The 72,089-nt window shown below is 40.1% G+C and overlaps 1 long non-coding RNA gene across 1 annotated transcript; it reads left to right on the top strand.

The window, feature by feature from the left end:
- Nucleotides 1-22,972: 22,972 nt before the first annotated feature.
- On the top strand, nt 22,973-53,032 carry LOC128781140 (uncharacterized). The gene is made up of 4 exons (XR_008427031.1): nt 22,973-23,108; nt 46,939-47,024; nt 50,289-50,366; nt 52,915-53,032. It is a non-coding gene; the product is annotated as an uncharacterized lncRNA (long non-coding RNA).
- The last annotated feature ends 19,057 nt before the right edge of the window (nt 53,033-72,089 follow it).

Below are 72,089 nucleotides of genomic sequence, written 5' to 3'. Positions count from 1 at the left end.
GATTTAGATGCCTTTTCATTTCTTTTTCTTGTCTAATTGCTCTGGCTAGAGGTTGAGTATAGTGTTGAATAGTGGTGATGAAAATGGACATCCTTGTTCTGTTCCTGATCCCAGTGGGAAACATTTCAGTCCATCAACATTAATCACGTGTTTGTCTGAGCGGTTTTCATCAGTTCCCTTTATTATGTTGAGGAAGTTCCTGTCTATTCATGTTTTTCTGTGTTTTCATCATGAAAGGGTGTCAGATTTTATTGAGTGCCTTTTCTGTATTTGTTGAGGTAATCAATAATTAAGTTCATTTCATTAATATCTGTTATATAGAGTGATTTTCTTCTATTGACCTCTTCTTGCATCGGTGGGATAAATCCAACTTGCTCATGATATTTAATGCTTTTTCTATGCTTCAGATTGAGTTTATTAGTATTTTCTTGAGAAGATTTTCATCTATATTCATAAAGGGTATTGGGTATTAAAATTTTGTGTCTTTAGGTGTACTTTGTGTAAAAGAAATGCTATTCTCATCATGTGAGTAAGAGGAGTCCCATTCTATTCTATTTTGGAAGAGTTTGAAAATGTTGGAGTTAATTAATTTTCAGTGTTTGTTAGTATTCTTCAACTCTTTTTCTTTCTTTTATTATTCTTACTTGATGACATTTTTTATTTCTTTTAGAGAGAGAGAGAGGAAGGTGGAGAGAGAGAGGCATGGATTGGTGGACATCCTGTTTGTGCTGTGACCTGGGAATGGACTCACAACCTAGGTATGTGCACTGACCAAGATTCAAACCCATAACCTTTCAGGGTGGAAACACTTACTGTAAGGATGTTACTAAAGTAATGTTTTCTAAAGTAACTGACTTTAGAATATTGCCTTCGTGTTATCGTTGGCACACTTACACCCCTTGTGGATGATCAGGTGGAGGTTCAGGAACAGGTGATTTTGGAACTCACCTTGAAAATGATATTTGAAATACTTGTGTACAGTGTTCTTGGGAAGAGTTGAGTGTTCTATGTGTCATTGGTCTAATTCATAATTGTGAAAATATTTTTTCTCAATTGTGAAAAGTGATACAAAATCTTTCTCAATAACTTAATTGCTGTAAACATTTAATTCCTGAACACCTCGTAATTTTGATCTAATAAATAACCTGATAGCTCCTTTCTTTTTTGATCAAGTGCAGAGGTAGTCAAAACTGGGGATTGCAGTATGTACCAGTGTGATACTATGATGGTGTGTGAGGCAGTACTTAAACTATATGTCTCAGTAATATTGGCATTTTTACAGCTCACTGCCCATACTGTAGAAGCACTTTAGCAGTTTTTTTGAATTATTTGAAAGCATAGAAACAGTAATAGCTTGGTACCTTACACGAAATTGGAATATTCTTTCTGAATTTGGTTAGCAGAGTTGTTATCATTTACTACAATGAGTTTGGTGACTTTACTTTGAAATATAGATAAGGCATTCCTCTCCTTTTGCTTTGTTCTTTTAAAATTGTGTTTCGGTATTGGACTTGTTGGAACATTTAGTAATAATTAACAAGGATAATGGAGACCTCTAGATCACAATTAAACTTTTAGATTCTCTTCCTCATTGCTCTGTCTTTAGGGATTATATATTACTCAGCAGAAAATCAATTGCAGTACAGGACCGTTTTCACTTTTGGAGGTAATAATTATTCCATCATCTTACTATTTCCGGTTAGAAAAGACAGGCACGCGTACCTTTTGCAAACCTCTAATGCTCTGAATGTGAAAGAATGAATATTGGGTGTTTTTTAATTAAGATGAAGAGAGCCCTGACTGGTGTGGCTCAGTTGACTGGGTGCCATCCCACAAAGCGAAAGGTTGCCAGTTCCATTCCAGGACAGGGCACGTGCCTGGGTTGCAGGACTGGTCCCCAGTCAGGCCCAATACAAGAAACAGCAATCAGTTTCTCTCCCACATAGACGTTTCATTCCCCCTCTGTCAAAAAAGAAATGAAAACTTTTCAAAAATTGTGAAGAAAGACAACCTGAGTTCAACCCTCCTAAATAAGAGACTGAGTCTTAATATAATTTCTTGCATTGCAGTAAAAGTATAAATATCAAAGTTTCTTATTAAACGTTTGAATTTAAATCTTTTAATGGTATTATTTATTTACTTTTTAGAGAGAGGGGAAGGGAGGGAGAAAGAGAAGGAGGGATACGTCAGCGTGTGGTTGCCTCCCACTGGGGACCAGGCCCACAACCCTGATTTGTGCCCTGACTGGGAGGAATTGAACCAGCAACCCTGTGGTTCACAGCCCACGCCCTACCCACTGAGCTACACCAGCCAGGGCGGAATTTAAATATTAGAGAGGTGATACAATGTGTGATTGAAACAGAAGAAACCATCCACTTCTAATTTATTTGGCAGTGTTAGTGAGACGAGTCAGTGTTTATCAAAGGATCTTACAGATCTTTTCAAGTTTAGCTCATAAACTGAACCAATAAATGTCAGAAGTAATTCAATTTTTAACTAATTTCTCTTTTAGAAAATTAACCATTTTCTCTCAGTAAGTGTTTGTGACGCACTTCCATTGACAGGGCTTGAAGGACAGGAGGATCTTCAAAGACAACCCCAAGAACACAAAGATGCGAGGATGGAGCTGATGAGAGGATCTCAGGGTACTTATTTCACTTTATTTTATTTATTTATTTTTAAGGTTTGGTTAATTTTAATTGCTTTTGAGAGAGAGGGGAGGGAATGGAGATAGAGAAGGAAAGAAACACGTTGTAAAAGAGAGATCAATGGGTGGCCGTTGCAAACGCCCAGAACTAGGGACTGAACCTGCAACCTCCGAGTGTGCCCTGACCAGGAGTCAAACCCGTGACCTTTGGCTTTGGGGGACAGCGCTTAACGAACTGAGCCATACTGGTCAGTGTCCAGGGTACTAATTTTAATGAGGTGGATGATTTGTACCCATTCCTTTCCCAAATAATCTTTTATAAATTCATGCTCCGGGCTTCATTGCCATGAACTTAGACTCTCATTTACTTCAGGCCCTCATCCTTTCTCCTCTAACAACACAAGTATTCCTCAAGGTCTCCTCACCTTCCACTACTCCCACTTTATCCATCCTACACGTCTGCCAGAATGGTTTCTCCAAACCAAGCATGGTCACTTTATTCTACTGTTTAAAAAGTGTTAACTTCCTAGTGCCTGAGAAAGGAACATGAATTCCTGAGAGCCAGGCACACAAGGTAATCAGTGTCTGCCTACTGCTCCACTTTCCTTCTTTCTGGTTTTGCTTCTTTCCAACTTACTTAGAGAAAAGTAATCTGCTTCATTTTAAACATCCTTTAAGAATGTGAGTTATGTGTATATCCATACATTTACATGTGTAGGTATGTTTCCAGCTTTCTTTAACCTATGAAAGCATCTTATGTTCATCAGAGTTTGGGTTATTATGCTATTGTCCTTGGGGCAATCCCTTCCTACCTCTGTGTTGATTTTGGACGTCCTGTGGGCCCTTTAATTTCACATTTCTATCGTGGTCCTTTTATGCTAAGTACTTTTTAAGACTTTTTTTCATCTCCACCACCTGAATTCAGAGTTTCCAGTGCATCTGTTTTGAGATCTACATGTATAAACATATGAAACACTCTCTTTTATTCTCATTTGTTTGAGTAGTTTATAAGTAGAGACCTGCCTTGTTTGATACAGCCAGTAGCTCTTTGTAGCTACTTCAATGTGAACGAATGAAAACGTGACAGAATGTAAAATTTGCTGTCTCCATTGTACTAGCACATGTCAAGTTCTCATTGGCAACATACAGCTAAGTGGCTGTCATTGGACAGTGCAGATTACAGACTATGTTTATCATTGCAGAAAATTCTATTCCCAGTTCTGGTCTAGACTGAATGCTAGAGGTTGAAAAAGAAAAGCATGCGCCCAAGTTTTTTCTAGCACAGTGTTCAATGATTGTTTTTTTTTTTTTTTTTGCTGTTTGTGATTTTCCTAACGTATTACCTTTTCTGCACAGCCTAAGCCATTTATCTCTGTCTCTCTGCTAAATGTTGCAATCAATTTGACATGATTTCATTATAGGCAATTTCAAGTACATTTCCTTCATCTTATTTTTTATGATTTTATTAAATCTATTGGGGTGTCATTAGTTAATAAAGTTATATAGGTGTCAAGCGTACAATGCAATGGCACGTCATGTGTATATTGCACTGTGTGCCTACCACCCAAGACCAATCTTCTGTCACTCTATCCTTGGCACCCCCTGCCCTTACCTAACTATGCCCCCAATACCCATTCCCAGTGGTAACTACCATAGTGTTGCCTGTGTCTATGAGTTTTTGTTTCTTTGTTTGTTTGTCTTACTAGTTGCTTTCAGTTTTATATCCCACATCTGAGTGAAATAATATGGTTCTTGACATTTTTCTTCTAACTTATTTCTCTTAGTGTCATGACTTTTAAGACCCATCCCTGGCAGTATTTTATCTTTTCTTCCGGCTAAGGAATATTCCATCAGATACCCCATTACTTCTGAGGTAAAAGCCCCAGGCTTATATGCAGGATGGTATTGGGTGACAGCCAAATGGAGATAGGGCAGAACCTGGGAGCCTGGGCTGGGGCCTGGCCTGGCTCTCGGGCTCACTCTCTGCTGCGTGCTGTGTGGGGCTTCACTGCTCAGCAGGTAGTGCTGGGTCTTGCTGGTGAGTAGCATTCGGGCCTTCTCAGTGGAGTACCGGGCCTGTTGGAGATCATTCCTCTTGACTCTTTGCTACTGTGTGTGGCAGAGATGCAGATGCCCTGATATAGGACATCCCCTGGGCTAGCAGGTGTCATGGACTTCCTGAGGAAGTCTTTGGTGAGCTTCCCTGTGATGCCACCTCCTCCTCAGACCCACCCAACACGTTGCTGAGATGGGGCGGTCCAGGTCGCTGATGGTGGTCACGGTGACTGTGTGGTTGGGGTGGTGGCACTGCATGGACTCTGACTTTGCTGTCACCAGCTGGTCCAGGTCCTCCCCTCCTCAAACAACTTCTGTCTCTCACTGTAGGCCTCTGCAAGTACTCCTGCGGGCCCTTGTCTCGGAGCTTCTTTTTTGTTGCTTGAGTCACTGCTGGATCTCCTCCATGGCTGCCTTCTTCTGCCCCGCCTCACACTGTGGATGGCAGTGAGATATACCAAGGCCCAGGTTTTCCTCGTGGGAGCTGAGCACGAGCCAAGGTGGTCGCCTTCTCGCTTCTTCTTGTTGCCGCCCCTACCTGGTAGGCCTGCCCAGGTTCCAGCTCTCAAAGATGAGGGATGCAATGGGTTTTTGTACACTTATCTTGCCACTTTAGTATACTGTTTTATTGTTTCCAACAGTTTTTTGATGCGGTCTCTACAGTTTCTACATGAAGAATCATATCATCTACAAAAAGATAAGTATACTTTTACATTCCCAGTTTGGATGCCTTTTATTTCTGCCTCTTGCCTGAGTTCTCTGGCTAGGACTCCAGTAGTACTGTGTTGAATACTAGTGGTGAGAGTGGACACCCCTGACTTGGCTCTGAGCTTAGAGGAAAAGCTTTACCTTCTCAAAATAGAGTAGGATTTCATTGCGGTTTGTCACATAGTATTTTATTAGGTTTTGTGGTTTCCTTGTTACACATTTTATTGAGTATTTTCATAATAAATGGATAAATAAATCCTGTGAGGTGCTTTTCCTGCACCTACTGATATGATCATATAATTTTAATCCTTTATTTTTTAATCAACTTGGATTATCACATAGAGGGATTTGCATATGTCGGAACCATCCTTGTACCTCTGCAATGAACCCCACCTGATCAGTGCAGTATTGAATGCTATCTTTTTAATTTATTGTTCTGTTTCATTTGCTGGTAGTATGCATCCTTATTCATCATAGATATGGGTCTGTAATTGTCTCTTATGCGTATTGCACTTCGCATGTTTTGGTAATAAGGTTATGTTGTTCTTTACATTTTTGGAAGAGTTGAGAAGAATAGGTATCCAGTCTTCTTTGAGTGCTTGTTGTAATCCAATAGTGATGCTATCTGGTTCTGTAAGTTTAACTTTTGGGGAAGTTCCTGATGTTTCTCTCCATTTCATCACGATTGGTGTATCTAATTGCATTTTCCAGTTCTTTCTGAATCAGTCCAGGTAGGTTACATATTTCTTGGAACAAACCCACTTCTTCTACATTATTGAATTTGGTGTCATGGAGTGTTTCATAGTACCTTATAGGATCTTTTGTATTCTTCTGGTATACTTTTTCTGAGGTCTGATTTTGCTTGAGTCTTTTCTCTCTTTTCTTTAGTGAGTGTCACCAGAGGTTTGTCCATTTTATTAATCCTTGCAAAGAACCATCACTTTGTTGCCTTAAATTTTGTATAGACTTTTTCTTCTTTATAGCATTTATTTCTGCTCTAATGCTTATTCTTTATTTTTTGTCCCAATCCTGATCTTACGTGTGCCTATTGAATGAGAGAGAGAGACAGGGGGATAAGCAGGAAGAGGGAGAAACCTCGACGTGAGAGAAACAGTGACTTGTTGCTTCCCTTTTGTGCCCTATCTGCGGATTGTAGCCACAGCAGGGGTATGTACCTTGACTGGGAATCAAACCCATGATACTTTGCTGTCCAGGACAACACTCCTACCTACTCAGCCACTCAGGCAGGGGTCCTCTACTTGTGTTATGTTTCCTTTATTTTGCTGACTTTGGGCTCCTGTTGGTTTCCATTTTGTAGTTCTTCAAGACACTATATTAGGTTGGTTACTAGGGACTTCTTGTTTCTTGATGTAAGCTTACCTGTAATGATGAAACTACTCTCTTACTACCACGTTCTCCGTAACCCACAGCTTTGATATGACCTCACTACTAGGAGGAAAGTAATGAACACAAAAAATAACAAACAAAACAGAAACAGAATCATGTATACAAGGAACAGTCTGACAGCTTCAAGAGGAAAGGTAGTATGGAAATGATGGTGAGGAGGGGAAGGGATTCGTCAAAGAACATGTCTGAGTGACCCTTGGAACGGGACGACGGTGTGGGGATGGATTGTGGGGTGGCAGGTTGGGCTGGAGGAAGGAAGGGTAAAAGGAAAAATTGGCACAAGTGTAGTAAAATAAAGAAGAATTTTAAAAAAAGCCATCTCATTGTGGCCATTTTCAAAATAATTGATTTTAAATCAAAGTTTTGATATGATATATTGCCATTCTCTTTTGTTTTTATTTGTATGTTGACCTCACCTTTTATTTCCTCTTTGGCCCAGCAGGGTTTAGTAGCTTGTTGTTCACTCTCCACAGATTTGTGGTTTTTTGCTCTTCCTTCTGCAGTTGAGTCCTTATTTCAAAGCATTCTGGTTAGAGGGAATGCTTGGTGTCACTTAATGTTTTTGAAGTGCTCATGATATAAAACCATTTCTAAAGATTGTATGATAGCTTCTTGGTGAGGTAATCTTAGTAAGTAAGCATAATGTAAAGAAAGGTGCTCTTTCCATTACAGTTTAATGTTTTCAGGACTACGTCTAGATAACCCAGAAGACGATACAATTGGGTTGCTCGCCATCAGCTCGTTGCCCTCATCCAAGATGGAGTCCACTCACCTTGCAAAAGGGAAGTTGTGGGTAAACTCTTTGGCTGAATGTGTGTGAGCTATGAGGTTTTTGTTTGAGTGGTCCTTTCATAATATTTTCAAAAAAAGGTAATTAAGCATCATCTCTATTTAGTTCAACTATCCCAAAGCCACCCTTTCTCATTTTTTTCATTCTTAGATATTCATCTATGTCTATGTGTATATTTATATTTATATTTATACTATATGCAAATATATATATATATATATATATATATATATATATATGAGAAGAACCATAAATTGCCGATAAATTTAATCAGGAGGTTAAAGATCTGTACACGTTCTCTGTGTTAGAAGGGAGTCAGTAAGGACAGCCCACCCTTATGAGGGGGGTAATTGGGCTTCACCTTTGGAAAGGATGACGATCACGTAATTTTTCGTGGGCATATTTTAATCATTTCCACTGTGACTGGGAAAGATCATGAGGGAGTTCTTGGTGTGCAGAAAATGTTCTGTTTTCATCTGGTTAGTGATAACACACATGGGAAATACACTACAGGTGTGCGCCCGTGTGCATTAGTGTATGTGTGAGATGCTGAAGTGAGTGTTTAAGGTCTGTGGTGGTTATGTACATAACACCTCAAAACATTGTCACCTTTAGAGTCTCGTTGCTACTGTCACACAGTAGCTGCGTTTAAACTTTCATCCTTAATGTCCATAGTGTCTTCCTTCCATCGTTAATATGTATATTCTGTTACATCCTTAATATGCATATTCTGTGGGGTTTTTTGAAGCTACATGAATGTTTAAGGATCGTGGTCCCTATGTGCCTAATACCTCCAACATTATAAGTTTTAAAATCTTTTGACATTCTCATACACTAGCTATGTTTAAACTTTCACCCTTAATACCCATATCCTGTTACTAGTTAATCCATCCTTTGGATGAAAAATTATATGGGGAAATTTTGTTCACAGGGATGATATGTAAAGGACATGATAGAATATTCTGTACCTCCTTTGATGTACGCAATATCTTTGTTTTCTCATCTTCACCTTCTTAAAGGAGTTTGAGAAGGATAGGTATCCAGTGGTCTCTGGGTACTGGGTTTAATTCACTAGTGAAGCCACGTGCTCCTGGACTTTTAACTTTCGGGGAAGTTCTTGACGGCTGCCTCGGTTTCCTCACTGTCGATGGGTCTATTTGGGTGTTTCAGTTCTTTGGGATTCAGTCCAGGGAGGGTATACACTTCTAGGCACTGACCCATTTCTCCTACGTTATTGAATTTGATGGCGTGGAGTCTCTCATAGTGTCCTCCTAGGATGCTTTGTACTCTTGGGCTGTCTGTGGTAACTTCTTTGCCATTTCTGGTTTTGCTTGAGTCTTTCCTCTCTTTTCTTTAGTGAGTGTCACCAGAGGTTTGTCAATTGTATTAATCACTAAAAAAGAACCAGCTCTTTATTGCCTTACATTTTGCCTAGACTTTTTGTTCCTCATAGCATTTAATTCTGGCCTAATGCTTATCCTTTATTTTTTGTCCCAATCCTCACCTGAAGGTATGCCTATAGATTGAAGAGAGAGACACGGGGATAGGCAGGAAGAGGGAGAAACCTCGATGTGAGAGAAACACTGACTTGTTGCTTCCCTTTTGTGCCCTATCTGCGGAGTGTACCCACAACTGAGGTATGTACCTTGACTGGGAATCACATCCATGTCCCTTTGCTGTCCAGCACAACTCTCCTACCTACCCAGCCACTCAGGCAGCGGTCCTCTACTTCTTGTTATATTTCCTTTATTTTGCTGACTTTGGGATTCTGTTGGTTTCCTTTTTGTAGTTCTTCAAGACACCATAATAGGCTGGTTACTAGGGACTTCTTGTTCCTTGATGTAAGCTTACCTGTAATGATGAAACTTCTCTCTTACTACCACGTTCTCCGTAACCCACAGCTTTGATATGACCTCACTACTAGGAGGAAAGTAATGAACACAAAAAATAACAAACAAAACAGAAACAGAATCATGTATACAAGGAACAGTCTGACAGCTTCAAGAGGAAAGGTAGTATGGAAATGATGGCGAGGAGGGGAAGGGATTCGTCAAAGAACATGTCTGAGTGACCCTTGGAATGGGACGACGGTGTGGGGATGGACTGTGGAGTGGCAGGTTGGGCTGGAGGAAGGAAGGGTAAAAGGAAAAATTGGCACAAGTGTAGTGAAATAAAGAAGAATTAAAAAAAAAGCCATGTCATTGTGGCCATTTTCAAAATAATTGATTTTAAATCAAAGATTTGATATGATATATTGACATTCTCTTTTGTTTTTATTTGTATGTTGACCTCACCTTTTATTTCCTCTTTGGCCCAGCTGGGGTTTAGTAGCTTGTTGTTCACTCTCCACAGATTTGTGGTTTTTTGCTCTTCCTTCTGCAGTTGAGTCCTTATTTCAAAGCATTCTGGTTAGAGGGAATGCTTGGTGTCACTCAATATTTTTGAAGTGCTCATGATTTAAAACCATTTCTAAAGATTGTATGATAGCTTCTTGGTCAGGTTATTTTAGTAAGTAAGCATATTGTAAAGAAACGTGCTCTTTCCGTTACAGTTTAATGTTTTCAGAACTGCGTCTAGATAAACCACAAGACCATACAATTGGGTTGCTCGCCATCAGCTCGTTGCCCTCATCCAAGATGGAGTCCACTCACCTTGCAAAAGGGAAGTTGTGGGTAAACTCTTTGGCTGAATGTGTTTGAGCTATGAGGATTTTGTTTGAGTGGTCCTTTCATAATATTTTCAAAAAAAGGTAATTAAGCATCATCTCTATTTAGTTCAACTATCCCAAAGCCACCCTTTCTCATTTTTTTCATTCTTAGATATTCATCTATGTCTATGTGTATATTTATATTTATATTTATACTATATGCAAACATATATATATATATATATATATATATATATATATATATATATATATGAAGAACCATAAATTGCCGATAAATTTAATCAGGAGGTTAAAGATCTGTACACGTTCTCTGTGTTAGAAGGGAGTCAGTAAGGACAGCCCACCCTTATGAGGGGGGTAATTGGGCTTCACCTTTGGAAAGGATGACGATCACGTAATTTTTCGTGGGCATATTTTAATCAATTCCACTGTGACTGGTAAAGATCATGAGGGAGTTCTTGGTGTGCAGAAAATGTTCTGTTTTCATCTGGTTAGTGATAACACACACGGGAAATACAGTACGTGTGTGCGCCCGTGTGCATTTGTGTATGTGTGAGATGCTGTAGTGAGTGTTTAAGGTCTGTGGTGGTTATGTACATAACACCTCAAAACATTGTCACCTTTAGAGTCTCGTTGCTACTCTCACACAGTAGCTGCGTTTAAACTTTCTTCCTTAATGTCCATAGTGTCTTCCTTCCATCGTTAATATGTATATTCTGTTACATCCTTAATATGCATATTCTGTGGGGTTTTTTGAAGCTACATGAATGTTTAAGGATCGTGGTCCCTATGTGCCTAATACCTCCAACATTATAAGTTTTAAAGTCTTTTGATATTCTAATACACTAGCTATGTTTAAACTTTCACCCTTAATACCCATATCCTGTTACTAGTTAATCCATCCTTTGGATGAAAAATTATATGGGGAAATTTTGTTCACAGGGATGATATGTAAAGGACATGATAGAATATTCTGTACCTCCTTTGATGTACGCAATATCTTTGTTTTCTCATCTTCACCTTCTTAAAGGAGTTTGAGAAGGATAGGTATCCAGTGGTCTCTGGGTACTGGGTTTAATTCACTAGTGAAGCCACGTGCTCCTGGACTTTTAACTTTTGGGGAAGTTCTTGACGGCTGCCTCGGTTTCCTCACTGTCGATGGGTCTTTTTGGGTGTTTCAGTTCTTTGGGATTCAGTCCAGGGAGGGTATACATTTCTAGGCACTGACCCATTTCTCCTACGTTATTGAATTTGATGGCGTGGAGTCTCTCATAGTGTCCTCCTAGGATGCTTTGTACTCTTGGGCTGTCTGTGGTAACTTCTTTGTCATTTCTGGTTTTGCTTGAGTCTTTCCTCTCTTTTCTTTAGTGAGTGTCACCAGAGGTTTGACAATTGTATTAATCACTAAAAAAGAACCAGCTCTTTATTGCCTTACATTTTGCCTAGACTTTTTGTTCCTCATAGCATTTAATTCTGGCCTAATGCTTATCCTTTAATTTTTGTCCCAATCCTCACCTGAAGGTATGACTATAGATTGAAGAGAGAGACACGGGGATAGGCAGGAAGAGGGAGAAACCTCGATGTGAGAGAAACACTGACTTGTTGCTTCCCTTTTGTGCCCTATCTGCGGAGTGTACCCACAACTGAGGTATGTACTTTGACTGGGAATCACATCCATGTCCCTTTGCTGTCCAGCACAACTCTCCTACCTACCCAGCCACTCAGGCAGCGGTCCTCTACTTCTTGTTATATTTCCTTTATTTTGCTGACTTTGGGCTTCTGTTGGTTTCCTTTTTGTAGTTCTTCAAGACACCATAATAGGCTGGTTACTAGGAACTTCTTGTTCCTTGATGTAAGCTTACCTGTAATGATGAAACTTCTCTCTTACTACCACGTTCTCCGTAACCCACAGCTTTGAAATGACCTCACTACTAGGAGGAAAGTAATGAACACAAAAAATAACAAACAAAACAGAAACAGAATCATGTATACAAGGAACAGTCTAAGAGCTTCAAGAGGAAAGGTAGTATGGAAATGATGGCAAGGAGGGGAAGGGATTCGTCAAAGAACATGTCTGAGTGACCCTTGGAATGGGACGACAGTGTGGGGATGGACTGTGGAGTGGCAGGTTGGGCTGGAGGAAGGAAGGGTAAAAGGAAAAATTGGCACAAGTGTAGTGAAATAAAGAAGAATTAAAAAAAAAGCCATGTCATTGTGGCCATTTTCAAAATAATTGATTTTAAATCAAAGATTTGATATGATATATTGACATTCTCTTTTGTTTTTATTTGTATGTTGACCTCACCTTTTATTTCCTCTTTGGCCCAGCTGGGGTTTAGTAGCTTGTTGTTCACTCTCCACTGATTTGTGGTTTTTTGCTCTTCCTTCTGCAGTTGAGTCCTTATTTCAAAGCATTCTGGTTAGAGGGAATGCTTGGTGTCACTCAATATTTTTGAAGTGCTCATGATTTAAAACCATTTCTAAAGATTGTATGATAGCTTCTTGGTCAGGTAATTTTAGTAAGTAAGCATATTGTAAAGAAACGTGCTCTTTCCGTTACAGTTTAATGTTTTCAGAACTGCGTCTAGATAAACCACAAGACCATACAATTGGGTTGCTCGCCATCAGCTCGTTGCCCTCATCCAAGATGGAGTCCACTCACCTTGCAAAAGGGAAGTTGTGGGTAAACTCTTTGGCTGAATGTGTTTGAGCTATGAGGATTTTGTTTGAGTGGTCCTTTCATAATATTTTCAAAAAAAGGTAATTAAGCATCATCTCTATTTAGTTCAACTATCCCAAAGCCACCCTTTCTCATTTTTTTCATTCTTAGATATTCATCTATGTCTATGTGTATATTTATATTTATATTTATACTATATGCAAATATATATATATATATATATATATATATATATATATATATATATATATGAAGAACCATAAATTGCCGATAAATTTAATCAGGAGGTTAAAGATCTGTACACGTTCTCTGTGTTAGAAGGGAGTCAGTAAGGACAGCCCACCCTTATGAGGGGGGTAATTGGGCTTCACCTTTGGAAAGGATGACGATCACGTAATTTTTCGTGGGCATATTTTAATCAATTCCACTGTGACTGGGAAAGATCATGAGGGAGTTCTTGGTGTGCAGAAAATGTTCTGTTTTCATCTGGTTAGTGATAACACACACGGGAAATACAGTACGTGTGTGCGCCCGTGTGCATTTGTGTATGTGTGAGATGCTGAAGTGAGTGTTTAAGGTCTGTGGTGGTTATGTACATAACACCTCAAAACATTGTCACCTTTAGAGTCTCGTTGCTACTCTCACACAGTAGCTGCGTTTAAACTTTCATCCTTAATGTCCATAGTGTCTTCCTTCCATCGTTAATATGTATATTCTGTTACATCCTTAATATGCATATTCTGTGGGGTTTTTTGAAGCTACATGAATGTTTAAGGATCGTGGTCCCTATGTGCCTAATACCTCCAACATTATAAGTTTTAAAGTCTTTTGACATTCTCATACACTAGCTATGTTTAAACTTTCACCCTTAATACCCATATCCTGTTACTAGTTAATCCATCCTTTGGATGAAAAATTATATGGGGAAATTTTGTTCACAGGGATGATATGTAAAGGACATGATAGAATATTCTGTACCTCCTTTGATGTACGCAATATCTTTGTTTTCTCATCTTCACCTTCTTAAAGGAGTTTGAGAAGGATAGGTATCCAGTGGTCTCTGGGTACTGGGTTTCATTCACTAGTGAAGCCACGTGCTCCTGGACTTTTAACTTTCGGGGAAGTTCTTGACGGCTGCCTCGGTTTCCTCACTGTCGATGGGTCTATTTGGGTGTTTCAGTTCTTTGGGATTCAGTCCAGGGAGGGTATACATTTCTAGGAACTGACCCATTTCTCCTACGTTATTGAATTTGATGGCGTGGAGTCTCTCATAGTGTCCTCCTAGGATGCTTTGTACTCTTGGGCTGTCTGTGGTAACTTCTTTGTCATTTCTGGTTTTGCTTGAGTCTTTCCTCTCTTTTCTTTAGTGAGTGTCACCAGAGGTTTGTCAATTGTATTAATCACTAAAAAAGAACCAGCTCTTTATTGCCTTACATTTTGCCTAGACTTTTTGTTCCTCATAGCATTTAATTCTGGCCTAATGCTTATTCTTCTTTTTTTGTCCCAATCCTCACCTGAAGGTATGCCTATAGATTGAAGAGAGAGACACGGGGATAGGCAGGAAGAGGGAGAAACCTCGATGTGAGAGAAACACTGACTTGTTGCTTCCCTTTTGTGCCCTATCTGCGGAGTGTACCCACAACTGAGATATGTACCTTGACTGGGAATCACACCCATGTCCCTTTGCTGTCCAGCACAACTCTCCTACCTACCCAGCCACTCAGGCAGCGGTCCTCTACTTCTTGTTATATTTCCTTTATTTTGCTGACTTTGGGCTTCTGTTGGTTTCCTTTTTGTAGTTCTTCAAGACACCATAATAGGCTGGTTACTAGGGACTTCTTGTTCCTTGATGTAAGCTTACCTGTAATGATGAAACTTCTCTCTTACTACCACGTTCTCCATAACCCACAGCTTTGATATGACCTCACTACTTGGAGGAAAGTAATGAACACAAAAAATAACAAACAAAACAGAAACAGAATCATGTATACAAGGAACAGTCTGACAGCTTCAAGAGGAAAGGTAGTATGGAAATGGTGGAGAGGAGGGGAAGGGATTCGTCAAAGAACATGTCTGAGTGCCCTTTGGAACGGGACGACGGTGTGGGGATGGACTGTGGAGTGGCAGGTTGGGCTGGAGGAAGGAAGGGTAAAAGGAAAAATTGGCACAAGTGTAGTGAAATAAAGAAGAATTAAAAAAAAGCCATGTCATTGTGGCCATTTTCAAAATAATTGATTTTAAATCAAAGATTTGATATGATATATTGACATTCTCTTTTGTTTTTATTTGTATGTTGACCTCACCTTTTATTTCCTCTTTGGCCCAGCTGGGGTTTAGTAGCTTGTTGTTCACTCTCCACAGATTTGTGGTTTTTTGCTCTTCCTTCTGCAGTTGAGTCCTTATTTCAAAGCATTCTGGTTAGAGGGAATGCTTGGTGTCACTCAATATTTTTGAAGTGCTCATGATTTAAAACCATTTCTAAAGATTGTATCATAGCTTCTTGGTCAGGTAATTTTAGTAAGTAAGCATATTGTAAAGAAACGTGCTCTTTCCGTTACAGTTTAATGTTTTCAGAACTGCGTCTAGATAACCCACAAGACCATACAATTGGGTTGCTTGCCATCAGCTCGTTGCCCTCATCCAAGATGGAGTCCACTCACCTTGCAAAAGGGAAGTTGTGGGTAAACTCTTTGGCTGAATGTGTTTGAGCTATGAGGATTTTGTTAGAGTGGTCCTTTCATAATATTTTCAAAAAAAGGTAATTAAGCATCATCTCTATTTAGTTCAACTATCCCAAAGCCACCCTTTCTCATTTTTTTCATTCTTAGATATTCATCTATGTCTATGTGTATATTTATATTTATATTTATACTATATGCAAATATATATATATGTATATATATATATATATATATATATATGAAGAACCATAAATTGCCGATAAATTTAATCAGGAGGTTAAAGATCTGTACACGTTCTCTGTGTTAGAAGGGAGTCAGTAAGGACAGCCCACCCTTATGAGGGGGGTAATTGGGCTTCACCTTTGGAAAGGATGACGATCACGTAATTTTTCGTGGGCATATTTTAGTCAAATCCACCGTGACTGGGAAAGATCATGAGGGAGTTCTTGGTGTGCAGAAATGTTCTGTTTTCATCTGGTTAGTGATAACACACACGGGAAATACAGTACCTGTGTGCGCCCGTGTGCATTTTTGTATGTGTGAGATGCGGAAGTGATTGTTTAAGGTCTGTGATTGTTATGTACATAACACCTCAAAACATTGTCACCTTTAGAGTCTCGTTGCTACTGTCACACAGTAGCTGCGTTTAAACTTTCATCCTTAATGTCCATAGTGTCTTCCTTCCATCGTTAATATCTATATTCTGTTACATCCTTAATATGCATATTCTGTGTGGTTTTTTGCTACATGAATGCTTAAGGATTGTGGTCCCTATGTGCCTAATTCCTCCAACATTATAAGTTTTAAAGTCTTTTGACATCTCATACAGTAGCTATGTTTAAACTTTCACCCTTAATACCCATATCCTGTTACTAGTTAATCCATCCTTTTGATTAAAAATTATATGGAGAAGTTTTGTTCACAGGGATGATATGTAAAGGACATGATAGAATATTCTGTACCTCCTTTGATGTACGCAATATCTTTGTTTTCTCATCTTCACCTTCTTAAAGGAGTTTGAGAAGGATAGGTATCCAGTGGTCTCTGGGTACTGGGTTTCATTCACTAGTGAAGCCACGTGCTCCTGGACTTTTAACTTTCGGGGAAGTTCTTGACGGCTGCCTCGGTTTCCTCACTGTGGATGGGTCTATTTGGGTGTTTCAGTTCTTTGGGTTCAGTCCAGGGAGGGTATACATTTCTAGGAACTGACCCATTTCTCCTACGTTATTGAATTTGATGGCGTGGAGTCTCTCATAGTGTCCTCCTAGGATGCTTTGTACTCTTGGGCTGTCTGTGGTAACTTCTTTGTCATTTCTGGTTTTGCTTGAGTCTTTCCTCTCTTTTCTTTAGTGAGTGTCACCAGAGGTTTGTCAATTGTATTAATCACTAAAAAAGAACCAGCTCTTTATTGCCTTAAATTTTGCATAGACTTTTTGTTCCTTATAGCATATAATTCTGGTCTAATGCTTATTCTTTATTTTTTGTCCCAATCCTCACCTGAAGGTATGCCTATTGATTGAAGAGAGAGACATGGGGATAGGCAGGAAGAGGGAGAAACCTCGATGTGAGAGAAACACTGACTTGTTGCTTCCCTTTTGTGCCCTATCTGCGGAGTGTACCCACAACTGAGGTATGGCCCTTGCCTGGGAATCACACCCATGTCCCTTTGCTGTCCAGCACAACACTCCTACCTACCCAGCCACTCAGGCAGCGGTCCTCTACTTCTTGTTATATTTCCTTTATTTTGCTGACTTTGGCCTTCTGTTGGTTTCCTTTTTGTAGTTCTTCAAGACACCATATTAGGTTGGTTACGAGGGACTTCTTGTTTCTTGTTGTAAGCTTACCTGTAATGATGACACTTCTCTCTTACTACCACTTTCTCCGTCCCCCCAAAGTTTTCATTTGACCTCACTTCTAAGAGGAATGTAATGAACAAAATAAAGTAAAAAACAAAACAGAAACAGAATCATGTAAACAAGGAACAGTCTGACAGCTTCCTGAGGAAAGAGAGTAGGGAAATGGTGGAGAGGAGGGGAAGGGATTCGTCAAAGAACATGTCTGAGTGACCCTTGGAACGGGACGATGGTGTGGGGATGGACTGTGGGGTGGCAGGTTGGGCAAGAGGAAGGAAGGGTAAAAGGAAAAATTGCGACAACTATAGTAAAATAAATAAGACTTTAAAAAAAGTCATCGTATTGTGGCCATTTTCAAAATAATTGATTTTAAATCAATGTTTTGATAGGATATAGTGCCATTCTCTTTTGTTTTTATTTATATGTTGACCTCACCTTTTATTTCCTCTTTGGCCCAGCTGGTTTTTTTAGCTTGTTGTTTACTGTCAACACATTTGTGGTTTTTTGCCCTTCCTCCTGCAGTTGATTTCTAATTTCAAAGCATTCTGGTTAGAGGGAATGCTTGGTATCACTTAATATTTTTGAAGTGCTCATGATTTAAAAACTTTTCAAAATATTGTATGTTAGCTTCTTGGTCAGGTAATTTTAATATGTAAGCATATTGTAAAGACGTGCTCTTTCTATTAGAGTTTAATATTTTCGGAACTGCGTCTAGATAACCCACAAGATGATACAATTGGGTTGCTCGCCATCAGCTCCTTGCCCTCATCCAAGATGGAGTCCACTCACCTTGCAGAAGGGAAGTTTTGGGTAAACTCTTTGGCTGAATGTGTGTGAGCTATGAGGTTTTTGTTTGATTGGTCCTTTCATAATATTTTCAAAAAATGGTATTTAAAGAACATTTCTTTTTAGCTCAACTATCCCGAAGCCACCCTGTCTCATAGTTTTCATTCTTAGATATTCATATATGTATATGTGTATATTTATATTCATATTTATGTAATATGCAAATATATATATGTGAAGAACAATAAATTGCTGATAAATTTAATCAGGAGGTTAAAGATCTGTACACGTTCTCTGTGATACTAGGGAGTAAGTAAGGACAGCCCACCTTTATGAGAGGGGTAATTGGGCTTCACCTTTGGAAAGGATGACGATCACGTAATTTACGTGGGCATATTTTAATCAATTCCACTGTGACTGGGAAGGATCATGAGGGAGTCCTTGGTGTGCAGAAAATGTTCTGTTTTCATCTGGTTAGTGATAACACACATGGGAAATACAGTACGTGTGTGCGCCCGTGTGCATTTGTGTATGTGTGAGATGCTGAAGTGAGTGTTTAAGGTCTGTGGTGGTTATGTACATAACACCTCAAAACATTCTCACCTTTAGAGTCTCGTTGCTACTCTCACACAGTAGCTGCGTTTAAACTTTCATCCTTAATGTCCATACGGTCTTCCTTCCATCCTTAATATCTATATTCTGTTAATCCTTAATGTGCATATTCTGTGGACTTTTTTGCTATATGAATGTTTAAGGTTTGTGGTCCCTATGTGCATAATACCTCCAACATTATAAGTTTTAGAGTCTTTTGACATTCTCATACACTAGCTATGTTTAAACTTTCACCCTTAATACCCATATCCTGTTACTAGTTAATCCATCCTTTGGATGAAAAATTATAGGAGAAAGTTTTGTTCACAGGGATGATATGTAAAGGACATGATAGAATATTCTGTACAACCTTTGATGTACGCCTTTGATGTACATCAAAGGTTGATGTACAACCTTTGATGAGTATCTTTCTTTTCTCCTCTTCACATTTTTAAAAGACTTTGAGAAGGATAGGTATCCAGTGTTCTCTCGGTGCTTGGTGTCATTCACTAGTGAATTCATCCGGTCCTGGACTTTTAATTTTTGGGGAAGTTCTTGATCGTTTTCTCAGTTTCCTCACTGTTGATGGGTCTATTTAGATTTTCCAGTTCCTTGTGGTACAGTCCAGGGAGGTTACACATTTCTAGGAACTGACCCATTTCTTATAGTTATTGATTTTGTTTTCATGGAGTTTCTCATAGTGTCCTTGTAGGATCCTTTATATTCTTCTTCTGTCTGTGGTAACTTCTTTCTCTTTTGTGATTTTGCTCGACCTTTTCCCTTTTTTCTTTAGTGAGTGTTGCCAGCGGTTTGTGAATTTTATTAGTCTCTTCAAAGAACCAGCTCTTTGTTGTCTTAATTTTTTGAATAGTGTTTTTGTTTTCTATGTAATTTAATTCTACTCTAATTTTTATTCTTTATTTTTTCTCCCAAACTTCACTTGAGGGTATTCCTAGTGATTCGAGAAAGACACAGAGAGTGAGAGAGGGAGAGAGGGAGACACAGGGAGAGGGAGAAACATCAACGTGAGAGACACACTGACTTGTTGCTTCCCTGATGTGCCTATCTGCAGATTGTACCCACGACCGAGCAATATACCTTGACTGGGAATCACACCATGACCCTTTTCTGTACAGGACAACACAACTCCCTACCCAGCCACTCAGCAAGGGGTTCTCTACTTTTTATTACATTTCTTTTATTTTGCTGACTTTGGGATCTTTTTGGTTTCCTTTTTGTAGTTCTTTAAGACACTATATTAGGTTATTTACTCAGGGTTTTTCGTTTCTTATAATCCTATAAGGATATAAACTCTCTTATTACCACATTCCCTGCACTACTGAAGTTTTGACATGATCTCTCTTCTAAGAGGAATGTTATGAACAAAATAAAGTAACAAGCAAAACAAAATCAGAGCCATGGAAACAGGGAACCGTCTGTCAGCTTTCAGAGGAGATGGGGGAGGTAAATGTTGTAGAGGAGGGGAAGGGATTATTCAAAGAACATGTCTGAGTGACCCATGGACAGGGACAATGGTGTGTGGATGGGCTGTGGGGTGGCGGGGTAGACTGCAGGAAGGAGGGGAAAAGGGAAATTTTGGGACAACGATAATAGAATAAACTAGAATTTAAAGAAATAAACGGGCCCATTGTGGCCATTTTCAAAAATATTGTTTTTAAATCGAAGTTTTGATATGATCTATTGGCATTCTCTTTTGTTTTTATACATACTTTGACCTCCCATGTTATGCTTCTTTCACCCAGCTGGTTTTTAGTAGCTTGATGTTTACTCTCCACATACTTGTGTTTTTTCCACTTCCTCTTGCAATTAATTTCTAATTTTAAAGCATTCTGGTTAGAGGATATGCTTGATATCACTTAGTATTTTTTAGTGCTCATGATTTAAATCCTTTTCAGATGATTTTATATCAGTTCTGGTGAGGTAATTTTAATATGTAAGCATATTGTGAAGAAAAGTGTCGTTTCATTATCGTTTAATATTTTCCAAACTGCTCCTAGGGAACCCACAAGATGGCACAATGGTGATGCTCGCATTCAGCTGGTGGCTGTTATTCAAGATGGTGACCTTGCAAAAGGGAAGTTGTAGGTAATCTCTTTGGCTCTGTAACTGTGAGCTCTGAGTGTTTTGTTTGAGTGGTCACTTCGTAATATTTTCCAAGTCAGTTAACATTTATCCTTTGGGATATTGGACAAATGTGAGATGCTAGCTACACAACATTTCTATTTAGTTCAAGTATCTGAAAGCTACCCTTTTTCATATTTTTCATTCTTAGATATTCATATACATATATGCATATATCCTATAAAGAAAGAAGTTACTAACTTATACATGTGCATAACAGTCCATTTAAAAATGATGCCTGGTAAATAGATAGGATAATCTGATATACCCGTTTATGGGAAAGTTGAAAATAAGTTGAATTCTAGTATATATTATAAATGACGGGTACTTTATATACTTTCATATAACAGAAATAAGAATTGAGGACTTGAAGTGCTGGATTAAAGTCAAGTATTAAAACTGTTCAAGTCCTTTACTCTCATCACTTGGGGCACCCTAATGTAAGCTGAAGAACTATTGTCATGACTCACATAGGTGTTTAGGTCTGGTGATGACAGAAGGGAAAAGTCACATGGAAATCAGCTTGAAGATGACATGACAGCATGCTTCAAATAAGAAAAGTGAAAGAATAAGTCCTGCCTTACAGACCTTACTACCTCTCAGTGGAGTCTTTCTTCTCTTTTGGAGTCTAATTGTAGGATACTTTCTTTTGTAAATTGTTTATTGCAATAGATCTTACATCAGGAAAGTGTACAGATCACAAGTATAGAACTTCAAGAATTTTCACAAGTAGAACACACTGCGCATTTAGGCCCAGCCCAAGAAGCACAACCTGTGATACACTAGAAGTTTTCTTCATCCAACAAATGGACCCCTTTGTGCCAAGTACTAATGGTTCTGGAGAAAAACTGCATTTGCTACAAGTACCCTTAGTGGCTTTCCTGTGTAGATGAAAACTTTGTACACATGACTTACACGGCACTTAGTGGTAAGAGATTGAAAGTTTTCTCCCCTAAATCAGAAACGGGAATTGTTTGCAGAAAAATTGAACAAGAAAATCAGATAAGAATTATTCAAATTGCAAAGGGAGATGCAAAATCATCTCTATTCACTGGTTTCATAATTATTTATACATAGAAAATCCCTGAGAATCTATAAGGAAGCTACCTGAATAGAGCAAATACATGAATGTAGTAACATTGCAGGATAGAAGATGAAGACACAAAATTCAGTCGTGATTCTGTACACCAGCAGTGAACAGTCCACAGAGGAAACTGCATTTCATTTACAGTTTAATTTGTAATAGCATCTAAGAATTAAAGACTCGCAGATAAATTTAACCAGGAGGTTAAAGATCTATACATGTTCTCTTTGTTGGAAGGGAGTCAGTAATGACAGCCCACACTTAAGAAGGGGGTAATCGGGCTTCAGCTTTTGAAAGGAGGGCTAACTATCACGGAATTTGTGGGCATATTTTAATCAATTCCACCATGACTGGGCAAGAGCATGAGGCAGTTGTTGGCAGGAAGAAAATTTTCTGTTTTCATCTGGGTAGTGACAACACACATGGGAAATAGAGTACATGTGTGCACATGTGTGCATTTGTGTATGTGTGAGTTTCTGCTGAAGTGAGTGTTTAAGGTTTCTCGTCCTTATGTACATAAAACCTTTAAAATTACAGTTTTTAAAGACTGTTGATACTCTTATACTGTAGCTATGTTTAAACGTTTATCCTTATTTTCTATATTCCTTTACCTAATAATATATCCCTTGAGTAAAAAATATAGGGGAAAGTATTGCCCAGGTGGATGATTTATAAAGGAAATGATACAGTGTTCTGTAGCTCCTTCAATTTATGAAATATATTTGAGAAACACAACTCTGAAATGATGACAGAATGGCATTGTATTTTGGAAAGTAAGAAATGTCTGTTCTTTGTATGATCTCCTAGTTGCAGCTCTACTGACATATAAATTCTACATGTAGAGGCTTTTACAAGCTGCTTGGAAAAAGTGGGCCTTGGAGATTTATCTAAGGTAGCTACACATCCTCATAAAGCTACATCTTACCCCACAGCCATGGAGGTGTTTGAAGTTAAAAACTTCAGAGGACCCTCATCATGCTGACATACCTGAATAATAATACACTGGAAGAAGATTGGTGAGTACTTAATGATACTTTATTTATGAGAGCAGATACTTAATCTGACATTCAAAGAGAATGATATTTCACATAAAGAAACTTTTCCAATAACTTTAAAGCTTCTCTTGTAAGTTGCCATACTTTCCTTTCCGTCTCATGGATTTTAATGAAAATTGTTGTATTTTGATTAGAGTATGAAATTGCTGAAGCCCTATAATGTACCAGACATTTGAGATAATGATGAATATACTAGACAAGGTCCATGACAAATTCTGGTGAGAGTAGACTAGACAAGTAGATACTAAGAAAATTGCCAGGTGCTTCCACATAGACCCTTAAGATAGGGGGATACCTAGTGGGATATTCGGGGCCTTTTTCAAATTTAGATGGGCAACTTTTTTCTGCTACACTCTTCACACTTTTCAAGTTAGTCTGGAGGAGAAATTACATAATTCAAATATTCTTAAACTGGTAAGAGCGTTTACTTTTACCCATTTATTCTGTGCAAAAGAAAATCACAGTAGATATTAGAATAATGTTAGCTTGTGGTTATGTGATTACTTTTGCTGTATTTCTTTGCCCCTTTCTCATTTGTCTGTCTGTTGATCTATTGAGTTTTGGTATATTGGAGCACCTCATCACCATTTGGGGGATGTGGGTTGAAAGAATTTTTTCCTACAGTATAGCATCTGTCTACGATCAACAGGTGTTTTGCATCTCTTTCCTTCCAAACACTCCCTCCTTTTTCTGGGGGGATAAGTGATTGGCAGTAGTGTCTACCTGCCAGGTTTTCATTGAGGATTTAATGGTACGTTTTATCCCTAATCATCTTCCAGCTGATTTCTGATCATTCAGGTCAGCTGTTGCCATTTCCTCAGCATGGCCTTCCATGACCAGCTGTTGTGGGAATGCCTTGGTCAACAGTCCTCTGTAGACCCGAGGGGCTGTAAACCTGTAGTGGTATTTTACTTCATAGAAAAACATGAGAGCAACAGATTGTACCTGTTACCTAGGCCTCTCAAGTGTCAGTCAAACTCCAATCCCTGTGTACCTTTTTTAATAACCCAATAGCAAACTACTGTGTAAAAAGTGAAGTCCTTGAGGAGTGCAAACTTTCTTTTTTTTGATATATTTATTGATTATGCTCTTACAGTTGTCCCATTTCCGCCCCTTCACTCAACTCCATCCTGCCCACCCTCTCCCTCCCACATCCCCCCCTGTAGTTCATGTCCATGGGTCATACTTATAAGGTCTTTGGCTTCTACATTTCCTACACTATTCTTACCCTCCCCCTGTCTATTTTCCACCTGTCATTTATGCTATTTATTCTCTGTACCTTTCCCCTCTTTCTCCCCCTCCCAATCCCCTATTGATAACCCTCCATGTGATCTCCATTTCTGTGGTTCTGTTTCTGTTCTAGTTGTTTGCTTAGTTTTCTTTTGTTTTGGTTTTAGGTGTGTTTGTTAATAACTGTAAGTTTGCTGTCATTTTTACTGTTTCTATTTTTGATCTTCTTTTTCTTAGATAAGTCCCTTTAACATTTCATGTAATAAGGGCTTAGAGATGATGAACTCCTTTTTCTTGACCTTATCTGAGTAGCACTTTATCTGCCCTTTCATTCTAAATGATAGTTTTGCTGGATACAGTAATCTTGGTTGTAGGTCCTTGCCTTTCATGACTTCAAATACTTCTTTCAAGCCCCTTTTCTTCCGTAAGGTTTCTTTTGAGAAATCAGCTGACAGTCTGATGGGAACCCCTTTTGTAGGTAACTGTGTCCTTTTCCCTTGCTGCTTCTAAGATTCTCTCCTTCTGTTTCATCTTGGGTAATGTAATTATAATGTGCCTTGGTGTGTTCCTCCTTGGGTCCAACTTCTTTGGGACTCTCTGAGCTTCCTGGAGTTCCTGGAAGTCTATTTCCTTTGCCAGACTGGGGAAGTTCTCCTTCATTATTTGTTCAAATAAGTTTTCAATTTTTTGTTCTTCCTCTTCTCCTTCTGGCACCCCTATAATTCGCATGTTGGAATGTTTCAAGATGCGCCTGAGGTTCCTAAGCCCCTCCTCATTTTTCCGAATTATTGTTTTTTCCTTCTTTTCTGGTTGGATGTTTCTTTCTTCCTTCTGGTCCACAGCATTGATTGGAGTCCCAGTTTCCTTCGCATCACTATTGGTTTCCTGTACATTTTCCTTTGTTTCTCTTAGCATAGGCTTCATTTTTTCACCTAGTTTTCGAACAAACTGAACCAATACTGTGAGCGTCTTAATAACCAGTGTTTTGAACTGTGCATCTGATAGGTTGGCTATCTCTTCCTCACTTAGTTGTACTTATTCTGGAGCTTTGAAGTGTTCTGTCATTTCGGCAATTTTTTTTTTTTTGTCTTTGTTCTTCTGTTACTTAAAGGGGCGGATCTTAGGTGATCACTTGGTCGGGTAATGCTGGTCCCTGGGCTGTGAAGCTGTACGTGTGGGAGGGGCCGAGAGGGACCAATGTCGCCCGCTCAGGATTGCAAACTTTCTATAGAATCTCTTCCAAACTGTGCCAGATATAATTTAAAATACATTTTAAAAATGAGATTAGTAAATTAATTTTGTTTACAACAGTGACATAATTTCACTTGTTAGCTCTATTCTGTTCAATTATATGCAAAATGCGTACACTGGAATTGAACAGTTAACATTATTACTAACCACATAGTTTTGTACAGATATTGTAGGTTAGTTGGAATTTTTTCTTGAAAACTACAATCTGATACACATGGTCTTTGTATGTTTTTAATGGTACATTGAGCTTATGGTATATTCACCTATGAATTCATTAAAAGCTCATAGGCCAGTTACATGGAATGAAAGTTATTCATTATTTATTTATTTATTAAATTATTTTTTCATCGTTATTGTACTTTTTTCCATTACCCTTCAGTCCCCTTACAGCCCCTGAAATCACCACACTGTTGTCCATATCCATGAGACTTTTTGCCTTTTTGCTCAATTACTTCACCTCGCAACCCCTCTCCCATTCTCTAGCTGTCATCCTGCTCTCCGTCTATGAGTCTGTCCCCATGTTTCTTATTAGTTCAGTTTCTTCGTTAGATTCCACATGTGAGTGAAATCATATCATAGTTGTCTTTCTCTGACTGGCGTATTTCACTTAGCATAATGTTTTCCAGGTCCATCCACACTGACGCAAAGGGGAAAACTTTCTTCTTCTTTTTCTGCCCAAATAGTATTCCATGTGTAAATGTCCCTTAGTTGATTTATCCACTCATCTACTGATGGACACTTGGGCTCTTCCATATCTTGGTGATATTATAGAACATTGAAATGAACATGGGGGTGCATACTTTCTCTCAAATCAGAGTTTTGGGTTCCAGAAATGGAATCGCTGGGTCCAAAGGAGGGTCCATTTTTAATATTTTGAGATATCTCCATAGTGACTTGCACAGTGGTTGCACCAGTCTGCATTCCCACCCACACTGCAAAAGGGTTCCCCTCTCTCCACATTCTCTCCAGCACTTGTTGATACTTGGTTTATGGATGACAGCCATTCTGTCAGGTGTGAGATGATCTCTCCTTGTGGTTCTAATTTGCATTTTTCTGATGATTAACGATGTTGAGCATTTTTCATATGTCTACTGGCCATCTGTATGTCCTCTTTGGAGAAGTGTCTATTCAGATCCTTTGCCCAGTTTATAATTGGGTTGTTTGTTTTCTTGCTGTGGAATTTTGTAAGTTCTTTATAAATTTTGGATATTAACACCTTATCAGAAGTATTGGTGAATATGTTCTCCCACATTGTGGATGGTTTTAATTTTGTTGGAATGAAATTTTTAATATATTATTTTAACTTACACCATTGACTGAAAGTGTTCGTGTCTTGCAGTGAAAGCTGACTTTGTCAGACTTGCTTCCATACATGACTCATGGTACTTTACTCCAAGATACAGATGAATCATGGAGAAATCTACTTTCCACACACATTCAGGGATTTTTCACTAACTGGTTGCACACTCGTAACAAAAGAACTGATTCACAACTCCTGCAAGTTGCACTCAGGTATTCTGTTAAATTCCTCACATTTATAATGTTAAAGTCTCAGTGTAAGGGAAGAGAGATTTGTTTGAATCTCATCAAGTTGCTTTGTAAGCTTGATACCATAACCTCTAGACATGAGTTTCTTCACCTATAGAATGGAGATAACAATTGTAGGAAGCTTTCAATGAGATCATACATGATGGACAGTGTTCCCTCGGTAAATTTGGCTATCAGTCAAGGAACAACTCATCCAGCACTCAGTATGTGTCAAGCACTGTGCTTGGCACTGGCAACATATGTGTGAACAAGACATGCCCCATATTCTAGCAAACGACCAAGCAGACAGATGTTCAGCCAACTAGTACAGGTGCGGTATTGCAGATATGATGGAATTTTCATATTAAAGCTCTGACCGACTCATTTTCTAAAAGCAACCTTTTCATTACAAAATCATATTTATTGTGGAAAATATAGAAAAATTAGCATTAATTTAAAAGTCCCCATAGTCCTATGATCTAGAATAATTAGAAGTAGCATTTGCTATGTATCCCTCCAGTATTTTAAAACAAAACTTGGATTATACATTGTTTACTTTTGTAACCTAATTTTCCTTCCATGCTCTATAAGTATAATGTTTCCCATGCTAAGAGCCCACAGCAGGAGACATGCCACCAGGGACTGGGTGCACATTGCATGTGTGTGCAGAGTTGAGGGCTCATTATGGGTCAGGTTTTCCAACTTAAATTTCAAAAAAGAAACGTTCAGACACCTGTAATGTTAACTTATTGCCTTTAATATATTGTATTCACGTATTTTATGTGCAAACATAAAACTAGGTGCAAATTCCCTTACTGTATTTTAAGACCAATACCGTTATAAGAAAAGTACTGATTGAATGTGATGTGTGCTTCACCTAAGTTGTCTTCCCAGCCTGGACTAGTGACTTTGGCGTACGTAGGTCGTGGTTTCTCAGTTTCTGACTTTCACTGGTGCAACTTTAATTTGACACGACCGTGATGGCATTAAGACTTCACTTTGCTCTGTTCATGTTTTATGTGTGTTCGTGTTTCTATTGGCTAACAGCAACTGCAAATCTCTTTGAAATAACAGAATTACAGACATACAGGGATGCCCATTCTGTGGTCCTACTAGATTATAAATTGGTCATGTACCTAATCCACAATGTGCTTATATGAATTTTATTTAGGGCATTATAATGAAAGTCCTAAAATAATAATTCTCACAGAGACTCTGCAAATTCTCTAGATCTCTTTTTATTAATTCGGTAAATACAGGTATAAATAATACACAGTTAGCAATAAACATTTACACTGTAACTGTTATGTAATTTAAAGCAGTATTTAAAACAATTTTATTATCTACCAAGTTCCATGAAACCACTGCCGGTGATAACCTGACACTTTATTATCCTGAACACGGCCAAGACATTTCTCACGTTTACCATTTGTGCCTCCACATTGATGCTACAAACCTTCAGAGGCAAAATCAGCCAGCTTTATGTGTGTGTAGAGTGACAATATTTTCATTGCCTTCATTGAAAATGTAAACTTTACATGTAAAATTCTATCATTGAAATGGAGAGTAAATGTAGATTTCTATCAAATGAAGTGGCTTACCTTTTCTGATGTCTGTAGGTCTCACTGCCTTCACTCGCATGTCCCATGTGAGTCTCACACTCAACTGGCCGAAGGGAAACTGATCCTCTTCATTCCCTTCCCCCAGCCTGCTTCTCTGTTCTCTACTCTTCCTGAGTGGCATGCCCTTGCCCAAGCCAGACATCTCTCTCACATGTCTCATCTCTTTACTAATCTTGCCAATTCTGTGTTAAATAACTTTGTTCCCAGCATCCTCACTCTATGTCTCTGTGGTTCAGCCATATTGAACTTCTTACAGGAAGTTCTCCAAGTTCTTTCTTGTTCCAGCATCTCACGTTGTATCACTGCTGCCTGGAGTGATACACTGTTTCCTCCTCTCCTGCTGGACCACTTCTCTTCTTCCAGATCTCACTTTTGCTCTGGAACTTATTTTGTTGAGATCACGTTCCTTTCTATACTTCTATAAGGTATTTTAAACTTTTCCTCTCATAACATTTATCACATTGTACGAAGAGTCTCTCAGGGTAGTCAGTAAGTTCTATGTGGTCGGAAATAGTCTCTCTTATTTGTTGTTGTATAGAGTACCTAGAACCTAAAAGACCCTAGATAAATGTTTATTGAATCAATGAATTAGTCTTCTTCAGAAAGAAAATATAAATCACAAATAATTTCTTAGTTTTTTTAAAATTTTTATTGTTATTCAATTACAGTTGTATGCCTTTTCTCCCCATCCTTGCACCCCACCCCAGCTGAACCCAACTCCCTCCCCCACCTCCACCCTCCCTCTTGGTTTTGTCCATGTGTCTTTTATAGTAGTTCCTATAATCTCCTCTTCCCACTGTCCCTCCCCCCCCCCACGCCCTGGCTATTGTTAGATTGTTCTTAACTTCAATGTCTCCGGTTATATATTGTTTGCTTTTTTTTCTATTGATTATGTTCCAGTTAAAGGTGAGATCACATGGTATTTGTCCCTCACTTCCTGGCTTATTTCACTTAGCATAATGCTCTCCAGTTCCATCCATGCTGTTGCAAAGGGTATAAGCTCCTTCTTCCTCTCTGCTGCATAGAATTCCATTGTGTAAATATACCATTGTTTTTGGATCAACTCGTTTGGTGATGGGCACTTAGATTGCTTCCAGTACTTGGCTATTGTAAATTGTGCTGCTATGAACATTGGGGTGCACAGGTTCTTTTGGATTGGTGTTTCAGTGTTCTTAGGGTGTAATCCCAGCAGAGGAATTACTGGGTCAAAGGGCAGTTCCATTTTTAGTTTTATGAGGAAATTCCATACTGTTTTCCACAGTGGCCTCACCAGTCAGCATTCCCACCAACAGTGCACTAGGGTTCCCTTTTCTCCGCATCTTCTCCAACATTTGTTTGTGGATTTGTTTATGTTGGCCACTCTGACTGGTTTGAGATGGTACCTCATTGTGGTTTTGATTTGCATCTCTCTGATGGCTAGTGGTGCTGAGCATCTTTTCATATGTCTCTGGGCCCTCTGTATGTCTTCCTGGGAGAAGTGTCTGTTCAAGTCCTTTGCCCATTTTTTAATTGGGTTGTTGGTCTTCCTGGAGTGGAGTCGTTTGAGTTCTTTATATATTTTGGAGATCAGGCCCTTGTCTGAGGTATCATTGGCAAATATGTTTTCCCATACTGTTGATTCTCTACGTAATTTGGTGCTGTTTTCTTTAGCCATGCAGAAGCTTTTTATTTTGATGAGGTCCCATTTGTTTATTCTTTCACTTATGTCCCTTGCTTTAGGGGACATGTCTGTGAGGATGTTCCTGCGTGGAATGTCTGAGATTTTCCTGCCAATGTTTTCCTCAGGGAGTTTTATGGTGTTACAACTTATATTTAAGTCTTTTATCCATCTTGAGTTTATTTTTGTGTATGGCGTAAGTTGGTGATCGAGTTTCATTTTTTTGCACATAGCTGTCCAGATCTCCCAACACCATCTGTTGAAGAGGCTGTTTTTGCTCCATTTCATGCTTCCACCTACTTTGTCAAATATTAATTGACCTTATAGACTTCTGTTTATTTCTTGGCTCTCTGTTCAGTTCCATTGGTCTATGTGCCTGTTTTTATGCCAGTAACAGGCTGTTTTGATTACTGTGGCCTTGTAATACAGTTTGGTATCAGGTATTGTGATCCCTCCTGCTTTGTTCTTCTTTCTCAAAATTGCTGCACCTATTCAGGGTTCTTTATGTTTCCATATGAATTTCTGAAATGTTTGTTCTATATCAGTGAAATATGTAATAGGTACTCTAATAGGGATTGCATTGAATCTATAAATTGCTTTCGGTAGTATGGCCATTTTGATGATGTTAATTCTTCCAATCCATGAGCATGGTACATGCTTCCATTTGTTTGTATCTTCCTTAATTTCTTTCTTCAGTGTTGTGTAGTTCTCTGAGTACAGGTCTTTTACTCCTTGGTTAGGTTGATTCCTAGGTACTTTATTTTTCTTCTTGCTATATCAAATGGGATTTTTTCCTGATTTCTGTTTCTGCAGTTTCGTTGTTGGTGTACAGAAATGCCTTTGATTTCTGAGTATTGACTTTGTATCCAGCTGTTTTGCCAAATTCATTTATTAGGTCGAGTAGTTTTTTGGTGGAGTCTATAGGATTTTCCATGTACACTATCATGTCATCTGCAAACAGTGACAGTTTCATTTCCTCCTTTCCAATTCGGATGCCTTTTATTGCTTTTTCTTGTCTGATTGCTGTGGCTAGGACTTCCAATACTCTGTTGAATAGGAGTGGTGAGAGAGGGCATCCTTGTCTTGTTCCTGATCTTAGTGGGAAAGCTCTAAATTTTTGTCCATTGAGTGTGATGTTGACTGTAGTTTTCTCATATATGGCCTTTATGATGTTGAGGAATCCTCCCTTTATTCCCACCTTGCTGAGTGTTTTTATCATAAATGGGTGCTGTATCTTATCAAATGATTTTTTCCGCATCTATTGATATGATCATGTGATTTTTGTCTTTGCAGTTATTGATGTGATGTATTATGTTTATTGATTTGCGAATATTGTACCATCTTGCATCCCTGGGATGAATCCCACTTGGTCATGGTGGATGATCTTTTTCATGTAATGCTGGATGCGGTTTGCTAATATTTTCTTGAGAATTTTAGCGTCTATGTTCAACAGCGATATTGGCCTGAAGTTTTCTTTCTTCGTTGTGTCTTTATCTGGTTTTGGGATTAGGATGATGCTGGCTTCATAAAAAGAGTTTGGGAGTCTTCCATCAGTTTGGATTTTTTCGAATAGTCTGCGGAGGATAGGGGTTAGCTCTTCCTTAAATGCTTTGTAGAATTCTCCTGTGAAACCATCTGGTCCAGGGCTTTTGTGTGTTGGGAGTTGTTTGATGACTGCTTCAATTTCGTCTGATGTTATTGGTCTGTTCAGGTTTTCTGCTTCTTCTTCATTCTGTTTTGAAAGATTATTTTTTTCTAGAAATGTGTCCATTTCATCTAGGTTTTCAAATTTCTTGGCATACAATTCTTCGTAGTAATTTCTTACAATCCTTTGTATTTCTGTGGTATCAGATGTAATCTCTCCTCTTTCATTTCTAATTGTGTGTATTTGGATCCTCTCTCTTTTCTTCTTGATGAGCCTACTTAAAGGCTTGTCAATTTTGTTTATCTTTTCAAAGAACCAGCTCCTGGATTCATTGATCCTTAGAATTGTGCTTTTAGTCTCTATGTCATTTAGTTCTGCTCTGATCTTGGTTATTTCCTTCCTTCTGCTTGCTCTGGGCTGTCTTTGTTGTTGTTCCTCCAGTTCTTGTAGGCGTAGGGTTAGGTTGTTTGTTTGAACTGTTTCTATCTTCTTAAGGTAGGCCTATATTGCTATGAACTTCCCTCTCAGGACTGCCTTTGCTGTGTCCCATAGGTTTTGGGTTGTTGTGAGTTCATTTTCATTTGTTTCCAGGAAGTTTTTGATTTCTTCCCTAATCTCATTCTTGACCCATTCATTGTTTAATAGCATGCTATTCAGTCTCCATGATTTTGAGTGTTTTGGGTTTTTTCCTTTGGGGTTGGTTTCTAGTTTCAGTCCCCTGTGGTCAGAGAAGATGCTTGATATGATTTCAATTTTCTTGAATTTGTTGAGGCTTGCTTTGTGTCCTATCATGTGGTCTATCTTTGAAAAAGTTCCATGGACACTTGAAAAGAATGTGTATTTTGCTTTTTTGGCATGAGAATTTCTATATATATCAGTTAAGTCCATTTCCTGTAGGGTATTGTTAAGTGACACAATATCCTTGTTGATATTTTGTTTGGAAGACCTGTCCATTTTTGATAGTGGGGTGTTAAAGTCCCCTACTATAATTGTGTTGGTGTCACTATCTTTCTTGAAGTCCTCCAAGATTTTCTTAATGTATTTGGGTGCTCCTATGTTGGGTGCATATATATTTACAATGTTTATGTCTTCTTGGTGGATTCTTCCTTTGAGTATTATGAAGTGACCTTCTGGGTCTCTCTTTATGGCCCTTCTTTGGAAGTCTATTTTGTCTGATATGAGTATTGCTACCCCTGCTGTTTTTTCCTGTCCGTTTGTTTGGAAAATTTGTTTCCAGGCCTTCACTTTCAGTCTGTGTAAGTCTTTTGTCCTGAGATGGGTCTCTTGTAGGCAGCATATGTGTGGTTCATGTTTTCTTATCCATTCAGCTATTCTCTGTCTTTTGGTTGGAGCATTTAATCCATTTACGTTTAAGGTTATTATCGATAGGTAGTTATTCATTGCCATTTTTTCCTACCTGTGTTCCTCTGTCTTTCTCTTTTCCTTCCTTTCCTTAAAGCAGTCCCTTTAGCATCTCTTGCAGAGCTGGTTTGGTGGAGCTGTATTCTTTTAGACTTCTTTTGTCTGGGAAACTCTTTATTTGGCCTTCTATCTTGATTGAGAGCCTTTCTGGGTAAAGTAGTCTTGGTTGCAGACCTCTGGTTCTCATTACTTGGAATATTTTTTGCCATTCTCTTCTGGCTTGGAGCGTTTCCATTGAGAAGTCAGTTGCTAACCTTATTGGGGCTCCCTTGTGTGTTACTTCCTTTTTCTCCCTTGCTGCCTTTAAGATACTCTCTTTGTCTTAGAAATTTGCCATTTTAATTATGATGTGTCTTGCAGTGGGTCTCTTTGGGTTCGTCTTGCTTGGGACTCTGTGTTTCCTGGACTTGGGTGACTTTTTCTCTCCTCAGATTAGGGAAATTTTCCATAATTACTTTTTCAAACAGGTTTTCTATCCCTTGCACTTCTTCTTCTCCTTCTGGTATTCTTATTATATGGATATTGTTATGTTTCATGTTGTCCTGCATTTCCCTTATTGCCTCTTCCTTCTTTCTGAGCCTCTTTCCCTTTTCTTGCTCTTTCTGGGTGTTTTTTTGTACTTTGTCCTCCAGCTCGCTGATCCGATCTTCTGCTTCATCAAGTCTGCTTTTCATTCCTTCTACTGTTTTCTTCAATTCAGAAATTGTATTCTTCATTTGCTCTTGGCTCTTGTTAATAGTTTCTATTTCCTTTTTCATGTTGATATAGTTTGCAGTGAGTTCATTGTAGTTTCCCTGTAGTTTCTGGTAGTTCTCTTTGAGCTCAGAGAGCTCAGTGAGCTTCCTGATGACCATTGCTTTGAACTCAGTCTCTGATAGTTGACTTGCCTCTTTTTCAGTTAGCATTCTTTCTGAGGCTTCCTCCTTTCCTTTTATTTGGGAATTGTTTCTTTGTCTTCCCATTGGTTGTGAGACTCTTCTTGTTAGCCTCTGCTTCTTGAATTGATCTGTTCTGACTCCCTGGGTTTATGGTATGAACTTCTATGGTAGAATGCCAATGGGATTTGGTGGTGCTGTCTCCTTAATCTCCTGTGCTCACTGGTCTTGAGCTGATGTTTATGGGTGTAACAAAGTCTTACTGTGGTCTTTTCAGCACTCCAGGTTTTCTTGTCTCACCTGTGGGAAAAAGAGGAATGGGAGCAAAAAAAAAAAAATGGAAGGAGGAAAAAAGGGAATAGTGATGGTAAGGAAGGAAGGAAGAAGGAATAAAGAAAGATCAGAGGCAAGATAAGAAGGAATTTTAACAAAAATTAAAACAACAGAATAAATAAAAGAAGGCAGGAAGAAGACATAAAAATGGTAAAGGATGGAAGGAAGAAGGAATAAAAACAGAAAGAAGGACAGAAAGGAAGAAGGAATTCAGGGGGAAAGAAGGAAAGAAAATAGAAAAAAGAAAAAGAAAAAAAAAAGAAGAAGGTCTTCTGCTGGCTTTAAACTGGTCAGGTTCATTCTGGTGGTCGTCCTGTCTGTGGAACGGGACGGGGTGGCTGGAAGGATTGGTTTCACTTTTCTCCCTTCCTGAGCCACACTCTTCACTGTTGTTCAGCCTTCAGTCTAGTTCCTCCGGGTCCTTCTGCTCCCCACTAGGCCTTTAGTTCACCAGCTGTGCTGTCCTTGATTTGCACCAGTTAGGGGCAACTCACATTCCACCTTCTTGCTCTTTGCTGTCTTAGATGCTAGGGGCTCTGGGTGCTGCTTTGGGGTAGTTCAGCCCCCTAGTGGGTCGAGTCTTTCCGGGGAATGCAGTCTCTCCAACCCTGCAGCTCCCGTCTGCTGGGCGTTCTGCCTTCCTCCTTCCTCCTAGAGAGCCTGTAGGCCCTGCAGAGTTCTGTGCGCAAGGGCTACATAGGAGTTTTTTAGAACCAGTGCTTTTGGCTGTGGTCTCCTGCAGGCAGCCAGGCCATTGATGGGGTTGTGTGGCCAATCTCAGCTTTGGACTTCACGTGGTTGCAGATCCCCTGGTTTGGGTCTGTGCACGGGGGCAGCCAGCCACTGATCCGGTTGCGTGCTCACCCAGGAACTTTTTGCCTGTGCTCCCAGGCAGCCAGGTGCTTATCAGGGTGCACGCCCATCCGGGGTTTCAGGTGTGGGCCTCAGACCACTGATTGGGGTACGCACCCACTGGGGCACTTTGGGTCTGGTGCCCAGGAAGATGGGCCGCTTATCAGGGCTCACGCTCACCCGGGGTTTCATGTGTGGGCCCCTAGATGCGCTCCAGCCTCACCTCAGTTGAGCGCTGGGCTGCTTTTCCTCATTCACAGTCCAGGGGCTGAGGGGGGAAGGGCAACAGAGGCTGCACTGTGGAGAGTTCTCTAACTAGCTACTACGGTGCCTCTATTTTCTTTTCCTTTTTGAGAAATTCTTCCTATTGAAGCCGCCCTGGTCCAAACAAGCACCTGACTGCTCACACAGCCCAGCCTGGCTCTCTCCCTAGAATGCTGCAGCAGACCCTGCGCCCTGGGCAGGGCTTCAGTTGCCCTCGTCCCCACGCGGGTCCCAGGGATCTTATTGTCCTTAAGCACTCTTCTTAACGTCTGATCTTTCGACATCCTCTATCTTTGGTCTCCGATCTTCATATATGCTGGAATACTGTTGGCTGTTCGCTCTGCTCCTCAGATCAGCTAGGTATTTCACTGGCGTTGAGGGGAAGTGGACTCTGCTCCCACCTATCTCGCCGCCATCTTCCCTACTTCAGCAATTTCTCCGTTTTATTAAGCACAATAGTTTCTTTTAAAAGAAAAAGAGTGGCATCACATTCCATTTATCAATTCGTATTCATTAACAACCACTTTTGTGCTTGGCACCGCCCACTGGACTCGACCCTTCCATAGTGTGGAGTGATGCAGGCACACACACAAGAGGAAGAATGGGCTTAAGCAAGTGCCCCTGGGACTGAGAGGAGGCATCCTTGTTTGTCAAAGCCAGGGTACTTCTCCTGATGCTGCCTGGGTAAAAGTCACAGAGAAGGATGCTTGCTGTTGTGGACTACCTGAGGAGACAAAAGAGGTGATTACTGAATACTGCTTCTTGAGTTTGGGGTTTTGGAAGTGTAGCTTGTTACTGTTGGCTGAATTTTAACATGATTATTAGAAACATATAATATCATTACATTATTTTCTTTTTCTGTAGTGTATCTGGTTTTCGAATTAGGATAATGCAGGCTTGGTAAAATGAGTTCGGTAGCCTCCCTCCACTTAAATTTTTTGAAAGAGTTTGAGAAGGAGAGGTGTTAGTTCTTTCCACAGTGTTTGGTAAAAGTTCTCCTGTGAAGCCATCTAGCCGCAGGCTTTAGTTTATTGGGAGTTTTCTGATTGCTGCTTCAACCTCACTAGGTGTAAGCTATCTACTCAGATCCTGTGATTCGTCTTGATTTAGTTTTGGAAGATTGCATGTCTCTAGAAATGTATCCATTTCATCCAGTTGTCCAGTTTATTAGCATACAGTTGTTCATAATATTTTCTTACACTCCCTTGTATTTCTTTCTTTCTTGATGAATCTCCTTAAAGGTTTGTCAATGTTATCTTTTCAGAGAACCAGCTCTTGGAGTCATCGATCTTTTCTATCATTTTCTAGAGTCTATTGTTTTTCTTTCTGCTCCAAACTTTATTATTTCCTTCATTCTCCTCAGTTTGGGCTTCATTTCATTTTCTTTTTCAAGTTCCTTTGAGTGTAGATTGTTTATTTGAGCTTTGTCGTGTTTGTTTTGTTTTGTTTTTTCCTTTTTTGATAGCCTGTAAGTCTATGAATTTCCCTTTTAGGATTGCTTTCCCATTGTCCCACAATTTTGGATTGTTGTGTTCTCATTTTCCTTTGTTTCAAGGTATCTTTTGATTTCTCCCTTGATGTGACTGTTGACTTACTGATTATTCAATAACATGTTATTTAGCTTCCATGTCTTTGTGTGTTTTTCAGTGTTCTTCTTGTCATTGATTTCTAGTTTCATAGCATTGTGGTCAGAGAAAAAGCATGATATGATTTTAGCCTTCTTAAATTTGTTGAGACTCGTTTTATGTCCTAACATGTGGCCTACCCTAGAAAACATTCCAAGTGAAACATGTGCACTTGAAAAGTATGTACATTCTTCTGCTTTGGGGTGAAATGCTCTAAAGATATCAAAGAAATCCACTTGCTCTAATGGGTCATTAAAGGCCACTATATCCTTGTTGGCTTTCTGTCTGGAAGTTCTATCCACTGAAGTCAATAGGGTGTTCAAAGCCCCAACTGCATTACTGTCAGTCTCTCCCTTTGTGTCCATCCTTCTTTGCTCTACATGTTTAGGTGCTCCAATGTTGGGTGTGTAAATGCTTATTAGGGTTACATCCTCTTGCTGGATTGTTCCCTTTATCAGTATGGAGTGGCTTTCTTTGTTTCCTATGTTAGCTTTGGTTTTAAAGTCTATTTTGTTGTATATGAAAGTTAGCCCAGCTTTTTTTTTTTCTTTGCTGTTTGCATGAAATACCTCTTTCCAGCCCTAAACTTTTAGTCTACGGGTATCTTTTGATCTGAGGTGGGTCTCTTGAGGCAGCATATGTATGGGTCTTGTTTTCTTACCCATTCAGCTACCCCATGGCTTTTGGATGGAGCATTTAAACCATTTACACTTAAGGTAACTATTGATAGAGATGTATTTAGTGCCTTTTCATTATTAGCCTGTTTTCCTCTGGTGTACTTTCTCTCTTCCTCCTCCTCCTCCTTCTTTGTCTTCTACTTCTCCTGCTCCTCCTCCTCTTCCTCTTCCTCCTTCACTTTCTCTTTCTCCTTCTTCTTAAATCAAGCCCTTTCATATTAGTGACAGTACTGCTTTCATGTTCACACACTCCTTTAGTTTTGCTTTGTCTGGGAAGCTCCTTATTTCTCTTTCAGTTTTAAGTGATAGCCTTTCTGGATAACCTTGGCTGTAGGTCCTTGCTTTTCATCACCTTGAACATTTCACCCTACTCCTTTCTGCTGAAACACTGAAAACTTTACCCCTAACTCAGCCAAAATACTAGAACACCCACTCTGACATTTAACATTGCACTGGAAGTTTTAGGCAAAACTGTTAGACCAAAAAAAAAAAATCAAACTGTAAAGGAAAAGTGGTGCCAGATAGTTCAGTTGGTAAAATACCAAATTGGAAGGGAAAAAACAAAGCTGTCTCTAGTCACAGATGACATTATCGTACTATATAGAAAGTCCTAAGAATGCACAGTGTGGCTTCTAAAGTTACTGGATGAGTTCAGGAAGGTTGCAGGATATATGAACAACAATCAGAAAAGGATTTTATTTCTACATAGCAGCATTGAACGATCTCAAATGGAAATAGGTCAGCAAATCCATTTACAAAACTCCAAAAACAATTAAATACTTAGGAATAAATCTAACTAAGAAAGTATAGGATGTGTATGCTGAAAACTATAAAACATTGCTAAAAAGAAATTAAAGAAGACCTAATAAATGGACAGACATCCTGTGTTCATGGATAGTAAGCTGAATATTTTTAAGACCTCAATAATATATAAAATAATCTCCAGCTTTAATGCAGTTTTTACAAAAAGTTCAAATTTGTTTTTTAAGGTATAGAAAAGTCTATCCTCTCATTCACATGTAATTGCAAGGGACCCTGTATAACGAAAACAATTTTGAAAAAAAAAACAAAACAAAATTGGAGAACAGGCATCTCCTGAATAGAAGCGAAACTGAAAAGCTACAGTAGTTACAACAATATGGCACTAGCTTAGGAGGGACATGTAGACCAATGGAATAGACTATAGAACTCAAACTAAATCTTCACCTATACGATCAATCAATTTTCAATAACATAGCCAAGACAATTCATTGCGAAAAGACAGACTCTTCAACAAATGGTACTGCAAAAACTGGACATTTACATACAAAAAATGAGTTTGGATTCTCACCATACACAATATTTAAAAATTAACTCAAAATGTATCAAAGACTTAACCACAAAAGGTTAAAATCTGAAGCTCTCAGAAGAAAACATTGAGAAAAATCTTTATGACACTGGGTTTGTCAACAAATGGATAAAAATTACACTGAGGGAACATGCATTAAAACTAAAAAAATTTGACTTCATCAAACCCAAGACTTTTGTGGAAAGGGAAAGTGAAAAGCCATCCTTTATAATGGAGGGAAATATTTTCAAATCAGATATCTGGTAAGAATTTAATTTGAGAATATATAAAGTCTGCTAAAACTCATCAATCACAAAGTCCCATGAAACCGAAAACAATAATTCCAAAGACGATATTCCACCCCATGTTCACTGCAGAGTTATTTAGAATCGCCAAGATGCGGAAGCAGCCCAAGCATCCATCAGTAGATGATGGACTATGTGATATTTACACAATGAAATACTACTCGGCCATGAAAGTGAAGAAGATTTTACCCTTGCCACAGTATGGATGGACCTGGAAAACATTGTGCTAACTGCAATAAGCCAGAGGGGAAAAATGCCATATGATTTCACTCATATGTGCAATCCAATGAAGAAACTGAACTAACATGGAAAATGAGGACAGACTCAAAGACACAGAGCAGGATGACAGCTAAGGTTGGGGGGGTTTAGGGGATAGAGGGATTGAGCAAAAAGGCAAAGGACTCATGGACATGGACAACAGTGTGCTGATTGCTGGTGGTGAGGGAGGTATAAAGAGACTACATGGTAAAGGAAAATGTACAATAATTCTTTTAAATACTGAAACAGTGCGCAAAGTGCTTGAATAGACATTTGTTAACATATTCGAAGGTCAAAAAACATTGGAAAAGATTTCACTTGTCAAAGGTATTACATCATTAGTCATTAGGAACATGCAAATCAAAACTATTTCACACCCACCAGAATGGCTATAATTTTTATTTAAAAAAAGAAAATAACAAGTCGTGTTGAGATGTAGAGAATTTGGAACCTTTGTGCAATGAGGATGGCAATGTGAAATGGGGCAGCTGCTCTGAAAAACATTTTGGCAGTTTCTCAAAAGGTTAACCAGAGAACAAACTGATGACCCAGCAATTTCACTCATAGGTGTATATCCAAGAGAACTGAAAACAAGATTCAGATAATTGAACACAGATTTTCATAGCAGCATTATTCATTAGAGCCAAGGTGGAAGCATCCCGAGAGTCCATGAACAAATGAATCGATAAAAAAAATGTGATATGCATGTACAATGGAATATTACTGAGCCATAAGGAGTGAAGTTTGACATATGCTACAAAATGGATGTCCCTGGAAAATATTATGCTAAGTGAACCAAGCCAGACACACAAGGATAAATATTATATGATTTCAGTTCTATTGGGCACCAAAATAAGAAAGAGAGTTTGCTAGGGACTGCAGGGAGGGAGCAAGAAAGAGTGATTACTTAATGAGTACTGAGCTTTTTGGGGGGATGATGAAAAGTGTTGGGTATAATCAGTGGTGGTGTTTACATAATATTGGGAACATATTTCATACCATTGAAGTGTGTACACTTATGAGTGTTTAAAACAATAAATATTGCATTGTGCATATTTTATCATGAAGGAAGTGTGGAGGGAGTAAATTTTCAGGGAGGTTTTAACCATTAATGAAAAACTCACAATCTCAGGAGAGAAGACTATTACAAAAGTATACTACAAGAAAAAAAAATAAATATTCATACTTTATCTGTTCTAAAAAGAAACTAAGCTAAACTAAGAGACCTCAAACAAAGTATTCCTGGGTGAACTTTCCATTTCTATCATTGTTTTTAGTGTTGCACTTTGAATGAAAGGAAATGAAATGCTGATGATAGGTTGTTTTCAAAATGACAACAATCCTAACAGGTGAGAGACGAGTGTGTCTCAAACTGTCTGTGGTGAAGGGCCAGCTCTGTCATTTTCCGAGGACATCACGGGCTGAGATGGGGTCCTATGTGCATGATACCTGCTCCCTCCACAAGACGCTCAGCACTGAGTTTCAACAACACTTATATGTCATTTCAGTGTCTGATTGATACTGTCCTGATTGATAACAAACAGCTCACAGACACACAGCTCAGAGACCACACTTTGAACAGCACCTGGAGTCAGGCAGAGCCCTCTCCTGTCAAAGCTATAGTCCTGGGTAGAGTCCCAAGATGACATTGAGACACCTCCCTTTCCATCGGCCACATTGTCCTTCTTTCTAGGCCCAGACTCCCTAAAGACTACCTGAGGCAGGCACAGGCTTCTCATGGTGGGACATTCTGCATCCAAGATGAGATCCCAGGGGAGAGTGGGAACCACAGTGGATGGACTAAGAAGTTCCTGAGGTGTAAGTTTCAGAACCCCTCACCTGAATGCACCTGCTTCATAAATATGCACTTCCATACCTAAGTTTTATTGATAATACTTAAAATGACTTTTAAATTATAATTGATATACTCTTATACCAGTTTCAGGTGTCTGACAGAGTGATTAGGCTATGTTTATATAATTTACAAAGTGATTAACCTCCATTAACCTATTCAATAGTATCCATCTGACACCGTACACAGTTATTATAATATTATTGACTATACTCCCTATGCTTTAGTTTACATCACCATGACGATATTGTAACAACCAATTTATGCTTCTAATACCTGTTTGGAGGGAAGCAGGACCTCAGACTCAAGGTCACGCCCCCCTACTAGAAGCACTGTGAGCTCTCCAAGCAGCCCAGCTTGAGGCTGTGGTGGTCCTGCTGCAGTGGGCAAAGCCTGAGAGCAAGAGTCCAGCAGGGCCTGGGGGCTGGCAAAACCCCCGCACTCACCCTGGGCTGCGGGACTCAGGAGGAGAAGGAGGCAGTATCTGAGGAAGAGGAGAGGGAAGAGGAGAGGAAGAGATTCACTCTGTGCCAAGACCAATAACCTACTGATGGAGCATTCTGGCACTGAGGAAGAAGAGCTGATACGTACCATGCATGGAAGACTGGGTTGGGGGGAAGGGTAGGCAACAACATCACTGTCTACAAGAGCTCCACTCAATTAGGCAATGACTATGAAGACACAGTCATCTCTTGGCTGTGTCAGGAGGACCCATGCAGGCTGGGCTGCAGTCCCAAGGGTCCAACATCCTGGCCTCACAGAACTTCAAGCACCACCAGGTAGAAGCGGTGCTGCAGGGGCAGGCACTGAGCAGAAGCAGCAGTGCTGGGACTTGGGAGAACAAGGTCACCATCAGGCCTCTAAGGCTCTAGGAAGACTACAGCCCTGAGTAGTGAAAGTTTGGTGGCTTTCGCCTGCCCCTGCCTCAAATGGAGATCAAGAAGCAACCAAGGGTCCTCCAGGGTCCTCTGGGAACGCCTCTCCCCCGCAGGACCTTGGCAAGCACACTCCTTCCTCGCGCCCATCTCCCACTCCCACCAACTGGGAGTTCCGAGTGTATCCTAGCAACAGGCCCAACAGTTGGCTCTTGGCTTTCAACAGTGCTGTTGGCTACTGAAGGAGCTCCGGAGATCCGGCTATTTGTTGGAAGACAGACCTCACCAAGCGACCAATGGGCATTTACCTGGGAAGACTCTGTCCCCTTCCCCGACCCCGGGTAAGGGGGGGCCACCATGGTGCTCACTTCGCCCACCAGTTGGTCCCCCAGCAGCACCTAGTTGTCCCTACACCTCCAGGCTGCCCTAATTATCTGCGGATTTGGCGGGCATGGCCTGTAGTAGCATTCCTGAGACTGTGTGTGAGGATCCCCCGGGCCCTGTGCGTTTTCCTGGGGGTCCTAACCTCGTTCTGCAGGCGATGCCATCAGAGGGCCTGTGGACAAAGGAGAGCGATGCGTCAACAGGGGGAGCACCCCAGAGTGCTAGAGAGGGCGGCCCATCAGGAAAGGGGCCCAGAAGACAGATGCCACCAGCAACCCTAGGCCTCTGTGAGGAGCTCCTGCTGCCGAAGGATCGAAGGATCGCAATCACCAGTTCCTACAGCTCCACTAGAGGCTTCCTGTCAGTGGAGAGGAGGAGGCAGCCCGCCACTTGCCAGGCCAGGCTGTCCCAGGGGGCCCCAAAGACAGTGAGCCAGCAGGGCCCTCAGGCTCCCTCCTCCAGTGGCCTTTCATCTCAGAGGCAGAGCCAGCCTGACAGTGGCCCAGGGGACACCCGCCCTCACAGACCATCCCCAAGGAGCCGCTCACCCTCCTGTGACAGGCCCCGAAAGATGAAGTTTCCTCTGCTGCCACACAGGCGAGGGGACCCTCTGAAGCTGCCACCTGCGCCTCAGCTGGGTTACAGAGTGACGCCTGAAGACATCGATGCAGAGAAAAGGGCACTTTGGCGGCGCATCAGCAGTGCTCTGTCAGGTGACACAGAGGCCATCTCGGGCCGCGGGGCTCCAGAGCCTGTGCGGTCTTCCCCGCAGCCTGTGCAGAAATGGCTCCTGTCTGTTTTCCTAGCTCCCCTTGGTTCCCCAGCCTGCCAGTCACCTCTGCAGGCAGTGCAGGCCCCTTAGCCTGCAGACCCACAGGCTTGGCTCCCAAGCCTGCTTCCGACAGCGACATCACCCCAATAGACACGACCCCGGTGGACATGACCGCTATGGACACAACCCCTATGGACACGACCCCACCTGCCTATGTTCTTTCCTAAGGGGCTCCGCCGGACTCCAGAGGTGGAAAATCGGCAGCTGCTGCCCCAGCCCGGGCCCCAACCTATACTCCGGGACAGCCAGCCCTGGGTACCACCACACAGGCCACCTTGGGCACACAAACCAGCCCCAGGTCAGCCACCGCTGCCCTCGGTGCCTCTCGTACAGCCGCTCAGAGCTTTGGGGGAAGCGTGTGCCAGACCTCCGGGAAGCACACTCCCCAGGGCACCCTGGTGGTGACCACAGGACCCAACCATCAGAACAACCCTGTGCTTGGGGGCACCACTGCCCCCACCTTCACTCCCGTCCTAGTAGGTGCCCCAAGCACATCGCCCACCCTTCTAGCAGAGGGCTGGGCACCACCAGCAACGCAGCATCCAGTGGGGTGTCAGTCCCAGCCTCCACCCCCAGCTACCCTGCCACTGCTATGGGCAGCTCCAGAACTGGGAGAACCACCAGCCTTCCCATGACTTGAGCAGTCAGTGCGGTCCCTTCAAGGAGCAAGTTATCAGGCTTGGCTCCCAATCCTGCCGCCAGCACAGACCTCACCCCCATGGACACCACCCCACCTAAATAGCTTCCTCTGGGGGTCTCTTCTCTGTCTCTAGAAGAAAACCTTGCAGTTAGGGCCCCACCATGGCTTTGCCAGAAGACCTTTGGGTCATCAACCAAGTTTTTACTGAAGAACGAAGAACTTTGTTTGAGGCCCAATGCAGGGACTTTTTTCTGTGAGGTGTTGGCAAAGAAAATCATAAGACCCAAGTCAGCAGCACAGCACAGGCTTTGTTCAGTGGCCAGAGATTGGCGAAGAGGGAGCTGAAACCCTCAAATCTACTTCTCTCACTGGGGTCCGAGCGGTCCTACTGTCTGTAGTAGGAGGTTGGAGATGAAGGGGTGGGCCAGGCAAATATGAAGAGGGAACTTCGGGGCCTTTCCAGGATGGAAGGAAACTGGCCACTGGGGAAGCAAAGCACGCGAGAGAGAACTGGTAAGGATCTGGAGCAGTGGGATGGCCCACTTGCTTCTCTCACATTATGTAACACAGCTGTGACTTGAAGAGACCCAACAGGAGGCACAGTCTCACAGGTGCTGATGCCAAAGCTGCTGCCTGTGTTTGGTGTCTGGGCCAGGGCCCCTGATCCCTGGAGCTCCCCCTCAGCTGGACAGACCCCTCCCCTCTTTCGCGCTGCACAGGTACTTTTGCCTGGGGTGCAGAGCCCCAGAGGGAAGCAGGGGCACAGGTACTAGTTTAGAATTGATATTTTAGAGCTACTGATAATAGTTAATTTAAGATTCAGTCATGTTTAAATCAATAGTGTGTAACTTTTAATTGTTTAGTTGTCTTCCATTGTCCATTTATACGTCAGTTTGTTTATTCACATGCCATGAAAGACCTGATGATTTTCTAAATGGTTTTTATGCTAACTATTCTAATAGGTAAACATTGGTGTTTCATTTGGGCACTAAGTTGTACTTTCTGAAAAACTAATGAGGATTTTCTCATGCGCTTATTACCATCCATATATTTTCTTTGGGGCAGAATCTTCAGATCTCTATCTCTCTTAAAAAGTACAGTTATTTTGATTTTTTTAATTTAAAAATTTTTCACATAATCTGGGCACATCAAAAGTGTGAGTCCTCTGATTTGTATTGTTTCAACTTTTCTTTGGCTATTTGGGGGCTGCTTTCAATCCATGTGAATTTGATGATAACCTCTTCTATGTATGTAAAAAGGTGTTGAAGTTTGAAATTGCATTGAATACATACTCATTTAGACAGTATTGACATCTCAGTCATTTGTGTTCTAATCCATGAACACAGGATGTCATTCTTTTTATTTAGATATTTTAAGTTTATTTCAACCTTTCTTAACAGTTTTCAATGTACTAGTCTTTCACATCCTTGCTTAAGTTTATTTCTGAGTATTTAGTTCTTTTAGATGCTGTTGAGAATGGAATGGAGTTGTAATTTCCTTCATGGTTGGTCATTGCTGATATATAGAAACACAAGTGCTTTTTGTATGTTGTCTGCAAAGTTGCTCAGTGTGTTTGTTGCTGGCACTAGTACATTTATGGTGGAGCGTTTGGGAGATTATATATATATGCGGAATCATGCCGCCTGTGCTATGGTTTACTTCTTCCTTTCATATTTAGAGCCCTTTCATTTCCTTTTCTTGTCTATTGCTCTGGCCAGAGGTTGAGTATAGTATTGAATAGTGGTGATGAAAATGGACATCCTTGTTCTGTTTCTGATCCCAGTGGGCAACATTTCAGTCCATCAACATTGATCACGTGTTTATCTGTGGGGTTTTCATCAGTTCCCTTTATTATGCTGAGGAAGTTCCTGTCTATTCATTTTTTCCTGTGTTTTCATCATGAAAGGGTGTCAGATTTGTTAAGTGCCTCTTCTGTATTTATTGAAGGAATCAATAATTAAGTTCATTTCATTAATATCTGTTCTATAGAGTGATTTTCTTCTATTGACATCTTCTAGAATTGATGGGATAAATCCTTCTTGCTCGTTGTATACAATCCTTTTTCTATGCTTCAGATTGAGTTTATTAGTATTTTCTTGAGATTTTCATCTATATTCATAAAGGGTATTGGGTATTATAATTTTGTGTCTTTAGCTGGACTTGGTATAAGAGAAATGCTATTCTCATGAAATGAGTAAGAGGAGTCCCATTCTATTCTGTTTTGGAAGAGTTTGAGAAATATTGGTGTTAATTAATTTTCAGTGTTTGTTTGTGCTCTTCAATTCTTTTTCTTTCTTTTTCTATCCTCACTTGATGATATTTTTTTATTACTTTTTAGAGAGAGAGTGGAAGGTGGAGAGAGAGAGGCATGGATTGGTGGACATCCTGTTTGTGCTGTGACCTGGGAATGGACTCACAACCTAGGTATGTGCCCTGACCAAGAAACAAACCCATAACCTTTCAGGGTGCAAACACTTACTGTAAGGATGTTACTAAAGTAATGTTTTCTAAAGTAACTGACTTTAGAATATTGCCTTCGTGTTATCATTGGTACACTGATACCCCTTGTGGATGATCAGGTGGAGGTTCAGGAACAGGTGATTTTGGAACTCATCTTCAAAATGATATTTGAAATACTTGTGTACGGTGTTCTTGGAAAGAGCTGAGTGTTCTATGTGTCATTGGTCTAATTCACAATTGTGACAATATTTTTTTTCAATTGTGAAAAGTGATGCTAAATCTTTCTCAATAACTTAATCATTGTAAACCTTTATTTACTGAACACCTCGTAATTTTGATCTAATAAATAACCTGACAGCTTCTGTCTTTTTGGTGAAGTGCAGAGGTAGTCAAAACTGGGGAGAGCACTTGGCACCAGTATGATACTATGCTGGTGTGTGAGAAAGTACTTAAATTAAACTTTTCAGTAATGTTGGCATTTTTACAGCTCAATGCCCATCCTGTAGAAGCACTTTAGCAGTTTTTTGAATTATTTGAAAGCACAGAAACAGTAATAGCTTGGTACCTTAGAAGAAATTGGGATCTTGTATCTGAATTTGGTTAGCAGAGTTGTTATCATATACCACAATGTGTTTGGTTACTTTACTTTGAAATATAGTTAGGCATTTCTCTCCTTTTGATTTCTTCTTTTAAAATTGTGTTTAGGTATTGGACTTATTTTAACATTTAGTGATAATTAACAAGGATGATGGAGTCCATTAGATCACGATTAAACTTTTAGATTCTTTTCCTCATTGCGCTGTCTTTAAGGATTTGTGTGTTACTCAGCAGAAAATCAATTGCAGTAGAGGACTTTTTTCACTTTCCGAGGTAATAATTATTCCATCATCTTACCATTTTCAGTTAGAAAAGAAGGTGCTAATACCTTTTGCAAACAGCTAATGCTCCCAATGTGAAAGTGTGAATATTGGGTGATTTTTAATTATTATGAAAAGATCCCTGACTGGTGTGGCTCAGTTGACTGGGTGTCATCCCACAAAGTGAAAGGTTGCCAGTTCCATTCCAGGACAGGGCACGTGCCTGGGTTGCAGGACTGGTCCCCAGTCAGGCCCAATACAAGAAGCAGCCAATCAGTGTTTCTCTCCTGCATAGATGTTTCCTTCCCTCTCTCCCTCCATTTCCCTCCATCTAAAAACAAATAAATAAAATCTATTCAAAAATTGTGATGGAAGGATAACATGAGTTCAACCCTCTTAGATAAGAAACGGAGTCTTAATACAATTTCTTGCATTGCAGTGAAAGTATAAATATCAAAGTTTCTTGATAAACATTTGAATTTAAATATTCAAGGCATGATACAATGTATGCTTGATTTTCATGGGCATAACCTCCATTAATATCTTAAAATTACCATCTGATTTTTTAGAGAAAATTTAAAGTTTGATTTATAGATATTTCACACTTCAAAAAGTTTTTGAAATTTTACTTTTGTTTTAACCTTTATAAATTTCAAAATTATATTCAGGTGTCTTTTTCTTATACATCTCTTTATATTTAATTTTATACTGTATATTTTGCTATGTATCAATATGCAAATATACATACGCAGGACTAAAAGTAGAGGTACAGTACTACACAAATAGAAATTTAACCTTTCCTCTCTAAGTGAGTATGCTCTAACATTCTTAAAGTCTAATGATGTATCATGAGGGAGTGTATTACAGTTTAAACTGTAACACTGCAGGATTGGAAATGGAAGAAACCATTCACTTCTAACCTGTTTGACGGTGATAGTGAGACGAGTCTGTGTTTATCAGAGGCATTTACTGATTGTTTTCAAGTTTTGTTTCATAGACCTAACCAAGAAATGTCAAAAGTAATTCCATTTTTAACTAATTTCTCTCTTAGGAAATTAACCATTTTCTCTCAGTAAGTGTATCTGAGGCCCCTTTGTTGACAAGGCTTGAAGGACTGAAGGATCTTCCAACACAACCGCCAAAACACAAAGATCCGAGGATGGAGCTGATGAGAGCAGCTCAGGGTCCTTATTTCATTTTCTGTTCTTTTTTTATTTTTAAATTGTAGTTATTTTAATTTTTTTTTTTTAGAGAGAGAGGAAGGGCCTGAGAAAGAGGGGGAAGGAAACATGTTGTGAAACGGAGAGTTCAATGGATTGCCCCTGCACACGCTCAGAACTTGGGACTGAACCTGCAGCCTCTGCATCTGCCTTGACTGGGAAACAAACCCGTGACCTTTGGTTTTGAGGGACAGTGCTTAACCAACTGAGCCCTACTGGTCAGAGCTCAGGGTACTAATGTTCATGAGGCGGATCATTAGTACCCATTCCTTTCCAAAAGAATCGTTTATGAATTCATGCTCTGGGCTTAACTGACATGAACTTAGACTCTCATGGTTTACCTCAGGCCCTCATCCTTTCTCCTCTAACAACACAAGTCGTCCTCATGATCTCCTCACCGTCCACTACTCCCACTTTATCCATCTTACTCCTCTGCCACAACGGTTTCTGCAAACCAAACATGGTCTTGTTATTCTACTGCTTAAAAAGTGTTAACTTCCTGCTGCCTGAGAAAGGAACATGAATTCCTTACAGCCAGGCACACAAGGTAATCTGTGTCTGCCTACTGCTCCAACTTCCTTCTTTCTGTGTTTAATTCTTTCCAACTTATGTAGAGAAAAAAACTTCCTTATTTTAAACATCATTTAAGTATGTGTGTTATGTGTATGTCTGTATGTTTATATAAACACATATGTATGCATTTTTCCACCTTTTAGAGTTTGGGTTATTATACTATTGTCCTTGGGGCAGTCTCTTCCTACCTCTGTGTTGATTTTGGACGTCCTGTGTACCATTGAATTTCACATTTCTATCGTGCTCCTTTTATGCCAAGTACTTTTAAAGACTTATTTTGGTGTTTACCATCTGAATTCAGTTCCTAGTGCATCTGTTTTGAGATCTACATATATAAAAATATGAAGCACTCTCTCTTTTATTCTCATTTGTTTGAGTACTTCATTGGTCAAGACACACCTTGTTTAATATAGCCACTAGCTGTCTGTAGCTACTTCAATGTAAATGAATGAAGACGTCATAGAATGTAAAATGTGCTCTCTCCATCATACTAGCACATGTCAAGTTCTCAGTAGTAACATACAGCTAAGTGGTTGTCATTGGACAATGCAGAGTATAGACTATTTTTATCATTGCAGAAAATTCTATTCCCATTGCTGGTCCAGACTGGATGCTAAAGGTTGAAAGAGAAAACTACACTCCCAAATTTTTTCAAGGTAAATGTAGAATGATTTCTGTGCTGCTGTTTGTGACTTTCCAAATGTATTAATTTTTCTGCACAACCTAAGACATTCTTCTCTCTCCATCTTCTAATTTCACTGCTCGCTTTTATGTGATTTTATTTTAGGAAATTTCAAGTACATTTCCTTCATCTTATTTTTTCTGATTTTCTTAAATCTGTTGGGGTGTCATTGGTTAATAAAATTATATAGGTTTCAAGATTACAATTCAATGACACGTCATCTGTACATTGCATTGTGTGCCACCATCGCAAGTCCAATCTTGTGTCACTATATCCTTGGCCTCCTCTACTCTTAACTAACCATCATCCCCAATACCCTTTCCCTCTGGTAATTACCATAGTGTGCTTTGTGTCTATGCGTCTTTGTTTGTTTGTTTGTGTTTTTTGTTTATTTCTTGCTTTCAGTTTTATATGAGTGAAATTTCACATATGAGTGAAATTATATATTTCTTGGCTTTTTTGTCTAACTTATTTCTCTTAGCGTCATTATTTTTAAGATGCAACCCTGACAGTATTTTATCTTTTCTTCTGGCTGAGTACTATTCCATCAGATACCCCACTACTTCTAAGGTAAAAGCCCCAGGCCTTATGAAGGCTTGTTTGTGGTGACAGCCAAGAGGGGACAGGGCAGACCGTGGCAGCCTGGGCTGGGGCCTGGCCTGGTTCTCGGGCTCACTATCCTCTGTGTGCTGTGCAGGGCATCACAGTTCACCCAGCACTGCTGGGTCTTGCTGGTGAGTAGCATTCGGGCTTTTTCAGTGGAGTCCCGGGCCTGTTGGAGATGATTCCTTGACTCTTGGCAAATGTGTGTGGCACAGATGCAGATGCCCTGAGATAGATCTCCTGGGATAGAAGGGGTCATGGATTTCCTGGGGAAGGCTTTAGTCAGCTTCTCCATGTATCGCACCTCCTCCTCATACCTGCTGAACACAATGCTCAGGCAGGGCAGTCCATGTCACTGAAGGTGGTCACACTGACTGTGTGGTTGGGGTGGTCACACTGCATGGACTCTGACTTTGTTGTCACCAGCGGGTCCAGGTCCTCCCCTCCTCAAACAACTTCTGTCTCATGTAGGCCTCTGCAAGTACACCTGTGGCCCCCCTCTTGGAGCTTCTTCTGTTCTGCTTGAGTCGCTGCTGGATCTCCTCCATGGCTGCCTTCTTCTACTCCACCTCACACTGTGGAAGCCAAGTCAGATATAGCACAGCATAGCTTTTCCTCATGGGAGCTTAGCACGAGCCAAGGTGGTCACCTTCTCGCTTCTTCTGGTTGCCGCCCCTACCTGGGAGGCCGGCCCAAGTTTCAGCTCACAAAAACCAGGGATGCAATGGGGTTTTGTACAATTATCTTGCAACTTTACTATATTGTTTTATTGTTTCAACAGTTTTTTGATGTGGTCTCTACAGTTTCTACATAAAGAATCATATCATCTACAAAAAGTGACAAGTATACTTTTTCTTTCCCAGTTTGGATGCTTTTTATTTCTGTCTCTTGCATGAGTGCTCTGGCTAGGAGTCCAGTAGTACTGTGTTGAATACAAGTGGTGAGAGTGGACACCCCTGACTTGTCTCTTAGCTTAGAGGAAAAGCTTTACCTTTTCAAAATTGAGTAGGATTTCATTGAGGTTTGTCACATAGGATTTTATTAGGTTTTGTGCTTTCCTTGTTACACATTTTATTGAGTGTTTTCATAATAAATGGATATTGTATCCTGTCAGATGCTTTTTCTGCACCTATTCATATGATCATATAATTTTATTCCTTGATTTTGTTAATCAACTTGGATTATCACAGAGGGATTTGCATATGTTGGAACTATCCATGCACCTCTGGAATGAACCCCACCTGATCAGTGCAGTATTGAATGCTATCTTTTTAATTTATTGTTCTGTTTCATTTGCTGGTAGTTTGCATCGTTATTCATTAGAGATATGGGTCTGTAATTGTCTCTTATGTGGATTGCTCTTCCCAGGTTTTGTAATAGGGTTATGTTGAACTCATAAGATTTGTCAGGAAGTATTGGCTTTTCTTCACATTTTTGGAAGAGTTGAGAAGAATAGGTATCCAGTCTTCTTTGAGTGCTTGTTGTAATTCAGTAGTGACGCTATCTGGTCCTGGAATTTTAACTTTTTGGGAAGTTCCTGACGGTTCTCTCAGTATTGTCACGATTGGTGTGTCTAATTGCATTTTCCAGTTCTTTCTGATTCAGTCGAGGGAGGTTATATATTTCTAGGAACTAACCCACTTCATAAATATTATTGAATTTGGTGTCACGGAGTGTTTCATAGTATCTTATAGGATCTTTTGTATTCTTGTGGCAACCTATTTCTGATTTATAATATTGCTTGAGTCTTTTCTCTCTTTTCTCTAGTGAGTGTCACCAGAGCTTTGTCAATTTTATTAATCACTGCAAAGAACCAGCTCTTTGTTGCCTTAAATTTTGTATAGTGTTTTTGTTCTTTATATCATTTAATTCTGCTCTAATTCTTATTCTTTATTTTTGGTCCCAATCCTCACCTGAAGGTATGCCTATTGATTGAAGAAAGAGAGACGGGGATAGGCAGTAAGAGGGAGAAACCTCGACGTGAGAGAAATACTGACTTGTTGCTTCCCTGATGTGCCCTATCTGCGGATTGTACCCACAACGGAGGTATGTACCTTGACTGGGAATCAAACCCATGCCCCTTTGCTGTCCACGACAACACTCCTACCTACCCAGCCACTCAGGCAACGGTCCTCTACTTCTTGTTATATTTCCTTTATTTTGCTGACTTTGGGCTTCTGTTGGTATCCTTTTCGTAGTTTTTCAAGACAGTATATTAGGTTGGTCACTAGGGACTTCTCGTTTCTTGATGTAAGCTTACCTGTAATGATGAAACTTCTCTCTTACTACTACTTTCTCTGTAACCCAAAGTTGTGATATGACCTCCCTTCTAGGAGGAATGTAATGAACACAAAAAATAACAAACAAAACAGAAACAGAAACATGTATACAAGGAACAGTCTGACAGCTTCCGGAGGAAAGGGAGTATGGAAATGGTGGAGAGGAGGGGAAGGGATTCATCAAAGAACATGTCTGAGTGACCCTTGGAACGGGATGACGGTGTGGGGATGGACTGTGGGGTGGTGGGTTGGGCTGGAGGAAGGAAGGGTAAAAGGAAAAATTGGCACAAGTGTAGTAAAATACAGAAGAATTAAGACAATAAGCCATCTCATTGTGGCCATTTTTAAAATAATATATTTTAAGTCAAAGTTTTGATATGATATATTTCCATTCTCTTTTGTTTTTATTTATATGTTGACCTCTCCTTTTATTTCCTCTTAGGCCCAGCTGGTTTTTAGTAGCTTGTTTTTTACTCTCCACAGATTTGTGGTTTTTTGGACTTCCTTCTGCAGTCAATTCCTAATTTCAAAGCATTCTGGTTAGAGGGAATGCTTGGTATCACTTAATATTTTTGAAGTGCTCATGATTTAAAAACTTTTCACAAGATTTTTTGTTAGCTTTTTGGCCAGGTGTTTTTAATATGTATGCATATTGTAAAGAAAAGTGCTGTCTCCATCATCATTTAATGTTTTCAAAACTGCTCCTAGATAACCCACAAGAGGATACAATTGTGTCACTCACCATCAGCTCCTTGCTGTTATCCAAGATTGTGCCCACCCACTTTGCAAAAGGGAAGTTGTAGGTAAACTCCTTGGCTTAATGACTGTGAGCTCTGGGTTTTATGTTTGTTTTGTTATTTTGTAATATTTTCGGAGTCATTAAACGTTTCTCATTTGGGGTATTGGGCAAATGTGGGGTGCTAACTAAATATTTCTATTTCGATCCACTATCCCAGAGCCACCCTTTCTCATATTTTTCAATCCCAGATATTTATATATTTACATGTGTATATTTATAATTATATATATGCTCTCAAATATTTATATAAAGAATAACATTAATCACTTATCCATGTGCATGCCTATCTATTTGAAAATGGTGCCTGGTAAATATTTAGGAAAATTAGATATACCTATTTATAGCAAAGTCATAAATAAGTTGAATTCTGGCATATATTATAAATGACCAGTACTTTATATACCTTCATATAACAGAAATGAGAATTGAGGACTTGAAGTGCTGGATTAAAGTCAAATATTAAAACTGTTCGAGTCCTCTACTGTCACCACTTGGGGCACCCTAATGTAAGGGGAAGAGCCATAGTCATGACTCACGTAGGTGTTTAGGTCTGGTGATGAGAGAAGAGAAAAGTCACATGGAAATCACCTTGAAGATGATGTAACAGCATGCTTCGAATAAGAAAAATGAAAGAATAAGACCTGCTTTACAGACCTTACTGCCTCTCAGTGGAGTCTTTCTTCTCATTGGGAGTCTAGTTGTAGGATACTCTCTATTTATAAATTCTTTATTGCAATAGATGTTACATCAGGAAAGTGTATAAGTCATGTACATAAAACTTCAAGAATTTTCACAAGCAGAACATACCTGTGTATTTAGGCCTAGCCTAAGAAGCAGAAACTATGATACACTAGACGTTTTCTTTAACGAACAAATGGACCACTCTCTGCCTAGTACTAATGATTCTGGAGACAAACCGTATTTGCCACAAGAACCCTAAGTGACTTTCCTGTGTAGATGAAATCTTTGTACCCAGGACTTACACTGTGCTTAGTGGTAAGAGATTGAAAGTTTTCTCTCCTAAATCAGAAATGTGAATTGTTTGCCCACTTTTAACACTGCTATTCAACCCTATATCAGAAGTTTTAGCCAGAAAAATTGAAGAAGAAAACGAGATAAGAATTATTCAAATTGTAAAGGGAGATGCAAATTCTTCTCTATTCACTGGATACATAATTATATACATAGAAAATCCCTGAGAATCTATAAGGAAGCTACCCAAATAGGGTAAATAAATGAATGTAGTAACTTTGCAGCATAGAAGATTAGGACACAAAATTCACTCATGATTCTGTACACCAGCAGTGAACAGTCCACAGAGGAAACTGCATTTCATTTACAATTTAATTTGTAATAGCATCTAAGAATTAAAGACTTACAGATAAATTTAATCAGGAGGTTAAAGATCTGTACACATTCTTTTTGTTAGAAGGGAGTCAGGAAGGACAGCCTACATTTTGAGGGGGGTAATCGGGCTTCAGCTTTTGAAAGGAGGGCTAACTATCGCGGACTTTGTGGGCATTTGTAATCAACTCCACCATGACTGGGAAGGAGCATGAGGGAGATGTGTGGCATGTAGAAAATGTTCTGTTTTCATCTGGGTAGTGACAACATACATGGGAAATATAGTATGTGTGTGCACCCGTGTGCATTTGTGTATGTGTGAGATTTTGCTGAGGTGAGTGTTTAAGGTTTCTGGTCCTTATGTACATAACACCTTTAAAATTGTAAGTTTTTAGACTGTTGATACTCTCATACTGTAGGTATGTTTAAACTTTTACCCTTCTAATCTATATTCTTTTACTAATAATATATCCTTTGAGTAAAATATATAGGGGAAAGTATTGCCCAGGTGGATGATTTATAAAGGAAATGATACAATATTCTATAGCTCCTTCAATTTATTAAATATATTTGAGAAACACAACTCTGAAATGATGACAGAATGGCATTGTATTTTGGAAAGTAGGAAATGTCTGTTCTTTGTATGATCTCTTAGTTGAACCTTTACTAAAATATAAATTCCACATGTAGAGGCTTTTACAGGCTGCTTGGGAGAAGAGGGCCCTGTAGATTTACCTAAGGTAGGTACAACCTTGTAAAGCTACATCTTACCCCATGGCCTTTGAGGTGTTTGAAGTAAAAAAACTTCAGAGGACCCTCATCATGCTGACCTAGCTGAATAATAATACACTGGTAGAACATTGGTGAGTACTTAATGATACTTTATTTATGAGAGCAGATACTTAAGATGACATTCAGAGAGAATGATACTTTACATAAAGAAACTTTTCCAATAGCTTTAAGGCTTTCTCTTTTTAGTTGCCATACTTTCCTTTCAGACTCAAGTATTTTAGTGAAAATTGTTGTATTTTGATTAGAGTACAAAATTACTGAAACCCTATCATTTTATATACTGATGAATGTACTAGACAAGGTCCATGACAAATTCTGGTGAGAGTAGACTAGAGAAATAGATACTAAGAAAATTGCCAGGTGCTTCCATATAGACCATTCAGATAAGGAAATGCAAACTGGGATATTTGGGGCCTTTGTCAAAATTGAGTGTGCCACTTTTTTCTGCTGGACTCTTTTGATACTTTTCAAATTAGTCTAGAGCAGAAATTACATAACTCAAAAATTCTTAAGCTGGACAGACAGTTTTCTTTTACCCACTTATTCTCTGCAAAAGAAAATCACAGTAGATATTAGAATAATGTCAGCTTGCTGGTTGAGATTACTTTTGCTCTCTTTCTTTTCACTCCATTTATCTATCTGTTGATCTATTGATTTTTGGTATATTTGAACACCTCATCACCATTTGAGGGATGTGGGTTCAAAGAATTTTTCCCCACAACTGAGCACCTATGTAAGATCAATAGGTGTTTTACATCTGTGTCATTCCAAACACTCCCTCCTCTTTCTGGGGAAATAAATGATTGGCAGTAGTGTCTACCTGCCATGTTTTCATTGTGCATTTAATGGAACGTTTTATCCCTAATCATCTTCCAGCTGATTTCTGATCAGTAAGATCAGCAGGATGCCATTTCCTCAGCACAGCCTTCCATGACCAGCTGTTGTGGGAATATCTTGGTCAACAGTCTTCCATAGATCTGAGGGGCTGTAACCTGTAATGGTATTTTTCGTCTTCAAAAAGATACAACAACAAATTGTACCTGATACCTAGGCCTCTCAGTTTAAGTCAAACTCCTATCTCTGTGTATCTTCTTTAAGGAAAACAAAAGCAAATTACTGTGTCAGAAATGAAACACTTTAGGAGTGCAAACTTTCTGTGGAAAATCTCTTCAAAACTATGTCAGATATAATTTAAAATACATTTTAAAAATGAGATTAATTAATAAATTCTATTTACAGAAGTGAAATAATTTAATTTGTATTTTCTATTCTATATCACTATATGCAACACACCTAGCCTGGAACTGAACAATTAACATTGTGACTGAGCACTTAGTTTCATAGAGATATTGTGGTTTAGTTGGAATATTTTATTTCAAAACACTCTCTGGTACACATGGTCTTTGTATGTTTTAAACAGTACATCAACCTCATTGTATATTCATCTATCAATGTATTAGAAGCTAATATGCCAGTCACATGCAATGAAATTTATTTGTTCATTTAATATTTATTAATGTACTTTTTAATCTTTATTGTATATTTTCTATTACGCTGCAGTGCCCTAATAACCCCAGCAATCACCACACTGGTGTCCATGTCTATGAGTGCTTTTGCCTTTTTGCTCAATCCTTCCACCACCTAACCCCTCCCCCCATCTCTAGCTGTAATCCTGCTCTCTGTCTATGAGTCTGTGCCCATTTTCCATGTTAGTTCAGTTTCTTCATTGATTCCACATGTGAGTGAAATCATATGGTATTTGTTTTTCTCTGTCTGGCTTATTTTACTTAGCATAATGTTCTCTGTGTCCATCCATACCGTCACAATGGGTAAAATTTTTCTCTTCTTTTTATGGCCAAGTAATATTCCATTACATAAATGACCCATAGTTGCTTTATCCACTCATCTGTTGATGGACACTTGGGCTGCTTCCATATCTTGGTGATTGTACAGAACATTGCAACGAACATAGGGGTGCTTATGTTCTTTGGAATTAGTGTTTTGGTTTCCATTGTAAATACACCCAGTAGTGGGATCACGGGGTCCAAAGGAGGATCCATTTTTAATTTTTTGATCTATCTCCATACGCATTTCCACAGTCGTTGCACCAGTCTTCATTCCCACACACAGTGCAAAAGGGTCCTCCATGCTCCACACTCTTGCCAGCACTTGCTGTTTGTCAGTTTATGGAAGACAGCCATTCTGTCTGGTGTGAGATGATATCTCATCATAGTTCTCATTTGCATTTCTCTGATCACTAGTGATGTTCAGAATCTTTTCATATGTCTCTTGGCCATCTGTATGTCCTCCTTGGGGAAGTGTCTATTCAGATCCTTTGTCCATTTTATAATTGGCTTGTTTGTTTTTTCTGGTGTTGATATTTCTAAGTTCTTTGTAAATTTTGGATATTCACTTCTTATTAGAAGTATTGGCAAATATGTTCTCCCCTATTATGGGTTGTCTTCTTATTTTTTTGATGTTTTCCTTTGCTGTGCAAAAACTTTTCAGTTTGATGTAGTTACATTTGTTTAATTTTTTGTTTGTTTGTTCTCTTTGCTTGCGGAAATATATCTGAAATTATATTGGTATAACCAAGGTCTGAGATTGTGCTGTGCTGCCTAAGTTTTCTTCTAGTATTTTTATGGTTTCAGGCCTAATATTTAATGTTTAATCATTGTTGAATTTATTCTGGAGTTTGGTGTAAAATGAAGGTATAGTTTTTTTTTTTTTTCTCTATGCATCTGTCCAATATTCTGAACAGCATTTATTGTCTCATTTTCAGTGTGAAGGGGAACATTGTAGATTTTGCCTGTTGAGTATGATCCTGGCAGTGGGTTGGTCATAACTTGCCTTAGCTACACTTAGGTATGTTCCCTCTGTTCCCACATTGCTGAGATTTTTTCTTATAAATGCATGCTGGGTTTTATCAAGTGTTTTTTCTACAGCTGTTCATATTATCATGTGATTTTAGTCCTCCATTTTGTTTATGTGGTGGATCAGAATTATTGATTTGTGAGTGTCGTACATACCTTGCATTCCTGAAATAGATCCCACTTGATCATGGTGTATGATCTTGTTCCTGGGTAGCTGTATTCAGTTTGCCAATGTTTCTTTGATGGTTTTTAGTGTATGTATTTATCTGGGACATTGGCCTAAGATTTTCTTTCTGGTACTGCCTTTATCACATTTCGGAAATAGAATAATGAAGGCCTGGAAATTGAGTTTGGTAGCCTCCATCCACTTAAATTTTTTGAGATACTCTGAGAAGCAGAGGTGTTAGGTCATTCCAGAATGTTTGATAAAATTCACATGTGAGGTTATCTAGTGCAGGGCTTGTGTTTAGTGGGAATTTTCTGATTGCTGCTTCAGTTTCCCTGGGTCTAATCAATCTACACAGTTCCTCTGATCCTTCTGGGTTTAGTTTTTGCAGATTGTGTGTGTGTGTGTGGGGGGGGTATTTATTCGTTTCATCCATGTTGTCCGGTTTAGTAGCATATAGTTTTTCCTAATAGTTTCTTACAATCCTTTGTATATCTTTTTTCCTTGATAGTCTGCTTAAAGGATTGTCAATATTAGTTTTTCAGAGAAACAGCTCTTGGGTTCATTGATCTTTAGTATTATTTTTTAGAATCTATTGGGTTTCTTTCTACTCTAATCTTTATTATTCCTTCCTGTACTCTCTTTGGACTTTTTTTCTTTTCAACTTCCTTTATGTGTAGATTTTTATTGGAGCTTATTCATGTTTTTTTTTTTTCTTTTTTGAGATAGGCTTGTAATTCTATGAATTTCCCTCTTAGAATTGCTTTCCCAGTATCCCACAGATATTGGATTGCTGTGGTCTGGTTTTCAGTTGCTGCAAGGTGCCTATTCATTGCTCCTTGATCTCACTGTTGACTTACTGATAGTTTAATAACATGTTATTTAGCTTCCATGTCTTTGTGTGTTTTTCAGGGTACTTCTTATGATTGATTTCTAGTTCCATACCACTGTGGTCATAGAAAAAGTTTGAGATGATTTCAGCCTTCTGAAATTTGTTGAGACTCATTCTATGTCATAACAGGTGGTCTACCCTAGAAAATATTCCAAGTGCCCTTGAATATTCTGTATATTCTACTGATAGGGGTGAAATGCTCTGAAGATATCAAATAAATCCATTTGCTCTAATGTGTCATTTAAAGTCACCATATTCCTGTTGGTTTTCCATCTGGAAACCTATCCACTGAAGTCAATGGGGTGTTAAAAGCCCTGACCAGGACTGTACTGCTGTCATCCTCTCCCTTTAGGTCCATCAATATTTGCTCTACATGTTTAGGTTCTCCTGTGTTGCGTGTGTAAATATTTATTAAGTTTATATCTTCTTGCTGGATTATTCCCTTTATTGGTATGTATTGGCTTTCTTTGTCTCTTAAGATAACCTTGGTTTCAAAGTCTATGTTGTCAGATAATGTTACCCCAGCTTTTTTTTTTCATTCTGTTTGCGTGAAATATCTCTATCCATTCCTATACTTTTACTTTTTAATATATTTTATTGATTATGCTATTACAGATGTTCCATTTTCCCCCATTTATTTCCCTCCTCCCTGAACACCCCCTCTCACCCACATTCCCCCTCCTTAGTTTATTTCCATGGGTCGTATACATAAGTTCTTTGGCTTCTACATTTCCTATACTATTCTTAACCTCCCCCTGTCTATTCTCTACCTACCATTTCTTCTACTTATTCTCTGCACTTTCCTCCTCTCTCCCCCTCCCACTTCCCCACTGATAACCCTCCACGTGATCTCCTTTTCTGTGATTCTGTTCCTGTTCTAGTTGTTTGCTTAGTTTGTTTTTGTTTTGTTTTGTTTTTGTTAGGTTTGGTGGTTAACAGCTGTGAGTTTGTTGTCATTTTCGTGTTCATATCTTTTATCTTCTTTTTCTTAGATAAGTTCCTTTAACATTTCATATAATAAGAGCTTAGAGATGATGAACTCCTTTAACTTGACCTTCTCTGGGAAGCACTTTATCTGCCCTTCTATTATAAATGATAGCTTTGCTGGATAGAGTAATCTTGGATGTAGGTCCTTGTGTTTCATAACTTGAAATACTTCTTTCTAGCCCCTTCTTGCCTGTAAATTTCTTTTGAGAAAATGAGTTGAGAGTCTTATGGGAACTCCTTTGTAGGTAACACTCCCCTTTCTCTTGCTGCTTTTAAGATTCTCCCTTTATCTTTAATCTTGGGTAATGTAATTATGATGTGCCTTGGTGTTTACCTCCTTGGGTCTAAATTTTTTGGGATGCCCTGAGCTTCCTGGACTTCCTGGAAGTCTATTTCCTTTGCCAGATTGGGGAAGTTCTCCTTCATTATTTGTTCAAATAATCTTCAATTTCTTGTTCTTCCTCTTCTCCTTCTGGCACCGCTATGATTCGGAGGTTGGCACGTTTCAAGATGTCCTGGAGGCTCCTCAGCCTCTTCTCATTTTTTTGAATTCTTATTTCTTCATTCTGTTCTGCTTGAATGTTTATTTCCTCCTCTGGTCCAAACTGTTGATGTGAGTCCTGGTTTTTTTTCTGTCACTCTTGGTTCCTTGTAGATTTTTCTTTATTCCTCTTAATGCGAACTTAATTCCTACTTAGGTCTTCTTTTACGCTGTTGAAGCACCCACTGAGCTTCTGGAGCATCCTGATAACAAGTGTTTTGAACTGTGTATCTGATAGGTTGTCTATGTCTTCGTCTCTTAGCTGTACTTTTCCTGGAGCCTTGAACTGTTCTTTCATTTGGGTTATTTTTTTACTGTCTCAGTGCATCTGTTAGATAATAATGGGCAGAGCCTTCGGTGTTCACCAGGGAAGGACAACTCACGTGGCTGTGTTGTGATGCTGTATGTGGGGGAGGTGTCCGAGAGGGAACAGTGCTGCTTGCTCTGCTCTCTGCTTTTTCAGTCACTTCCCCAGCTACCCCCAATCAAATTGGGTCCTTCTGGTGCTGATTCCCAGGTGGGTGGGTTTTTGTACATTGCAGGACCCTGTGGGTCTATCCAAGGAACTCTCCTGTGAGGCTGGGAGTTTCTCCTGCTGTCAACCCTCACAGGTGTTTTCAGTCAGAGGCTTTGAGACTTTATTTCCCCACACTGAAACTCTGGGTTGTGTTGCGATTCTCGCTCCCTAGTTGTTCCTCCTGGTTTATCTGCACGTGACCGTGGACTGCCCAGGCTGCAGGCCACCACCTCGGCCAGTCCACCAGCCACTGCCTTGCTGTGAGTCCTCTCTACCCAGCTGCCTATCTCCGCCCTTCCTCCCTGTCTGGATGAATGTTTATTCTTTAATTCCCTGGTTGTCGGACTTCCATACAGTTTGATTTTCTGTTAGTTCTCGTTGTGTTTTTGTTTTTAAATTTGTTGTTGTCCTTGTTTTGGTTGTGTGAGGAGGCACAGTGTGTCTACCTATGCCTCCATTCTGACTGGAAGTGAATGTGATTCCCATACTTTTAGACTTTGTGTATCTTTTGATCTGGGATGGGTCTCTTGGAACAGCATATATATGGGTTTTGTTTTCTTATCCATTAAGTTACCCTATGTCTTTTGGTTGCAGCATTTAAGCCATTTAATTAAGTTGACTATTGCTAGATAGGTATTTATTGCCATTTCATTGTTACCCTATTTTCCTCTGTTTTTTACTTTCATTTTTCCTCCTCTTCTTCTCCTCCTCCTCCTCCTGTGCCTCCTCCTCCTTCTTTTATTTCTCCTTCTCCTTCTGTTTCCCCTTGTTAATAAAGCAAGCCATTTAATATTAGTTGCAGTGCTGGTTTTGGGTTCACAAACTCCTTTAGTTTTTTCTTGTCCATGAAGATCCTAATTTCTCCTTCAGTTTTAAATGAGAGCTTTTGTGGGTAATGTAGCCTTGGTTGTAGGTCCTTCCTTTTCATCACCTTGAACACTCCAGTCCACTCCCTTCAGTTGGAACACTGAAAATGTTACCGCTAATATCAGCAAAAAATATTAGGAGGCCCGTTATCAGTGCTGACATTCAACATTGTACTGAATGTTGTAGTCAAAAGTGTTAGACAAGTCAAACAAGGCATTCAAATTGGAAAGGAAAACAATAAAAATGTCTCTAGTCAGAGGTGACATTGTCTTATTATTTAGAATGTCCCAAGAATCCACAGTGTGGCATCTGCAATTAATAAATAAATTCAGGGGAACTTGCAGTGTACAAGGTTAACAATCAAAAAGGATTTTATTTCTATATATCAGCAGTGAAGTATGTCAAAAGTAAATAGGAGAGAAAATCCATTTAGAAAAACACAAAAAATAATTAAATAGGAATAAATCTAACTAGGAAATTAAAGGAATTGCATGCTGAAAACTACAAGACATTGATGAAAGAAATTCAAGAAGACCTAAATAAATGGAAAGATATCCTCTGTTCGTGCATAGGAAGCTGAATATTTTTAAAATCTCAACAATATACAAAATAATCCCCAGTTTTAATGCAATTTTTATAAAAACTCTAAATTCTTTCCCAAGACATAGAAAACTCCATCCTCCAATTCATGTGTAATTGCAGGGCGACCTGTATAAAAACAACAATATTGAAAGAAAAAGACCAAATTGGAGAACACACACCTCCTGACCTGGAAGTTTAACTCAGAAGATACAGTAGTTAAAACAAGATGGCACTACCGTAGGACAGACATCTACAACCATGGAATAGAACAGAGAACTCAAACTAGATCCTCACCTATCAGGTCAATCAATTTTTGATAAGATAGTCAAGACAATTCATTGGGGAAAGACAGCTTCAACAAATGGTACTGGAAAAGCTGGGTATTTAGTACTCAAAAATGAGTTTTGATTCTCACCATACACTCTATATTTAAAAATTAATTCAATATGGATCAGAGACTGAACCGTAAAAGGGAAAACTCTGAAGCTCTCAGAATAAAACATTGAGAAAAATCTTCCTGATGTTGAGTTTGATAACAACTTGATGGAAAGGACACTGAAAAGACACGCAACAAAAAATAAAAATTTGACTTCATTAAACTCAAGAATTTTGTGGAAAGAAAAAGTGAAAGTACATCATATTTAATAGAGGAAAGGATTATTAATCATATATCTTATAAGGAATTAATATGCAGAACACATAAAGAACTGCTAAAACTCCAAAATAATAAATATTACCTGATTTCATTTATATTGGGTAGCAAAATAAGAAGGAGAGGTTGCTAGGGACTGCAGGGAGGGAGCAAGAAAGAGTGATTGCATAGTGAGTACTTACATTTTGTTGTGGATGATGAGAAGTTTTGGGTATAATCAGTGGTGGTGTTTACATAACATTGGGAACACATTTCATGCTATTGTAGTGTGTACACTTGTGAGTGGTTAAAGCAATAAATATTGCATTGTGCATATTTTATCATGAAAGACAAGTGGAGGGTGTAAATTTTCAGGGAGCTTTGAACAATTAATGAAAAACTCACAGTCTCAGGCGAGAAGACTATGAGAAAAATGTATTATAAGAAAAAAGATTAAATATTCATACTTTATCTGTTTTAAAAGAAACTAAACCAGACCTCAAACAAATTATTACTGGGTTAACTTTCTATTTTTATCATTGGTTTTATTGTTCCTCTTTGAATGAAATGAAGTAAAATGCTGATGTTAGGTTGTTTTCAAAATGGCAATGACCCTAACAAGTGAGAGATGAGTGTGGCTCAATCTGTCTGTGGTGAAGGGCCAGCTCTGTCATTTTCCGAGGACATCACGGGCTGAGATGGGGTCCTATGTGCATGATGCTAGCTCCCTCCACAAGCACCTCAGCACTGAGTTTCACCAACACCTATATGTCATTTCATTCTCTGCTCAATATTGTCCTGGATTGAAAACAAACAGCTCACAGACACACAGCTCAGAGAACACACTTTGAACAGCACCTGGCGTCAGGCAGAGCCCTCTCCTGTTATAGCTATAGCCGTAAGGAGAGTCCATTAAGTAAGGATGACATTAAGATACCTCCCCATAGGCCACATTGTACTTCTTTCTAGGCCCAGATTCCCTAAAGACTACCTCAGGCAGGCACAGGCTTCTGATGGTGGGACATTCAGCATCCAAGGTGGGATCCCACAGGAAACTGGGACCACAGTGGATGGACTAAGAAGTTCCTGATGTGTAAGTTTCAGAACCCTTCATCTGAATGTACCTAGTAAATACATACATACTTCTATCGTTAAGTTTTATTAATAATTTTCAAAGATTTTATACATTTATTTTTAGATATAGGGGAAGTGAAGGAGACAGAGAGAGAAACATCTATGTGTGTTTGCCTCTTGTGCACCCCCAACTGTGGACCTGGCCTGTAACCCAGGCATGTGCCCTAAACTGGGAAGCGAACCAGTGACGCTTTGATTTACAGGTTAGCACCCAATCCACTGAGAAACACCAGCCAGGGCTTATTCATAGTTTTTTTAATAAGTGTTTAATTGCAGTTGACATATTATTATAATCGTTTCTGGTGTATGACATAGTGATTAGACATTTATATAATTTACAAAGTGATCGCCTCCATAAACCTATTCAATAGTATCCATCTGACACCATACACAGTTATTACAATATTAGTGTCCTTATTCCCATGCAGTATTTTACATCACCATGACTACACTTTAACAACCAATTTATGCCTCTGACCTCTCCTTGCAGGCAAGCACAAGCTCAGGAGCAAAGTCATGTCCCCCTACTAGAAGCACTGGGAGTACTCCAAGAGGACCAGCTTGAGGCTGTGGTGGCCTTGTCGTGGGGGACAGAGGCAGAGAGCAAGGGTCCAGCAGGGCCTGGAGGCTGGCAAAATGCCGAAACTCATCCTGGGCTCCTGGACTCAGGAGGAGGAGGAGGCATTGTCTGAGGGGGAAGAGAGGGTGAAAAGTCCATGGCCTCACTGCCCTCCACAAAACAAATAACCTACTGATGGAGCCATCTTGCTCTGAGGAAGAAGAGCTGACACTTATCCCCCAGTGGCAGATGGGGTTGTGGGGAAGGGCGGGCACCACAGTAGCTGACTGCAAGGGCTCCACCTCCTTCTCGGGTAATTAGGAGGGCATAGTCATCTCTGAGGGAGATGCCGTCATCTGCAGGAGGGCCCCTGTAGCCAGCGATGGAGTCCCAGTGGTGCAAGGTCAGGGCCTTGCAGAAAAACAAGCACACCAGGGTGAGTCAGGGGAGGGCACAGTGCAGATGTGTCTGTGGTGGGAGCCCAGAGAATACAGTCACCCTCATGCCTCTGTGGCTCCAGGATGACTACAGCTCTGGGGACCAGAGGTTTGGTGGCTTTCGCCTGCTCCTGCCCCAGCTAGACAGCGGGAATCTCCTAAGTCTTTTTGGGTATCCTCTGGGTGCGCCCCCCAAAGCAGAACCTTGGCAAGAGAACCTTTCCTCCCTCCCATCCCCTGCCACCCCCAAAGGGGAGTTCCAAGTTTATCCTAACAACAGGCGCCATAGACAGCTCTTGGATATCAAAAGTGTTGTTCGCTGTGAAACGAGCTTGCTGAGATCCGACTATCTGTTCTAGGACAGACCTCATTGAAGAGCCCAATGGGCACTTACCTGGGCAGACTCTGCCCCTATCCCCCACCCTGGGTACTGGATGGCCAGCACAGTGTCACCTTGCCCACCAATTGGCCTGCCATGACAACCTGTTGTGCATGCATCTCCATCTATTTCAAGGTCATCCTGCACTATGTATGTGCCTCTCTGGCAGCCATGCTGTGTTCCCTCATTCTTGAGATTGTGTTTCAGGACCCCAAGGGCACTGTGCCTTTTCTTGAGTTCCTTTCCTCATTCTTCACCTGTTGCCTTCAGAGGAGCTATGGACAAAGTGGGAAAGAGATGCCTGAACAGGTGGAAGATCACACAGTCCTACAGGGGCAGGCCAACCCGGAAGGGTCCCAGAAGACAGATACCACCTGAAACCCTAACTCTCTCTGAGGAGTTCCTGTCCCCAAAACAACTCTATCACCAGTTCCACAGCTCCACTCGAGGTTTCCCACCAGTGGAGAGGAGGAGGCAGCCAGCCACTTGTCACACCAGTGTGCCCCAGAAATTCACAAAGCCACTGAGTCAGCAGGGCCCTCAGGCTGTCTCCTCAGCAGCTGCGATTGCCCAGAGGAATAGCCAGCCTGAAAAGGGCCAAGGTGACAACCTTCCATAGAATTGATCCCTCAGGTACCTGTTCACCTGCCTGTGATAGGCCCCTAAGGCAGAAGGTTCCTCTGCTGTGACCCAGGTTAGGGAACCACCTCTGAGGCTGCCACTGCCTCCTCAGCTGGGATACACTGTCAAGACCAAAGATACCGATTCAGACAAGACAGCACTGTGACAGTGGATCGAGTGTGCATTTTCAGGGTATGTGGAGAGCATGTTGAGCTGCAGTGCTCCAGAACCTTTGTGTCTTCCCTGCAGCCTGCTGCAAGGCCTAGTCCTGTCACTACTCCTCACACCCCTTCATCCCACAGCTTGCCATCACCTCTGCAGGCAGTGCTGGCTCCTCATCAAGCACATGTGTAAGCTCGGCTCTGAAGCTTGGATCAGACACTGAGGTCACCCCAAAGGACATCACCCTCCTACCTATGATCTTCTCTCAGTGCTACCCCTGACTGAAGAGGATAAGAACACGCAGCTTGTGCCCCATTCCAGCCCCCAATCTCTACTCCTGGCCAGCCAGCCCTGAGCAGCACTACAAAGGTGAGCAACGGGGCAGCCTTTGCTACTATGGGTCCCTCTAGCCCAGCCACTCAGTAGTGTGGGGAAGCTTGGGCCAGAACTCCCATAAGCACCCTCGCCAGAGCACCCTTATAACCATCACAGTCCCAGCCCTCAGAACAACCCTTTGCTTGGAAGTACCACTGCCCCTACCTTAAGTCCCATCCTTGGAGGTGGCACAGTGCACAGTACCTATTCCTCCAGCAAAAGGCTCTGTACCACCAGCTGACAACTCCCTCTAGCAGAGTGTGTATCTTGGCCTCCTTCCCCAGGTACACTGCCTCTGCTGTGTGCACAGCAAGGACTCTGAGAACCACTGGTCCACCACTCACTTCGGCAGTAAGTGTGGGCCCATAAACCAGCACACCTGGAGGATCAGCTGCCCAGCTCACCAGTGACTCCCAGATCACCCGCATAGACAACACACCACCTAATTAACTTTGCTCCAGGGGGGCTCTCTCTGGGTATAGTGGGAAAAGCCTTGCTGTTAGGGCCCCACCATCGCTTTGCCAGAAACCCATTGGGCCATCAATTTAGTTTTTTATGGAAGAACGAAGAACTTTGAGCCCCAAGGCAGAGTCTTTTGTCTGCGAAGTGTGGCAAAGACAATCATGAAATCAAGTCAGCATCACAACTCAGGCTTTGTTTAGTGGCCAGAGAATGGAGAAGAGGGAGTTGGATCTCTCAAATGTACTTTGAGGTTTGCTGGCATTTGAGAGGTTGTGCTATCTCTAATAGAAGGTTGGTAGTGAAGAGGTGGACCAGGCAGTAAGAAGGGGGAATCTTCATGGTCTTTCCTGGAATGAAGGAAGCTGCAACTGCAGAGACAAAGAGAGAATCAGAATTGGTAAGGATCTGGGTAAATGTGACGGCCTACTTCCTCTCGTAGATTGTGCAATATTTGTATAACTTGTAGGGGAAATATATGTATGCTACGGCCCCTTAGGTGCTGATGCCAAAGCTGCCACCTCTGTCTGGAGGCTGTGCCAGGACCTTTGCTCCCTTGGCTCCCCTTCATCTTGACAGACCCCTCCCCTCTTTAGTGCTGCACAGGTACTTCTGCCTGGGCTGCACAGTCCCCCAGGGGGCAGGGCCACAGTTACTCATTTAAAATTATTTTACAAGAATTCAGAATCATTTACGGAAGATTAGTTCATCTTGTTTAAATCAAAAGGAGGTCACCTTTTATTGTTTACTAGAGTCCCATTGGGTGGAAATGCCACCATTTGTTTACTCACATGCCATGAAAGGTCTGAGTTTTCAAAATGGGTTTTTATGCTACGCATTGTCATAGGTAGACACTGGTATCTGATTGGGGCATTAATGTGTCATTCCTAATGACCAGTGAGGATGTTCTCCTGGGCTTCTTTCCATCCATACGTTTTCTTTGGGGCAGAATCTTCCAAACGCTTTCACACATAAAATTCAGTTATTCATGGTTTTTTTTTTTAAATTTTAATTTAACAGTTTTTAACCTGTTTTGGGCACATATTCTTTATAAGAGTGTGAGTGCTTCAATTTTGTACTATGTCAACATTGCTTTTGCTCCTTTGGGCTCCTTGCAATTCCATGTGAATTTGATGTCCTGCTTTTCCATTTATGTAAGAATGGGTGGTGAAGTTTTGATTGAAATGACATATATATGTACTGATTTAGACAGTATTGACCTCTCTGTTTGCCCTCTAATCCAGGAACACAGGATGTCATCCTTTTTATTTGGACATTTTAAATTTCTTTCATTCATTCTTTATATTTTTAAGTGTACAAGTGTTTCATAGCCTTGGTGACATTTATTTGCAGGTATTTAGTTCTTTCAGATGCTATTGACAATGGAACTGGTTTTTATACTTTTCGTCATGGATTCTCATTGCTGTGGTATAGAAACTCATCTGATTTTTGTATGTTCATCTTATGACCTGCAAATTTGCTCAGTGTGTTTGTTGTTACAACCAGTAGATTTATGGTGGATTCTTTTTTATATATACAGTTATGCTATCTGTGATACAGTTTTACTTCCTCCTTTCTCATTTGGATGCCTTTATATACCATGTTTTCTGTATATTTGCTCTGGCCAGACTTATTGAATAGCAGTGGTGAAAATGGGCATGTTGAACAAAATGGGTTTTGTTCCTAGCCCACTGGGAAAGCTTACAGTTTTCAACATTGACTATGTTGTTATCTGTGGTGTTTTCATAGGTTACCTTTATAATGTTGAGGAAGTTCCTGACTATTCACATTTTCTCAGTGTTTTTATCATGACAGGGTGTTAAACGCCTTTTTGTGTTTACTGAGGTGATCAAAAATTAGTTTCATTCCATCAATGTCTATGATATGGATTGATTTACTTTATTTTAAATTTATTTATTGTTATGCTATTACAGTTGTCCCATTCCCCCCACCACTCCACTCCATCCTGCCCACCCCCTCCCTCCCACATTCCCCCCCTATACTTCATGTCCATGGGTCATACTTATAAGTTCTTTGGCTTCTACATTTCCTATACTATTCTTACCCTCCCCCTGTCTATTTCCCTCCTATCATCTATGCTACTTATTCTTTGTACCTTCCCCCCTCTCCCCCTCCCAGTTCCCTGTTGATAACCCTCCATGTGATCTCCATCTCTATGGTTCTGTTCCTGTTCTAGTTGTTTTCTTAGTTTGCTTTTGTTTTTGTCTTAGGTGTGGTTGTTAATAACTGTGAGTTTGCTGTCATTTTTACTGTTCATATTTTTTATCTTCTTTTTCTTAGGTAAGTCCCTTTAACATTTCATATAATAAGGGCTTGGTGATGATGAACTCCTTTAACTTGTCCTGATCTGAGAAGCTCTTTATCTTCCCTTCCATTCTAAATGATAGCTTTGCTGGATACAGTTATCTTGGATGTAGATCCTTGCCTTTCATGACTTGAAATACTTCTTTCCAGCCCCTTGCCTGTAAGGTTTCTTTTGAGAAATCAGCTGACAGTCTGATGGCAACTCCTTTGTAGGTGACTGTGTTTTTTCCTCTTGCTGCTTCTAAGATTGTGTCCTTCTGTTTCATCTTGGGTAATGTAATTATGATGTGCCTTGGTGTGTTCCTCCTTGGGTCCAGCTTCTTTGGGACTCTCTGAGCTTCCTGGACTTCCTGGAAGTCTATTTCCTTTGCCATACTGGGGAAGTTCTCCTTCATTATTTGTTCAAATACGTTTTCATTTTTTTGTTTTTCCTCTTCTCCTTCTGTCACCCCTATAATTCGGATGTTGGAACATTTCAAGATGTCGTGGAGGTTCCTAAGCCACTCCTCATTTTTCCGAATTCTTGTTTCTTCATTCTTTTCTAGTTGGATGTTTCTTTCTTCTTTCTGGTCCACACCATTTATTTGAGTCCCAGTTTCCTTTGCCTCACTATTGGTTCCCGTTACATTTTTCTTTGTCTCTCTTAGCATAGCCTTCATTCTTTCATCTACTTTTCAAACAAATTCAACCAATTCTGTGAGCTTCTTGATTACCTGTGTTTTGAACTGTGCATCTGATAGGTTGGCTATCTGTGCGCTGCTTAGTTGAATTATTTCTGGAGCTTTGATGTGTTCTGTCATTTGGGCCTTTTTTTTTTTTTTTCGTCTTGGTGCTACTGTTACTTAAAGGGGCGGAACTTTAGGTGTTCCCTGGGGCAGGGTAACACTGGCCGCTGTGCTGTGATGCTGTGCTGTGATGCTGTACATGGGGAAGGGGCCAAAGGGAGTAATGGCACATGCTCCACTCTCCACCGGATTTCAGTCACTCGCTGTGCTACCCACAATCAAATTGGGCCCCTCTGGTGCTGGTTCCAGAGTGGGTGGGCTTGTGCACACTCTAGGCCCCTGTGGGTCTCTCCAACAACCTCTCCTGTAAGGCTGGGAGTTTTTACTGCTGTCGCCTCCACCCCCACGGGTGTTTTCACTCAGAGGTTTGAGGCTTTATTTCCCCAGCACTGGAGCCCTGGGTTATGTGGTCTGCTTTACCCCCCACCATTTGCCTGGTTTATCTATGCCCAAATGTGGGGCCGGAGGGTCTGCTACCCACTGCTCTGCCTGCCCAGTTCTCCGCCAGGCTGAGTCCGGCCCTCTCGGCTTATCTGTGCGTGAATGTGGGGTTGCAGGGTCTGCTAGTGTTCAGACTGCCTGGCCTGT

Source organism: Desmodus rotundus, chromosome 5 (assembly GCF_022682495.2).
Source record: "Desmodus rotundus isolate HL8 chromosome 5, HLdesRot8A.1, whole genome shotgun sequence".
NCBI lineage: Eukaryota > Metazoa > Chordata > Mammalia > Chiroptera > Phyllostomidae > Desmodus > Desmodus rotundus.
The sequence above is the reverse complement of the archived record's forward strand: the minus strand, read 5'-3'. Positions and strand labels throughout refer to the sequence as shown.